At 51.8% G+C, this 72,089-nt stretch overlaps 1 protein-coding gene across 2 annotated transcripts; it reads left to right on the top strand.

Moving 5' to 3' along the window:
- Positions 1 to 26,588: 26,588 nt before the first annotated feature.
- Faim2 (Fas apoptotic inhibitory molecule 2) lies at positions 26,589 to 68,701 on the top strand. 2 transcript variants are annotated; one of them, XM_075960633.1, is made up of 12 exons: positions 26,589 to 27,232; positions 29,646 to 29,841; positions 32,898 to 32,998; positions 33,376 to 33,440; positions 33,763 to 33,816; positions 39,936 to 39,986; positions 40,253 to 40,292; positions 41,056 to 41,093; positions 41,576 to 41,663; positions 41,844 to 41,939; positions 43,397 to 43,450; positions 65,562 to 68,701. In XM_075960633.1, the coding sequence occupies exons 1-12, from the start codon at positions 27,218 to 27,220 to the stop codon at positions 65,709 to 65,711; spliced, it is 948 nt and encodes a 315-aa protein (XP_075816748.1). In that variant the 5' UTR covers positions 26,589 to 27,217; the 3' UTR covers positions 65,712 to 68,701. The 2 variants fall into 2 exon arrangements, with proteins under 2 accessions (XP_075816748.1, XP_075816749.1); XM_075960634.1 differs by having other exon boundaries at positions 26,606 to 27,232; positions 32,931 to 32,998.
- Positions 68,702 to 72,089: the final 3,388 nt, after the last annotated feature.

The following is a 72,089-nucleotide window of genomic DNA, read 5'->3' as shown; positions in this document are numbered from 1 at the left end:
GGGGTATATAAACTATAAGGGAAAGAATAGAGACAGAGTTAGAAAGAATTAAAATGGGCTAAAAGGAAGACATCAAGAATAGAGAGTTACGGGGCTGGAGAGATGGCTCAGTGGTTAAGAGCATTGCTTGTTCTTCCAAAGGTCCTGAGTTCAAATCCCAGCAACCACATGGTGGCTCACAACCATCTGTAATGAGGTCTGGTGCCCTCTCCTGGCCTGCAGACAGAATATTGTATACATAATAAATAAATAAATATTTAAAAAAAAAGAATAGAGAGTTACAAAGAAAGTAGCAAGAATGAGAGAAGGAATAGAGAATGCAGAAGAATAAAGAAAGATTTGAAGAAAACCATCAAGAGAGTGTGTGAGTGTCTTTGCCCCTTACCCCCTCAGACAGAAAAGTCTAGTATACACTGCGCTGTGGACTTCTTCTGAGTCCTGCCCTGTCTGGAGGCCATGCCCCCACCCTCCACCCCCAGACACCGACAAACAAGGCTGCAGCTGCTGAGTCTGCAGCTACACAGTCTAACAAACTCACTGCTTCTTTCAAGAAGCGTCCCAGCGTGCAGGTCTGAAGTTTGTACAGTTTGAGGGGGGCTCTCACAGACACAAAAGAAAATTGACAATGTTGACAAGACACCTTGGGAATGCAATTAAAGTCCCCTCAAGATCCCAGAGGGTTCAGGTAAGGCTGGAGGAACGCTGTGGACGAGGGGTCTGTCACAGAGATCGGCCTCATGATTGGTGCCAGCCACCTGATCACGAGCTCTGTTCTCTGATAGGATCTGTGACTTTGTGTCCCATCCGCATGCAGGAACATTGCTCTGAAACCCAGACCACACATGCTCCCACTCCGACCTGCCAGGCCACAAGCATGCTTACACTCAGGAGACAAGTGGAGGGCCACACGCAGGAGACAAGTGGAGGGCCACTCTCAGGAGGCAGTGTAGCCAAGAATGTGGCCATCCATCCACTCCTGGGACCACCGTCAGTCAGACCCCAGCAGGGTGCTTCTCTGCATCTCTCACCCCATGCCCGAAGCAAAGGCTGCAGAGACCTCACCCTGGGGAGTCTTGCTCCTGCCCTGTGGAGGGCAGATTTGTGGAGCCAGGGAGAGTTTCACGGTGAAACCAAGGACAGAAGCACTCGTTTTGTGGGTGTGGTGATGTGTGTCTGTGGTCAGTTCCTGGGAGGTTGAGACGGGAAGGGTTGCTTGAGCCCGGGAGCTCAGGGTCTCAAAAAAGAGGAGGAGGCAGGTAGCAACCATGACATCTAGGGGCTGGAGGCAGTTCAATCCATAAAGCACTTGTCGCACAAGTGTAAGGGCCTGGGACAAAATCCAAATTACAAAAGTTACAGACAAAAACAGCAACAGGTGATGACGAGTGTTTGTAATTCCAACACTGGGGGTTGGAGAAAGGTGGACCCCCTGGGTTTGTCGGCCAGACGGCCTACTTTATTCAAGGACTGGTGCTTGAGGAACAACTCCTAAGGTTTAGTGTGCTTGCGTGCGCGCGCGCGCGCGCACACACACACACACACACACACACACCTTGAAAAACTAGAAAACCTAAAAAACTAGAAAAGAGACCGAGAGAGTGAAAATCAGTGGTGAGGACCTAAGGCTCAGGGAAGATGGCGGAAGAGGGATGGAAGCCCGTGAGAACCAGTGGACTAGAGCATTTGTGTGAGACTGTGTCCCCTAGGAATGTCAGAAGCTATGCCCCAAAATTCTAACCAACAACTACTCAAGCATGAGAGAACACTGGAGATGCTGAGCTGGATGGGGAAAGACCGCAAGACAAACCCTGGGCGAGGAACTCCAGGCAGCCAAGGAATGCTGAGACCAGGAGAGATGTAGTCTTCCCCAGAGAAGACACACCAAGCGGCTAGCCAATACCAAGTGTCAGCCCTGGAAACATCCGGGTAGTAACATGATACAGACCAAGCAGGATCTATTCATACATCAAGTGTGTACCAACAACTAATGAAAAAAGAGGCCATGGATCTGAAAGAGAGCAAAGCGGGGTCCGTGGGCGGGTTTGGAGGGAGGAAAGGGAAGGAGGAAATGATGCAATTATATTATAATCTCCAAAATAGAGAAAAAAGAAGAGAAACAATGAGGATGGATGGAGATGTGCAAAGGACACATAGGACACAGAAGAGAAGAGCCTGGGCTGGGGAGAGTCCAAGGGGGAAGGGAGGTGGGGGGAGGGTGGGGAGGAGAAGCAGGAACACTTGCTTAAAAAACACCATAGTGGGGGCTGGAGAGATGGCTCAGTGGGTAAGAGCACTGACTGTCCTTTCAGAGGATCTGGGTTCAATTCTTAGCACCCACATGGCTGTTCACAACTGTCTCTAATTCCAGTTCCTGGGGGCCTGACACCCATGGCAAAACACCAATGTACATAAAATAGAGATAAATAATTTTTTAAAAATGCCATAATGATATCTAATAGTGTTTATGCTAACTAAATAAAGAAAATTCTGCAAAACAAAACTATATGTCTAACTTACCCAGAAGGGGACAAGGGTCGGACCTAATATAGTATCACCCCCTGCTCCAGGGCACTCTCTGGTTATGTCAGGGTCAGGAGGCTTTGACAAGGTTCATGTGACACTTGAGGAATTTTTACACAATGCTGGATTTTTTTGTCGTTGTTTTGTTTTCGAGGCAGGGTCCTCAAGCTCGTGGTTCCTCTGCCTCAGCTGTCTAAGCTGGGAATACTGGTGTGTTTGCACTACCCCTGATTCTGGGTAGATTCCTATAGTGTTTTTAAGTCAGGCGCAGAAGTCCTTTACAGTGTGCCCACAGGCGTTTCTCCACGTGTGGTTTAACTATCTTGGCAGCTCCTGAGCCTGTCCACGGGGATCCGAGAAGTCAGAACCATCGTCTGCACAATGCAAGGTGTCGTTTGCCCTTTTCACACGGCTGAGGAATGTACAGTGGAGTTTTCCAGAAGCAGCTTAGCGTGTGATGTCACACGGCCCTGATGACTAACGGAGCGTGTGCTGGCCTGTGGTTTTATTTCCGATGTCAGGGATTGAACTCAGGGCCTTGACAATGCTAAGAATGTGTTCTCCCTGGAGTCACACCCCTAGTGCCTGTGTGCTGTGCTAGGAGTGATCAGGGTGAGGTGGGAATGTGGTTTTATTGATAGAATATTTGCCTAGCACGTGTGAAACAATGAGTTTAACCCCTGTCACTTCATAAACAGGGTGCAGTGGCACACACCTGTAATCCTAGAACTCAGGAAGCTGATGCCGGAGGATCAGGAATTTAAGGTCATCCTCAGCTGCTTAGGGACTTTGAGATAGCCTGGGCTACAGGAGTCTCAAAAACAAGCAAATAGATAACTAATTTGGGGGACCTCAGCAGTTACTAGAAGTGTAGAGTGTTCCTGACCAAAGAGTACGGGCAATGCGCATCTACTCATGAGCCAGACTTACAATCCAGATGCTGCTTTCAGAATTCTTAGTGATGTTTTAAGGGACAGCTGTTGATAGGGCTGACCAGAAACATGTTTAAACCCCTTTCACAACAGCAATAATTTATCATGTACCACTTGGTTATTTTGCTTTTACACGGTACATAAAGTCCAGAGTTTAGCTTTGTGTCCTCATGTTGCCTGGAGAAGTATGTTATAATAATATAATAATTGATGAAAAGTTACAAGAACTAAAATGAGTCAAAAAAGCATTCAAATTTGATAGTTAACAGGACAAAATTATGTAAAAATCTTGATGGTGTTACACGTTGTAATTCCAGCACTGGAGGTGAAGCAGGAGGATCTCTCTTCTGAGGTACATGGTGAGAGCCTAGCTCCAGAAATAAATAGAAAGAAATGATAGGTAACCGAAGGGACATTCATTTAATATTTGAAAGTGCTCCTTCTAGTTAACTCAGTAGGAGAACTTGTCCTGGTCCTGCAGGAGCCAACACCCGGGCCTGGTACTGCCGCCTGGGTCAACTTCTCAGTGAAGCATAGAAGTTTCCAGGATGTTCAGACCCGGAAATTTTACCCAAGCAGCCAGGAGCTCTAAGATGGGAACCCCGGTTTGAATCACATCATTCTCTTCCGAGGCCTGAGCAACATGAACAGTCCCCATCTGGACATATGGGAACCCTGCGGGGCAGGCAGGCAGCAAGGCAGAGAGAGAGGTACAGGGGTCAGAGCTGGAGTCCACATGGGACCATTGCTGCCGTCCCATAGCGCTTCCTCTGAGGCTGCACGGAGGAACCGCAAATCCTGGGTGAGAAAGGACAGAGTCCTGCTGGAGTGGGATTGTCCTTAGGGGCAGCTAACCCATCTTTGCAGAAAGCTGAGGTCCTGCTGTCCCTGGCTCAGGAGAGCCCCAGGCCTGCGGTTCTCCGCGGTGTACATGAAAGGTGTGGTCAAGAAGCTTGGCTTGCCCTGTCAGTTTCTCAACCCAGGTTGCCCAAAAGGCCAGCAAATCTGGGTCAGAAGGCCTTGCCCAGACATCTGTTCTCCTTCTAGAAGCTTCACAGGTAAGAGACAAGGTAAGCTGGGGTTCCAAGTGCAGGGATGATGGCTGTGGAAAGCGACTCACAATGGGGTGCTGCAGAAAGAGGCAGTCCTCTATAGTGTCCAGCTTGACTTTTGCTTTGTCCTGCTCTTCCTAGCGCCGAGGTAGACAGGAGGACCTTAAGTCTAACATCTGCCTGGGCTACACAGTGAAAAAACCAGAAGGTTGATGGAGAGCCAGAAGCTGGCTCTCTCGGCCTCTGGTCCTCGCCCAGTCAGGAGCACAGTCAAGGAGACAGCCCGAAGTGAGGTCTGCCCCGGTATCAGTTACCACTAATGTATAGCTCTTTTTGGGTGCTGTTCAGGGGTCAAAAGGTAACACCATTCCCTAACCCCAGGCATCACAGGCTCAGGAAAGCAAGTGTGCAGTCCCCACCCAGGGTGAAACTCAAAAATATTTGGAAACTGATTGGACAAATTAAGAGGGCCAATGCGGAAGGGTGGGGACCAAGGCAGCGTGACTGCACTCCTGGCCCCGAGAGTTTAAGTGGTAGGGTGTGGGGGGAGGGGCTGAGGTCCTGCCCTGCTGCCAGACCTTGTTCCACGAAAAGAACCCCTTACTTTGTAGGATACAAAACGTTCTCAACTAACGTGCACTTATTAAGCACCGACTGCATGGCCAGAAAGGACTGGCCACTAGGGGCTCGTAAGGAAACATGGTTCTACGGAGCTTACAGCGGAGCGTGGAGTCACTTGTGCGTGCTAATCAGTACCAATTAAGAGAGCAACACAGTCACTAGCTGCTAGAGGACCTGAGCTTTCTAAACTATAAGATGAAGTGGGCTGATAGTCTTCCTATTGCTTATGTCCCGCTACTTCCATTTTTAAAAATCTTTTTTAAAAATTTATTTTATGTGCACTGGTGTGAGGGTGTCAGATCCCCTGGAACTGGAGTTACAGACGGCTGTGAGCTGCCATGTGGGTGCTGGGAATTTAAACTGGATCCTTGGGAAGAGCAGCCAGTGCTCTTAACTACCGAGCCATCTCTCCAGCTCCCTTCCAATTTTCAAAAATAATGAGTTCCAAAAGAAACACAATAATTTTTGTTAAAGTAGAATTAGGGAACTTAAAAAAAAATAAACAGAAAAGGAAACCAGAGGAGCCAGTTGAAGTCAGATACCATGCCTAGCACGCCGTCATCCTGGTTATGTTTCTGCGATGGTGAATTATCAGACATGGCTCCGAGCTTCCTGGCAGCCGAGGAGAAAGAGAAACAGAATGGTTTAGTTCAGTGTCTTTAATGCAGTTTAGTGACCCTTCAGGACAGCTGCTCCTGCGGTGGTGACCCCCAACCCTAGCATTATCTTCATCGCTACTTCATCACTGCCATTTCGCCACTGTTGCTGAGGTGTACTGTAAATCGGATATATCCAATGGTCTTAGGTGGCCCATTTGACTCCCAAAGGGGTCATGACCCACACAGGTTGAGAACCTCTGGTTTATAGAATATGTCAGATCTTCCAGAGAAAAGTTTGTCCCATTTATTTTTTTGGAGGGGAACAGGGTCTCCTGTAGTCCAGGTTGACCTTGAAGTTGTTGTGTAGCTGAGGATGACCTTGAACTCCTGCTATTTCTGCCTCTTCCTCCTAAACCTTGGGATTATAGGCACAAATTACCACGTCAGGGGTCCTATTTTATATAACTAGCATAGATTATTCTATCAAACAATGTTATGTGTGGTGGTTTTTATTTTCTAAAAAGATATTTTTCTTTATGCAGGAATGTTTTCCCTTCTTTGTATATACACCATGTTGTCTGTAGTACTCACAGGGGCCAGAAGAGGGCGTCAGAGTCCCTGGAACTGGAGTTATAGGCAACTGTGAGCTGCCACATGGGTGTTGGTAATAGACCCCTATCCTCTGGGAGAGTAGCAGGTGCTTTTTAATCCCCAAGTCACCTCTCTAGCCTTTAGTGGCAGTGTTTTCCAGGAATATGTATAATATAATATGTATATCATGTGATTTTTATAAATACACACACACACACACACACACACACACAACACATTAAATGTATCTCCTCTAAAACCCCAAGCCAAAAGAAACTTCTCTCTTCTTAAGTTGATCCAGCTCAGATATCCAGTCACAGCCACAGAAAGCTAACATAGCTGTTAGGTTGGTGTTCAAATATATAGCTATTTGGTGACAGGAACTAACACTAAGACAGAACTCAGAATGTATAAAGAACAACCGTATACACAGACTCTTTCCTTACCCCACCCACTAGTCCTGGGTATTGGTAAATCTTTTCTTTTTCTTTCTCTCTTCCTTTTTCTTTTTCCTTTCTTGCCAAGGACAGAAGTTAAAAAGTGATGCATGCATTCCAGCTTTATCTTGCATTTCTCTGTCTGTCTGTCTGCCCCCCCCCCCGTCTCTGTGTATGTTTAAGAAAGGTGTCAAGGAGCCCAGACAGGACTGGATTATGTCGGGAGACTGAGCTCATGGTCCTCCTGTCTCCGCCTTCCAGTGCTGAGATGACGGGCACACATCCCCTCCCTGGTTACTTTGCCTTTCTTGGGAAACGTTTTTCCTTCGTGGTGATTGGCTATCAACATTCATTTTATTGCAAACTCCTTGTATGTAACCTTTGACTTTCTTAAAAAGACTTTATCAGTACCTTATATACAAGATGGAAATAACAGCCCCATCTCCTGGCTCTTTACTGTGAAATCACACAAAACCATAAGAGTCAAGGGTGTGGAAAGGGCTTTGGTCCCAGCAGTGAGAAGGCATTTTCCATCGGGGTTAGAAAAATTTATTCTCGAGCCAGGCAATGGTGGCACATACACTCAGGAGGCGGAGACAGGTGGATCTCTGTGAGTTCCAGGCCAGCCTGGTCTACAGAGCAAGTTCCAGGACAGGCTCCATAGTGGCTGGGAAACCCTGTCTCAAAAAACAAAGGCAAAACCAAACAAGCAAACAAAACTTACAAGAACTCAATAGAGGACTAATTTTACAATGCTTCCAATAAGGACTCAACACAGGAAGTTTTGGAGAGAGCTTAACTTATACATCTATAATTTTTAAAAAACTGCCCGCTCCAAAATTATAAATCAAATGTCTATACTTCCTTTTGAACTTGTATGGGCTTTATTCCACTTCAGTCTTTGTTTTGGCTCCGGAGATTGTGGACCACTGTCTTTGCCCACTGAGTTAAACGGAAGTATCAGAATCCTTCTGTGTAGCTCCCCAGCCCTTGCCCTAACTTTCTTCCAGTGTCTTTGTGCTGTGATGTATGAGGTTTGATGCCCACCCACTGGAAGGTGGGGGCGACAGATGGAGAAGGTCCCAGCTCCTGCTCAGTGAGCATTCTGGTCTTTTTGTCTCTGGGTCTTCTCTTCTGTGTATATGGAGATAAGAGTAGATGGTATTATCTCAGGCCCTTCTGGCTGCAGACAGTTCGATTCTAAAGATGACAGAGAATCTGTAGGACCAAGGGATCTGCAGGGAAGATATTTATTAGTCCCTTGCCAGCCTTGTCCTACCTACTAACCATGGCTACCCTCGCCTGTACAAGGCCCAGGGACCTGCAGACCGATTGCCTGCCCTTGCACCGTGAAGGGTAGCTAAAGCCCAAGGGAAACTGGTGACAGGGACAGTGGGCAGGTTACTCCACACCTGAGAAAGCTAACTCTAAGTATAGACTCCAGAACCCCAAATCTACCCAAGAGAGCAAGCCCTGGAGGGTGGAAGCTGTGCACTGGGCAGCCCCGCTTCATAGATGGAAGGGGACTGTAGCACATGGCATGCGTGCACCTCCCACCCACCCACACAAGGCGGATGTACAAAGGACGGAAAATTAGCCTTTGAAGTGGGCCGGGCCTGGGTTAAAATCTCTGTCTTGCCGCTTACCCTGCGTGGCTTTGGTAGGATACTTAGCTGCCAGTCTCCCCGTGAGTGCTGGCAGGACGACTTCCATGACAAATGGAAGCCATGCTGAGGAAGTAGCAGAAGCTCATTTGAGGATGCTCCATTGTGGTGGTTTGGAAGAAAATGACCTCCAAAGGGAGTGGCACTATTAGGGGGTGTACCCTAGTTGAAGTAGGTGTGGCCTTGTTGGAGGAAGTGTGTCACCGTGGGAGCGGGCTTTGAGGTCTCCTTTGCTCAATCTTCCCTCAGTATGACACTTGTTGCCTTCTGATCAAGAGGAAGCAGTATCATGTCTGCCTGCACGCCCCCACGCTTCCCGCCATGCTCCCCACTGTGATGATTATGGACTAAACATCCGAATATGTAAGCCGCTACCTCAACTAAACTTTTTCTTTATAAAAGTTGCTGGTGTCTCTTCACAGCAATAAACACCCTAAATAAGACACCCATGTTTGCTCTCACTGTCTTCGATCCTGGGATTTGAACAAGCCTTGGCATGATGCAATGAAAAGAGATCTTGGTTTTGGGGGATCAAACCAACCTGCGTTGGCATCCCAACCATATAACTGGTCATGATCTCAGAGCACCTAGCATGGCTCTTGCCCAGTCAGCACTCGAGAAGCAGATTTCTCATTATCCTCTGAACATCTGCGGTGCTCCTGGGAGCTGACTGACTCCCAGCAGCGCGCTGTAGAGCCTGGTGGTGGCGAGGAGCCCTGCAGGGAAGAAGGCTTAACATCTGCTGGATACATCAGCTTAACACACGTGCTAATGATCCCACAGCCCCAGCGGGGATCTTGACACAACTCACGCTCTGGTCGTTCAATTAGAACATAGACAGCCGCCTTGGAGGAGCCGTTTCCAGCCCCACAGCCCTGCCATCCCCAGTCAATCTATAAATGCCATCAATGCGGTACCAGATAAAATTTCAGACAGTTAAACTTGAATTTCAGACGAACATGTTTATAGTCTGTGTATATTCCAAATATTGCATGCAGGTTATTTTTTAAATCTATTTGTCTGAAATTCAAGTTTAATTGTATCCTGGATGTTTGTTCGGATTGCCATCACAGTCAAAGCACCAATGTGTGTTTGTGAAACATTTGAAGTGGCCATTACACCAGCTGTGTGTGCCCTTTGTGATGACGTCACACTAGAAGCACCAAGCTCTTGACCAGTGTGCCCTGGTGGTATGCTTGGCACAGTAGAAGGGACTATGTGGGTGCTGTTGAGGGGGCTCCTATGGTGAGGAAGAGTGGGGGCAGGCTTGTAGGAAGCTGGTGGGAGTCTGTCTCTAGAAAGCCCCCAGTCAACAATGTCCTTATGATGACCCCCACTTACCATAGGCATCCACTTAGCATGTAGAATCAAGGTCCCTGGGTCAGTTAAACTGATCTGCAGAGTCCCCCAGCTGGCCCGCAGTAGCCATCTGAGCTCTGTAACCTTGGTAGGGGGAAGGGACACATCTCTTTGTCTTCCCAATGCCAGCCCCGATGATCCCAAATGAGACCGTGTATTTGTGGTAGAACTGCCTGGGTTTAAATTTACCTCCCTGCCTATGAGCTCCACTCCTCTTGCCACCTGTCTCCCAGGCCTGGAGCCCTAGGCCAAGGATGCTCCTGTTCACCTCAAATTCCCAGGAAGATTTCAGCGAGGAACCCTATTCCAGGGAAGGTGGCTCAGAGCTGTTTTCCTGGGACCCCACTCTGAGCTACCGCTCCCCTGAGACACTGGGGCAGACACCAGTCACGTGCTCTCTGGCTGCTGTGCTCCCTTTCCTCTAAGTTACAAATCCCTGGGCCCAAGGAAGGAATCAGGAAGGGCGGGCAGATACTTGGGTGGGACCGCAGCCAAAGAGAGGTCAAAGACACCAAAGATTAAGGCGGTGAGATGTGAACCTATACAAATAACATTGTTTTGACATGGATTGCTCTGACAGGTGCTGTGCTGGGTGGGTCCCCACGAGTGGGGGAGGGGTCAGGAAGAAGGTGGGGGTCAAGCTCAAGGTCAAGTTCTTCAGGGAAGTCTGGGAATAGCAGCAGGTAGGAGGTTCCTGCTCCCAGGCTGACCCGGGAGCACCCACCCCAGCTCTGCACACTTGATGTTAGCCATAGCAGCTCCCTTGAGTGCATCCCTCCCCTCCCCCGTCAGATCCTTTGATATTACAGTCCTCCCCCTGTGTCCTCCTCCCAGTTCCCTCCTCAGGCCCGCCCTGCAAAGCCGTCTCCTTAGCTGCCCTCACCCGCACTCCTCACCACCTCGCCCCAGCCCCCTTCTTCTTCCCACCTCTAACACTAGAGACTTCATTTGTTTTTGTCTTTCTGTTTGCTGACCATACCCCAAGCCTGCAGCATTGCACCTGGCTGAGTAGGTGCTTGACAAACACTGAACTTCTTGAACTGAGTGTAGAAGAGTCTTGCTAATCTCATATCTAGGCAGTGTGTACTCCACTTTTCTCTGGAGCCTGTTAAGACTTGACAGCCACATTCCCTCTGGAATCGACTTGAGACGTTCTCTAGGCGGAGGCCCCTCACTCAGGAACTGGCTGGAGCTCCCGGGAGCCTGTCTTGTGCAAGGCCATTATCTAAGGAGGGGCTGCGCCAGTATTCTGAGTTCTTTGCACGGGAAGCCCTTTCTAGGTCTTGGGGCAGGTGTCGAGGCGTCGCAGGTCCATCCTGGAGGACCTTATATCAGAGCCTTAGCTATCAAAGGCAGCACCCCATTGTTTTATACCACACCCCAACCCACCCCAGCCTAGGGCCTAGGACAGAGCTTGAACCCAGCTGACACTTCTTGTCCCTGCTTAGCCGAGAACCCAGTGTTGTCTTCTCTTCTACTGCCAACAAAGAGGAGCCACGCAGGGTTGGGGGAGGGAGAAGTCAAATATCCTTCAACTTTTCCAAAGCTTGGAGTTTTAGAGTTATGTCCTGAGGTTGCAGCATTGTTTACTGAGCTAAGCCAGTATCGTGGCCACTTGAGGTCTGTTTCCTGGGTATAAAGCAGGCTGCCACACAGGGAAGCCAGAGAATTCCACCGACGAGGAGCTCTGGAAATTCCTTGTAAACCATAGGCCCAAATCACATGGTCCTCATCAGCCTATTTTCCAGACAGCCCTGTGCCACCCTCTACCCAAGGACAAAGCTCTGTAGCTCCTAGGCCGGAAACCCGAACTCCTCCCTCTTGACCCTAGTCCCTTCATGTACCTGCCGCCACGCCTCTCTCCACACCCTTCCTTGTAGGCAGAGTTAGTCACCAGATTGAGCCTTCACACCGTGTCACATCTCACACCTTTGCACAGATTGTTCCTGAGCAGGGTCCCCCTCCCTGCTGCCCCGAGACTCCAGCATCACCCTGTTTCCTTGTCTGTGCCTGCTGTGGCGTTGTGCAGCAGGCCAGGTCTTACCGCCGCCTCCCGGCTGAGGGACCTCAGGAGACAAGTTGTTTAAGTTTATTTGCATTCATTTCCTCATCAGCAAAATGACCACCCCTCTCCCAGGGCACCAGGCGAAGGTGCGCTGACATACGGGAGAGCCACGGCGCTGACAGTGCTGATGCTGCCAAGGGGCTTGTGGGCACCTCTGAGAAAGCAGAGTCCCCTCTCTTGTTCTCAGTCCTCATGACCAGCCAGTGGGATGAGCCATAATGGGAGGCAGTGAATCTCAACAGAACCAGTGTTCTCGGGCAGTGATGGTGGTCAGAGCTAGAAGACGGAACTGGAGCAAGTGATGGGGAGCGAGGAGGAGAGGTTGCAGCCGCAGGAGCCCGGCAGCCTCCACCTTGTGCTGCCGGCCCGTGCACCATTCTGAGGAGCCCATCCCGGGTTTTCTTGGTGGGTCCTTCTGCAACCACCAGTAACACAGCAAAGCTGGGCCCATGGGGCCCTGGCAGAGCGTGGGCTGTGGAGTCAGGCATGGCGCTGGGCATGCAGTAGGCACACGAGTGGCCACCGCTGCTCTCATCACGCTCACGGGGTGAGTGTGACTGGGATAAAGCATGCCACCACTGAAGCCCCTGCTTCTTCCTCATCTCTACACTGGGAGGATACCAGCTCCCATCTTAAAGAACAAATAGGATTAAATGTCAGGTGTCTGGTGTCTGTCTGTCTGTCCGTCTGTCCAAACAACGGCCTGCCCAAGCTGCTTTTGAACGTCTTAAGAGTCCAGGATGACCTTGAATTTCTGATTTTCCTCCTCCACCTCCTCCTGGCATTACAGGCTTATGTGATCATGTCTGACTCTTAGGAAAAAAATTCTTTTTTAAATGCCGTAAGTCTAACAACCATGAGTTAAAACACTTCAAGCACTTAAGCCCATGAATTCTTGAGAAGAACCAAGGATGAATCCAGAGGCTGTGGAAAATCTGCTCATGATTTGAAACTGCACGCGGGGAAGTGAGGACCTAGTCTGTCTTCGTGTGTCATTTACAAAAGTGAACTCATGTCAATGCTGTGACCCTTTTAAAACAGTTCCTCATGCTGCGGGGACCCCAACCCTAAAATTATTTTCATTGCTACTGTATGCAACTGTAGCAAAAACTGTAATTGTGTTACTGTTATGAGTTGTGATATAAATATCTGTGTTTTCTGATAGTCTTAGGTGACCCTCATAGGGCAGCCCAAAGGAGTTGGGACCCACAGGTTGAGTGAAAACCACTGGGCTAGCAGCAGTTTCAGTTGTAGATAGAACAGTTCAGCTATAAACTCAGGAGGACTGACGAGTGCCCCCTGACCTGGTCATGTCCTGGACCACTTTCTTGTTGGCTGATGGAGGACGCCATAGCTCATCTCAGAGCTGAGACTCCATAAGGTCCAGTAGAGAGATCCAGGCAGACTCCAGGCAAGAGGATCTCCAGCCTCAATGGATACATTGTAAGGGGGACAAAAGAGAAAGAAGGGGGTATACTGAACAAAAGATGGGGAGACACCAAACATTAGCCATGTACAGGCTTTATCTGAATTATTTAAATAAATTATCTAAGAAACAGAAAATTAAAAAAGACGTTTGATGTTTGGTGTTAAATTATTGTTCATTTAGGGTCTGACAGTGGATGTAAAATGTGCCTGCCCTTTTGAAGTCCTGTCTTGGGGCTGGGGAGATAGCCATGTGAACTCGTTAGTGGAATTTCTAACTTCCACACAAAAAGCCAGGCATGACAGAACATACTTGGAGCCCCAGCATTGTGGGGGTGAAGACAGGCAGACTCCTGGGGCTCATTGGCCAGTCAACCTTGACTCACGGAGCACTTCTACACACTTGGCATTCACACACAAATACACCCTGCCAGGCACATAAATAAACATTATTTGTTTGTGTGCATAGAAGCGTTCTACTTATTTATTTGTGATAAAGTCTCTCCTCTCTCTCTCTGATATTATTTTTTATTGGTTTTTTGAGACAGGGTTTCTTGTAGCTTTTGGAACCTGTCCTGGAACTAGCTCTTGTAGACCAGGCTGGCCTTGAACTCACAGAGATCCATCTGCCTCTGCCTCCAGGTGCTGGGATCAAAGGCGTGCGCCACCACCGCCTAGCAGATAAAGTCTCTCTATATACCCTGGCTATCCTGGAACTCTATGTAGACCAGGCTGACTTGAGAGCTGTAGAGATCTGACCGCTGCTCTGCCTCCTGAGTGCTGGCACTAAAGATATGCGTCACCACACCTGGAAAAATACAATTTTTTAGTTAAAAAAATTTTAAAGAATTTTCTTAAGAGAAAACGATCAATTCTGAGTGCCACAGATGCTTGGTCTATTCTGAGAATACGACCTGTTTTCTGTCATCGATTTACACAGCCACCCTGGGTGGAAGACTTGGCCTATTGGCAGGTGCCTAATTTTTTTTTTTTTTGAGAGAGAGTGGGTCTGGTTCTCTCTTCCCCCTTACTGGGGAAGGGTCTGTTGTTTCTGCCTCCTTTGGCGGTTTAGGCTAACTGGATCCAGGCTTCCCTGGTGAGTCTCCTGTCTCTGCCCCACATCCCCACATCCCATAGGAGCGCTGGGATTACAGAAGTGTGCCACTGACCTCCACTTTACACGGTTCCAGGCATCAGGCTTGGAGAGGAAGCACTTCCACCCCACGAGCCACTCCTGTGCATTTTAAAATGAAGGAAACTAAAGTCTGCAGACGTCAGCTAATTTGCCCAAGGCCGAGACTGGCTAGTGGCTTTGCTGAGACCTGAAGCCAGGGTCGATCCGTCCATCTTTGGAGTCCTGAGCTACCATACCGCAGCAGGCTGTCGCTCTGGCAAGCCACCTGCGCTCACATGCCCTCCTGATCCTCGGCACCCCCGCCCGTCCCACTCCTGGGCGAGGATAAGCAGCATTTAAGAGACACAAGAAAAAAGAGGGACCCTTATTGATATCTACTCTCTCAGGCTGACAGAACACTTGTATCCCTGAGATTTTACCAAGCTCTTCTTTCCCATCCCCACATTTTATTCCTCTAGATACTTAATAAGCCCATCCCCTCTGGTTCAGTCTGCCTCTCTGGAAATTCTCTCTGCAACACAGTCAAATGTCTGGCTTTAGCTGAGTGAAGGTCCCTAAGAAGGGAAACTCCTCAACCTATGGGTGGCTGCTGGACAGTCTCTCTGCCGATGACAAGAAAAGGCTTGCTGAGGGTGGGGACCATGGGAACTTGCCAGTAGGACCCCACCTCGAGAGTCAAGGTACTCGAGGACACTGCTGAGAGCTGCTGGCCTGTCAGCTGGCCAAGGGTGGAGCCCAGGCTCAGAGAGGATGCTGAGTGTGCCAGGCAGAGGTTCCTGAAGGTTTTCTCTGCCGGCACAGCCTTCACCACCCTGACCTGATCCTGGCACGCCTGTTGCATATTCTCCAAAGTGTGTGTGCATTCATGGAAAGCCAGGCACAAAAGACCCAGGGCGATGCTCTGAGGCCATCTGCAGGGATAGGACATTCACTTCACAGGAGAAGGCAGAGAGGGATGAACTAGACGCCATGAGGTCAGGCCTTCTCACTGCTGGCCCTTAGTCTTTCAGCGGTACATTTGTTTGTTTGTTTATTTTTATTATTTTGGTTTTCTGAGACAGGGTTTCTCTATGTAGTCCTGGCTGTCCTGGAACTCACTCTGTAGACCAGGTTGGCCTCAAATTCACAGAGATCTACCTGCTCTGTCACCCGAGTGCTGGGATTAAGGCATGTGCCACTGCCCGGTATCAGGGGTATATTTGTGCGTGCAGAGTTTGGCCTCCTTATTTCTGGGTGATTATAACTGAAAAGATTCAAGGATTCGAATCTCCAAATACAGGGAACCTGGAGCCACCCAGGTCTGCCTAGCCTGGTGGCACCTCATTCCTTGTGTCCACATTTTCTCTCTGTCTTTTTCCCCATGTCTCTCGCCTTATCACTGATTGTGTGACTGTTTCTAAGACCGGGGACAGGAGCTATGCTTGGCTCTGCAGATTCTACAATGAATGAAACATAGCCTTGGTTTTCTGGTTGCTCAGAGCCCTGGGGGAGGCAGCCACATGAACTGAGATTATGAGGGCAGAAAAGAACATACCAGACGCATTACCACCTCAGACACGACTACGCGCTAGCTTCTATCCCACGGCCCCTGATCCTGGCCTGGTCTGTACAGATTTATTCTAGTGTATGATAGACCACGAGTGTCTCCCTGTGAGTTTACCCTAAAACGAATGAGAAGCAGGGAATTGGTGCCGTTTAGATCAACCCTGCTCCACAGAGAGAAGTCCAATATGAAACACAGATGCACGCATGCAATTTCGACTGCTTTAATAACCACATTGAAAATACTTAAAAAAAAAACCAAGTAAAATCAATTTTGGTAATATATTTTATTTAGCTCAGAATACCTGAAATATTACCCCTTCAACATTCAATCAATATAAAAAGCTATAAATAAAGTGATCTGTGCTTGCTTTTCAGTGTCTTTAACACAGTGTACACGTCACTGCAGCTACCTCACTGTGGGCTAGCCTCGCGGTTTCTCTTTTAAAAATGCACCGCCTTGGGCAGGGCCCTGTACACGCTGTACAGATGTCCCGGCGCTCAACTGCGTCTCCAGCCCGTCTGAAACTCTTAAAATATGAGTATGTATTCATTACTTACTAATTGGAAAAAGTCATCTATATTAATATGTGGTTTTTAAATTCTGCCTTGCCTTCAAAGTGCTCAGTCCCAAGGGCTCTGAAGGCTTAGCCTGCCTTGTCCTCTGTCCTGCTGTGGTGCGCTCCAAGCTGCCTAGAACTGAATTTGAATGGACCTACTTATCTCCTCCCCAGGATTTTTTTAATGTAGTTTAATTTGTGTGTGTGTTATGTGTGTGTGTATATGTGTATGTGTGTATGTGTGTGTGAGAGAGTGTGTGTATATGTGTATGTGTGTGAGAGTGTGAGAGTGTGTGTATGTGTGTGTGTGTATGTGTGTAAGTGTGTATGTATGTGTGTGTGTATATGTGTAAGTGTGTATGTGTGTGTATATGTGTGTGTATGTGTGTAAGTGTGTATGTATGTGTGTAAGTGTGTGTGTGTGAGAGTGTGTATGTGTGTATGTGTGTGTGAGAGAGTGTGTGTATGCGTGTGTATGTGTGTGTAAGTGTGTGTGTATGTGTGTGTATATGTGTATGTGTGTGTGTGCACCCATGTCACAGTGTATGTTGAGGCCAGAAGACCACGTCAGGGGAGTTAGTTTCCCTTCTCCCACTTTTTTGTGGCAGGGATCTTGTTATTTATGCCACTGCACTATGGAGGTGAGCGTCCCAGCTAATTCTCCTGTCTGTCTCCCACCTCTGTAGGAGTGCCGGGATAGAGATGCCAGCCACCGTCCACCTCTTCTAAGTGGATTCTGAGACTGAAGACAGGTCATTGGCATTGTGTCCAAGCACTTGTGCCCACTGAGCCATCTGGCTGGCTCCTCCCCAACATCTTTTTGGGGGTGGGGTGGGAGGAAAGGGTTTATTTGACTTGTACTTCCACATCACAGTTTATCATCACCTATCATCTTGAGAGTGGGTTTGCATTTTGACATTCACTTGGGACCTGGCACCGTGTCTGTCACCTAAGACTGGGTGACAGGCCAGCTACAGCCCCAGGCTCCAACTGAGTTGGCTGCCTTAGGGCTCTGTAGTCTTGTCTCCTCCTTACCAATTATTAAATTAGATTTATTTATTTGTTTTTGTGTATGCTGTATGGATAGTGTATGTGTGTGGTGTGTGCGTGTGTGTGTGTAAGCATTCATGGGTTCACATACAGAGACCAGAGCAGGATATCAAGTGTCTTGGTCTACATAACACTCTTATTGCCTTGAGAAGGGGTCTCTCGTGGAAGCCCCTGTTTTGGTTGGCTGGCTGGCTGATGAGTTCTCAGAATCTGCTCATCTCTGCCCCTCCATGTTGGGGTCACAGGCTTGGGCGGCAATGTCTGGCTTTCCGCGTGCCTGCCAGAGGGCTGACCTCAGGTCCTCAGGCTGTCACCTGCTGAGCTCTTTCCTTGTCCTCTTCATTTTAGTTTTTAACTGATGTATAAACGTTCCTTGTTGACCAAGTTAAGCCACTCTCTTCCCTTTGGGAACAGCCAAACCACAAGGCCTCAGTGGCAGACAGACACCTTGAGAGCCACCCTCTCCTGCAGGAGCATTCCGTCTCTGCCTGGGTTGGTTGGTGCTCACTCTGGGGAGGCTGTTTCTGGTCATTTTGTCCTCGATTCCACCAGAGCTTCTCTCTCTCTCTCTAAGCACACCACACCACACCACACCACACCACAACACACTATACCGTAGTCCTCTTGGGGCTCCTAGTGACAGAATACTAGGCCTTGTGCTTGAGCGTGAGCTAACAGGTGGGGAAACCTGGAGATGGAGGGCATTAGCTGTGGCCTCGTTTGTAAAATGGGACCCTGAACTGAGTCATCTGGCCTTGAACCAGAAAAACTCTATAAATCTGTCTCGTGCCAGCGACTGTCAGCTGTTCCACAGAGTTTTTTTTTCTTTAGATGTGCTGATCAGACACTTGAGACAAGCCCTGAGCTCTCTCTCCACTTCCCAGTCCCCACACTGAGAGCGAATGTCACACTACGGAGACACCAATGAAATATGTATGAGGCTCGCGGCTGCTCTTCGCTCGCTGGGAAGCGGGGAGATGCTGTCCTTGCTCGCGCCTATGGCCTGTCACACCACACAGGAGTGTCTTGGCTCTGGGAAAGAGCTGTCATTAGCTCCACTTAACCTCAGGAACCTCAGACTCCAGGATGTGACTGCTCAGTGGGTGGTCCTCGGAGCCCTTGCTTCTGGGTACTGGGCCTGGAAAACTTGCTCCAGCCTCTTCCAAAGGCAGAAGCCCTGGAAAGGCACTAAACCTCTGGAAGGTGGAGCTTCCAGTCTAAGATGGAGATTAGCAGAGGCCTCCCATGATTGGGAGATGGCAGGCCACATTTGTTACAGTGCACTTGACATAAGCCGAGTTCACGTGGGACACTTGGTGTGTGTTGGCTACTGTTACTTCCGTGGATCTAGTTGCATCATACAACTGCATAGTGCAGGCCCTGGCAAGGAACCGAGGTCCTTCACCACCAAGGACGCCCCCTCAGCTTTCCTCCTGTCTCCTCAGGGACTGAAGGGCTTCCTTCGGCCACCATGTCCTAGCCATTGGGAAATAACTTGTGCACCTTTATCTTCACTGTGCGCCACAGGCCCAGGCTCCAGTCAGCCCTGCCTTGCAGGCATCAGTGGTTTGCTCAGTATCTTCTCTGTCCCTCAGCCAGAGAGCCCACCTTATGCTTCAGGCCCTCCTTAATAACTTCCAAAGTTCTCTCCAGCCTACAGGATGAAGGGGGTTCCGCTCATCTTGGTGCCTCTGCCGTGGGACTCGCCCCACTGTCTGTGTGTCTCACAGGGCTCTGAAGGCTTCCCTAAACCACCCCCTTCCACCTAAGTCGTCCTTGTTCCCTCGCTCTAGGCAGAGGTCTCAGGCTGAGTCAGAGTCCGTCACTATAAGGCCCACGGGCTGGATACACTTAGTTGAATGAATACATGCAAACTCCCAGGGAACCCACAAAAATGCTAGGCCAAGGTATGCCCGGCGGTCCTGGCATCTCCCACTTCCCATGGACACAGCAGGGGGGGGGCTGAAAAACTTACTAAAATTGGGGGTTGGCAGGCATGAAGACCACACCAGCAGCTACTCACCTCTTCCCAGGACCAGGCCATTCTCTCAGCCAAGTTGCTGCGTCCACTATGAATGTTCTTCACAGTCAAGACCACGCACAGGTCTGGCAGGTGGAAGGCCCTGGCCCCTACTCAAGCCTAAATTTTCGTTGTTCTCAGGCCCTGTCTCCTTGTACCAGAACCAACCTTCCATGTAGTCTTCTGAAGGTGGTTTTCCTTCTAGAAGATGCCTCTTGGAATCGAAATGCTTACCCAAGGAGATGAATTTCTTCCACTTCCTCTTCTTCCTCTGCCTTTTATTATGATGATGATTGTGTGTGTGTGTGTGCGTGTGTGTGTGTGGTGTGCATACAGGCTGAGAAGGTCATGAAGTGAGAAAAACGTATTTCCTAAATCCTGACCTGATCTCAGGCTAAAACTGAGGTCAGCCTGACCCTCGTGTACAATATCTAAGGAACTTCTGCTAACCTGCGTGATTCTGCTTCAGTAACCACAAGACTTTCTGCTCCACGATCAAACAGAAGCACCGTGGAGACACAACTTGCCCTGTTCTGTTAAAGTTTGCATCCTGTCATGCTTGCTAAAAGCCACTACAGCTACCTCGATGGGATGGACCGAACTTGTGGTTTTTACCTTTACAAACCCCCTTCTCACTCAGCGCGGGGCCTCTTGACTTATAGTCACAGGAGTACACACTCCTGGCCGGGTCTCTATGGTTCAATAGAAGCTTCAAATTCATAAAGAACTCACTCTGGTCTCTTTGGGTAAGAACAACCAGGCTACAGTGGATTCTGGGGATCGAACTCAGGTCATCTGGCCTGCATGGCAAGTATCTCTACCTGCTGAGCTGTCAGGAAATGAACTCTAGCCTCGAATTCTGCTAGCAAAGCAGGGCTGGGACTGGGTCCTCGAATCCTTCCTCTTAGGTGTCTGTGCCTGTGGACAGAGCAGCTGGGTAGCCTCCTGCCTCCCCTGCCCTCTTTCTTTCTGGAAGTCAGCTCGAAGCTGTGTCTTGTGTTTTCCTCCCTCCCTCCCCATATTGTATGTCATTCTGGTCCCTGGGAGGCTGCCCTCCCTTCCCTCTCTTCTGCTGCCACACCTGGTTCAGTCTGTTGATTCTCCCCCCGTGTTTTGACATGCAGACCAAAAACCAGTCATTGTCACCAGGCCTTTGCCTCTTCTCTCTCTCTCTCTCTCTCTCTCTCTCTCTCTCTCTCTCTCTCTCTCTCTCTTCCTGGTTTAATTTCATGCAGGTGACCATAGCTGCAGTGAACTCATGAATCCAGTGGCCATGGCACATCCGGAAGAAAGCCTTTCATGGCACTTCTCCCCACCCCCATCTGCAGCTCTGACATTCTCTCACCCCCCTCCCACGGTGCTTCCTAGCCCTGGTGGCGGGAGTCCCATTTAGTGCTGGGAACTCAAGAACTTGCTCACTCTCAGCACTGTGACCAGTTAGAGTCTTCGTGTCAGTCTCTGCCCACTGTGGAGTGGAGCCTCTGGGGCCAAGGCTGAGAACAGTGCTAACCTACAGGTGCAACCGTAAATGTTTAAAAGGTAGTTTGACATCGGGACCATTTAGCAAAACCTTAGTAGTGGGTTCCCCTGGGGTCCTATGACCTGCTGAGCTTTTGACCAGGTTGACAGTACCAAGAGTGAATTCTCTCCCGCGGAGCAGGCCTCAAATCCACTCAGAAGGGGGATGGTTGCTCCAGTAGCCTCCATGTGACTATTACACCAGGGTAGCGTCTTGCCTGGCAGGTCAGTATTGTAGCATGTCGGATTCACTGCCGTGTGGTGTCACCAGTGACTTTTCTCCCCCAGCAGCCTACATAGCACCTTCTGACACTATGAAGCTCAACGGCAGGAAGTTCTCAGACCAGTTCCAGCTTGGTTTCTCCGTGTTCTGCGACCTAAGTGTGCTGTGTCTTCAGCAGTCAGGTCTTATCATCTCATAATAATAACTAATCTTTCTGACCTTCCAGCCAGTCATAGCCTCTCTTTCTTTGGAATCACCTGACATCGCACCGTTGGCCGGCATCGATGATGCGCAGACAGCCATCCCTGCTAGACCTGTGCTCCAGAGTTTTATTGTATTTGCAGCATGAAGTGCTAGGTGCTGGTTCTAAGTTTCCAAACACGGATGAAGGTCCCCTGACACATAATAAGGGACATTTGACTGTGGGTCCTTTGGTGAGGGGAACAGGTGTCCCACACCTCCTTCTCCTCAGCACATGGCATGGTGCCAGAGCATTGAGGGTCCTTGACGAATGGCTATGAACGGATGTTTGTTAAGCGCACCATGTTGCAGGCACTGCATCGAGCCCTACCCACAGGTCTCCTCGAATTCTCCTAATCAGCGCCTGTGACAGAGATGCAGCTTCTTACCAAGCGAGCCCTATAGGCTGGACCCTTGCGCATATCTCAGTTCCTGACACGCATTAGGTCTCCATTAATAGTTTCTGGAAGCTGGGTGTGGTGGTACCTACCTTCAATCTCAACACTTGGGAGGCTAAGGCAGGAGGATTGCCTTGAGTTTGAGCTTAGCCTAAGTTAATTGATGATCATCTACATTGCAGAAAAGGAAGCAAGCTCAGAGAGGTCATTTAAGGTCATTCACTGGGTAAGTGAGGAACAAGAATTCACACCCATATTGATCTGATTTCAACACCTATATTCTTCATTATTGAACTCCATCAGGTACCAGGGACAGAGCAGAGACTGTACCTTTCCAGCACATTCCATCTGGCAGACAAGCAGAAGGTACACAATGCAACATGCATGATGGAACAGGAACTCAACCATTCCAGGAACTGGGCAGGACTTGGGCCAAGACCCAGAGGAAAGAGATGGCTGTCAAGCCTTTCACCAGTGGCTAAGTCTGGACTAGGACACGGGTTGCTGGAAACCTCTCAGATGTTCCATTATTCTACTTTGCAATGGACTTGATCCGGGCTAAGAGCTAGTAGAGCAGCATGAACGGGGCACCAGGTTGTGGGCAGAGCCTGGAGACCCCACTCCTGCTTCAGAGAGGGCCTGCTCCAGCCCCACCTCCTGGCTGACCTCCCCCTGCCAAAATCCCAGTAACTCCTAGGCATGAGGCAGAAAGAGTGTCGGGGACAGGAGTGTGGGCCTACCTCTTGCAAGCAGTCCCCGCAGTGGAGTGAGGGTGTCACTGCTTGCTGAGGCCTGATCTTTCAGCATCCCTTGCTTTACAGACTGTGTCTGGGGAGGTACAATGTATCTTAAGACGAGGAGTGGGGAGATAGGAATGGACACACCAGCAAGGAGGGGCTGTATAGTCAATTGCTCTACCGCTGAACTACACTCTCTAAAGAGGAGCCCTGGCTGGCTGATGGCACAGGAGTGTCTGTTCTTCCTTAGGGATGCTGGGGAGGGGTCCCTATGTTGAGCAGAAGCTGCGGGGAGTAGCAAGCTTTGGCATTTGTGGGGAGTAGCTGTACATATGGGGGCCTGTCCCCACAGCATTCTACCTGAGCTGCTGGACCATCCCTGTCCTGTGGCCTGTTACTGGGAGTCAGTGGGGTTCACTGGTTCCTATCTCTGGCCTCAAAAACCGAAGGGGTAAGGTTGGAATACACAGAAAACTTTCTGCCTCAAAGAACAAAGCAAAGGAAAGAAGGAAGACAAAGAGAAGAAGAAGAGAAAGGGAAGGGCACAAGCTCTCTCTTCACCCACAGGGGATGGCGAAGGGAGCCAGCGGTGTGCAGACCTGACAAGGATGTGGTGCTGGGTAGTTATACCACCCAACAAAATCTGAAGCCTTCCTGCCTCTCTTTATATGTTCCTGGCTATGTGTGGACCCCTGCCAGCCCCTTGGGTTGAGGGTCTCCGGGCTGAGAACTCACTCTCCTCATCCTGGCTGATCCGCCAGCGAGTCTTGTCATTCAACCTCTTGACCCGGTACTTCCATGTCTGTAAAGCGAGAAGTGGCTTCTGACCACACCTCCATCTCCTCCCTTCTCTAGCACTGGCCTCTGACCACCTGAGCAGAAAGCAGAGCCGAATCTAAAAGGAGGAGAGAAGTGGCCAAGCTCACACCTCCTGCCCTGGAAGAGCCCAGTGTCCTGTCTCACCCAGTTAGCTTGCTGGAAGGCTTGGGGGAGGGGAACCCCTGCCTCTGCCTCCCCTCTCCTGCCTCAGCTGATGCCTCTGCCTGCTCGCCTTTTTCTTCCCCTGTCCCTGTCTCCAAGGATGTCCACATGTGTTCTGAGATGCAGCTACCATACACATACTATTCAGCCAGAGCCTACTTAGGTCCAGCCTAGTCTGAGGTCCCGGGACTGGGCTTCAGGGCAGGAACCCATGGCACATACAGTGCATGCCATCTCCCAGGCTGCACAGGAGGAGATCCTGCCAGGACCACTCTCCTGCCTCTGAGAGGATCCAGCTGGTCTGTGGATCCCCTGAGCACAACTCCTTCTCCAGCCGACGATGGGCCAGTGCCCAGAGCCTCTGCTTTCAGGTCTCCATGCCTCTGAAGTCCCCTCCCCCTTTATACTTAGCCTCTATTCAAGTCCCTACAACCCTGTTTGGACCCTTTCTAGTCTTAGAAAACTTGCTTTTCTGTTCCCAAACCTTACAGGGATGTGTTAGAAACAGGGCTCCATCAAGGCTTTACCAACCCTAACTTGCTTAGTTCTCACAGCCTTCCATGCACAAATGAGGAAAAGGAAGACCAACAAATATACCTTGCCTAGGGCTCTAGCCTGCTCTAGTCGTGAGGCTGAGCCTCCAGCTACACTCCGCCCTGCACCTTTGTCTTTCTCCTTCTCACTCCCACCACTTACTGCTTCCGACCAAACCTGCTCCCTTCCTTGTTGAAGACAACGCTCTAACAACATAAGCCACGACCCCAGTTTCATCTATGTGAAACCTGTCTTTGAACATGTCATTACCCAACTCAAAAACCTTGCAATTCCCCTACACTCCCACCTCCAACAAGTATTAGAACAACCCATCCACCAGGTTGGGGATTCAAGGATGGGGCCCCAGATCATCCCTTGCTGGCCCCTGCTTTTCCCAGGCTAGTTTCTCTTAGCTGCCCTGTCTTGCTTGTCTTGCATTACCAGCTTCCTGCTCAGCGAGGACTGGGGATCTGAATGGGATGGAAGGCTCCTTGCAGGAAGGCTGGCTGCTGGGGACCCTCCCAGAGTATCTCACACTGAAAAGGACAGAAGCATGAGGAAAGAGTGTCTGATGGATTACTGCGTGGTTGAGCTGCCTAAGAGTGGAAGCTAACGTCTTCACTAAACCCCTCTGGTGGGAGCTGTAAGGCCATACCACTAGCTACCACCTAGGGCTAATTGCATGCTGGGTAGTCCCGTAAACCTTTCCAAGCATCATGCAGTCTCCCTGTGGGCTCTGAAAGCAATGCTAACACTGCCCCCCTTTTCTTAACAGTGAGGAAGCTGACACTCTGGGAGGAGTCCTTGCTTGTCACGCAGCTTTGATGTAGGCATGCTGGATCTGTGTCTGGCCTATGCTTTGGCCATCAGATGCCAGGGTGCACACAATGCCAGTGTGAATCAGTGTGGCATCAGAGGAATATAAGGGTTTTGCATAAGAATCCTCACTCCCTTGAGTATTCGTGGACCACTTGCTTTAGTTCCCAAATGTTCACGTCCTATAAGTGTGCCAACGGCGTTTTAACCCTCAGGTACATAGCAACATAACACACCTCCAAATTACTCCTCTCTGCAACTGATATTCTAGTGGGAGATAGAGGTGAGGGAGGGAGAAATAATAAACAAAAAATGTAAATATGAGATGCCCATTGCCGCTGGAAAAAGTAACGCGGGTCAGAAATAAAGGGGCAGCCCAATGTGCCTGGTGGGGCCTTGTGACTGTAAGATGGGCGACCTCCACACTGAGACCATATCACAGCAGCAGTGGAACCAGCAAGGAACAGACCCAACTGTGCCCTGGTCGGCAGGCCCAGGAAGCACAAAGGCCCTGAGCTCAGCGCGTTTGGTCTGATCAAAGAAGAACGCAGCATGCACGGGGCATGAAGAGCAGGCAGGATGCACAGGCAAGAACATAGCGAGACCCGCATGAAGCCAGGCTCCGCGGCATGCAGCTGTCCGAGAAATATTGATAACAACAATCCACGAACCGCATTTCACACACCTGGGACTCAAGAATAACAAAAACCTGCTACGGTACGATTAATGCCAGACAGACAAGGAATCCCACAGTGCGTAGAGACAGCAGCTGTATTAGGGTGCCCAGAAACTGTGTAACAAGGAGAGGGCAATGCCAACGCAGAGAGGGAGGGCACCGGGTCAGCTTGAGCAGCAGTGCTAGGAGCCAGGAACACTTGGTGGAGGAGGGCTGGGGTTGCTGGGCCAGGGGATCAGACGATGGAGAGCAGAAAGCAGTCGGCCACGCCTCCTCTCTAAGATTTATTTCCATCTTCTATGAGATTTCATCCTTCCTATATCCTGCTCTCAGCGCCAGGCCTGGGACTCTGGGAGACAGGAGCCGGTGTAGACAGAGATTCCTCAGCTTCTCACACCCACCCACACTGGCAGAATATCCTGTGTTCAGTAGGCTCTTACCACCAATGGAGCTAGCAAAGTGCCTCTCTCTGAGCAAACAGTCACCAGCCTCAGCCTTGCTCCCCCTCAGACAATGGAGGACGGGTCCTGCTCTTAGCCTCCTTTTCACAGGGAGGGGCTTCAGCTCAGAGAGGGTAAGGGTTTTGCCAAGGTCACACAGTCAGTAGGAGATTGTGAATCTCACCAGGGGCATTGGGGAAACTGCAACAAAAAAAAAAATAGGAATTGGTGTTGATTGAGCCCAAAAGACAAATCTGAATAAGGAGGTGGATGGGCTTTGGATCCTGGAGAGGGCGGAATCAGAGGGATGGAGGCTGAGAGAAGGTACTGACAGAGTAGAGCAGGAAGAGGCTTTGATACAGAACTAAGTCTCCAGAAATACCTGTCTCAAGGATGAAAGAGACAAAACTGCATCCCCGACAGGGCTGTTATACAAGGGATGGAGGCGCTATTGCTTCCATTTTACAGACGGGAAAATCAGAGCAAGGGGAGCCGGCAAGGGCTGGCAAAGGCCAGGGTCCCTGGTAGGAGGCAGAGTAGACCAGTCACGTAAACTTTCTCACTCTCTGGGCAACGACAAAATAGACGATGAGGGAGTGTTGGAGCCGGGGACAAATCCAGGCCATCCAGACAGGGAGGGGGAGCAAGGCTGAGGCTGGTGACTGTTTGCTCAGAGAGAGGCACTTTTCTAGCTCTGTGTATTGGTAGACAGCATCAGCTGGTCGGGTGTCAGGAGTCCTGGTGCCTCTTCCCACCCCCGCGGGCCCATCCATCCACCTGCTGCTCCACACTGCAATGATCCCCGGTCCCCTGGGTGGCAGAAGCGTGTGGGAGGAAGCAAAGGAGGTAAAAACCGCAAGTCTCGCCTGGGATCTCAAGTCCGCAGTCTCCTGCGTCCATAAGCAGCATCCTCCCAGGCCCTCCCCCTCCCCCTGTGTGCGGATGGTACGCTCCGGTAAGCCTGGCTGGGCTGCAGTGGATGTTGCTAGAATCCACGCGGAGGAAGGAAGAGACGCAAGCAGGCTGCGGTGACCCAAGCGGCCACCCCTACTTCAAGGACCCCTTCCTTGAGAGACGACATCATGACCCAGGGAAAGGTAGGGGCATGTCCCTGCCGCCTGCACCATCCTCTGCTCTCTGGACCCCTGCCTCCCTGCCCTTCTGAGAAAGCTTTCTGGACCACGGGCTCCAGTGCAAAGGTCCTTGTGGTCTTTGCTGATGCCAGAGGACCAAACAGCCCATTTCAAAGAATGGGCCTAGGACTTTTCCCAGTGCCCAGGTTCTCCTTGTCTGTCTCCCACCCCTTGCTGTGGCATCACAATCCCTTCACAGGTGCCCTAGGCCCTGTTAGGAGTCAGAGTGGGGGAGGGAGGGAGGGAAGGAAGAAGGGAAAGGGGGAGGGAAAGGGGGAGAGAGAGAGAGAGAGAGAGAGAGAGAGAGAATCAGTTCTGCTTGGGGGCCAGGGTGAGTCTTGAGGGGTGGTGCCTGTGTGTTTACCTTCAGTGCTTTAGGGTCATCTTTCACCCCCTCCAACACTACCTCCCAGTTCCCTTGATTATTCCATTCTGGATATCAGTATACATCCCCTTTGGTTGGGCGTTACTATGGCAACCCTACAGCAGGATGCTCTAATTTTTGTTTTTGTTTTGTTTTGGCCAGACATGGGGACTAGATAGAATAAAAATGTATCCTTCCCTGCCCACCCACATTCACACACATGCATACACACGCACACACACACACACACACACAATGCACAATACACACACATATACACCAAATTTAGGACTGAATTACATGGGAAGGACTGGGCAGAGCCTTGAGTAGTGCAGGAGGCTTATGTAACATCAACAGCCTGTGGAATTATACAACCACCAGGGCCTAGGGTGAAGGGGGAGTTCCCTCTAGCCCTCTGTTCAGAGGTGCTAAGGATTGGTCAGGAAAACCAGGAGGAGGCCCTCACTACACCCCACTTTTTTCCTCTGGTACCAGCCTTAGAACTAATGGCATATCTCCCCGGACCCACAGACCCTCCTGTGTTCAGGCTTCTCAAAGGCCTCAAAATGATGTCATTGAGTGATACCACTTCCTGCCATTGGCCAGATGTCACTGGGGAATGCCTTATTTGAGAGGTGGTGTGGCCCCAGATTCTGGGGTCTAAGTGGAGGGTAGCGGCTAAGGCAGCTTCCTTGGATGTACCCCCTTCAGTCTATGTACTGAAGGGAGTAGTGAGCCTGGGCTCCAGGTTCCATTTCCTGAGGCAGGAGACCCTGAACTGAGCACGGGGAAAGTGGAGCTTCCTCTTCCATCCTACCCCACGGCTCTGCTTTCTCTTCTGGTGGCACAGGTGCCTCCGTTCCTCAGCCCCTTGCTCCTAGCACCACCACAGGATATTTTAGGAGTTGGGGTGAAGCCCAGTGGGCTGTAGAGGGATTGAAGTCAGGGCCTCCTCGGTTGTCTCCCTGTAAGGGCCACCCATCTACCTCAGCAATCCATAAGCGGGGGCCTCTGCAGCCAGACAGACTGGTGCCTCCTGAGGCCAAGCCTTTCGTTGGTTTCTGTCTTCACCCTCTCTGTCCCAGTGTTTCCCTCCCTGACCCTCACAGCTGCCATCACCTCACCAAGCTATCATGTCCACTGTGGGCGGGGAGCAAGCTCAGGTCTCCCTGGATCTCAGTCCCTTGTCTCGTAGGAAGGAAGCGTCTAAAGCAGACGTCTTCTTCAGCCCTCCAGCGAGGACGACACCGCTCTTCTGTTTTGGTTGGGGACGGCTGTTTCTGTGGGGCCTGCTCTCCCTTTTCCCCCAGGTTCCCCGCTTCCCACCCTCCAGTATTTCTAGCCCAGTAGGAAGCACCTGTGCCCGGGATGAAGCCTGAGCCCCGCAGCCCTAGGTGCCACTCTGACACCTGGGACTTTGCATGTCTCTCTGTCTGTCTGAGTCTGGGTTTCCTTATTTTGAAATTGGCCAAAGAGCTGGGCATGATGGCGTCCAGCTTTAATCCCAGCACTTGGGAGGTGGAGCCAGGTGGATCTCTGTGAGTTCGAGGCCAGCCTTGTCTACAGAGTGAGTTCTAGGGATACATAAGGAGACCCTGTCTCAAAAACAAGCAAACAAGATCAAAGCAATGATGATGTAAAATATAACTGGTTGAATACAGTGAGAAAATTAGGAAGACAATAAAATGGGAGGCCCTTTTGTTCAGTAATAGGTCTCCTATGTATGGGTCAGGATGTTCTGGAGCATGGGGCAACGGTAGGACAATAGAGGCCCAGTCCTTTCCCCAGGTGGCCCTATGACCTCCATGACACTCTCGTGAATTTTCCGTTTCCTGTCTTATCTTTCCCCACACCTCCTGAGCTCAGTTCTGTGGCTCTGAACTCAAGGGTGGGTCTCGTCTGTTCCACTCCTTAGCCCAGTTTGGAAGAACACCAAGGCAGATTCCAGGAATCCAGGGACCGTCCCTAGGGACAGTACCACCTGTAAGATCTCTCTCTGTGTCTATTCTACAGCTCTCTGTGGCTAACAAGGCCCCCGGGACTGAGGGGCAGCAGAAGACAAATGGCGAGAAGAAGGAGGTTCCAGCAGTGCCCTCGGCGCCGCCCTCCTATGAGGAGGCCACCTCTGGAGATGGGCTGAAGTCAGGGACCTTTCCCCAAGCCCCCACAGCTGTGCCCCTCCATCCAAGCTGGGCCTGTGTGGACCCCAGTAAGTCTCTCAGCCACCAGAGGCTGGAGGGGTGGAGGGAGTTCTGGGTGCTGGGTGGGAGGAAGTCACCCAGACCCCACTTTTACGGTGTGGTTGTGCAGCACACTGTTGTAGGAGGCTTTGGAGCGTTCTTCTGACGGTTGGTCAAAGAGAACTCTAAGAGAGAAGAGAAGGAGTGTCCAGTTGGGGAGCTCTCAGCTCCACAAACCACTGAGCTAAGCCAATTGGAGCAGATGGATAAGGGGCAAAAGCCAAGTTCCTGTCTAAAAAGACCCTCATAGACGAAGGGACACGGACCCGGGATTGGGAGAGAGGAGAGGGCGGTGCCAGTGCCCCAGTGGGTACGGTGTTCATATTGTGACTGGCTTGAAAATGCAACAGGGCCAGGCCTCTATAAGGCCTGGGGTTCTCAGAGGTTAAGGGGTAGGGACTCCCCTCCCAACCAATGTTGTTATCTTCCCACCCTTTCTCCAGGTTTTCTAGGGGGCAGGCACAACGTGGGGTAGGTGTGTGGGAGTTAGCCTACATGGCTGGCCAGACGTAAGTCACCAACATCTTCGCCAATAAGTTCTGGGATCCCAGCAGTAGTGTCTTGGCTGTCTGGCTAAGCAGCTTGCAAGGGCTTTGCCATGGGCTACGAGGAGGGACCCCTAAGTCCTCAGCCCCATGCTAGTGAGATGGCTCACCAGGGAAATGCACCATGCCACCAAAAAACTCACGACCTAAGTTCCATCCCAGGATTCCACGGCAGATGGTGGAAGGAGAGAACTAATGCCTGGAAGTTGACCTCTGACCTCCACATATGCTTCATAGCATTGTACACCCAAATTATAAACGCATGCACGCATGGATGCATACAGTCACACATGCCCTTGTGTGTAATAATAAATAACATTTTTTTTATTTAAATTTTCATACCTTTCAGGGTTTGTGGCAGCTCCCCCGCTGCCCCTCCCCCACTGCTTGCAAAGTTCTAGAAGGGCTCTGAGAACAATGCCCTGGCACAGCCTCTGCCCACAGAGCCCCTGCTCGTAAGGAGCAAGTGGCCACCATGGTCGGTGCCTCTTCCAAGAAAACCCCTTGGTCCAGAGCCCAGCCGCCCCACTCCAACGTGACCTACTGGAAGGTCAATGAAGGTGTAGCGGGGATTTCCTACCTCTCATTTCCCCTGCCCTGGTTGCTGGGGTGGAGACTTTACTAAGAAATATCCTCTAAGGAGCTATGGTGGAAGGGAGGCCCATGCTTGCAGTCAGAAGGTGACAAACATCTTCTAGTGTACCCTGGGAAATGTCAGGTAGGCGCTCCTTCCAGGGAAAACAGTCTGTCCATGGCTCCACCTCTCCGCAGTGACCCTCAGTTCATGCCTGCCTCAAGAGAGTTGGGTAGCTCCCTGCCCTACCTATTTTGGGCTCTTAAGGCTTCTGAAGTCTTTCTTTCCAGCCCCACTGTCAAACACTACCTTTGGCCCACCCCTGCCCACGCTTGCCCACCCTTGCCCACCACCCATCTGGCTCCCTGGTTGCTTCCTGCTCTCTCTGCTCTGATCTCAGGAATAATCTATCTCCCGTCCTCTCCCTCCACAATGGTTGGGGCTCTGGGGAACCAAGCACCACCATACAAATCCCCCTTCCTCCTTGTGTCCCCATTCCCCTCCCTGGACACTTCAGCTCCCATGACTAAGGATGAGCAAGGGGCAGTCAACCGTCACTAGCGTGGGGCTGAAGACATAGGGGTCCCTCCTCACAGCCCATGACGAAGTCCTTGCAGTCTGCTCATACTGACAGCCAATGTGCTACTGCTGGGATCCCAGAACTGTCACTATCGGCGAAGATGTTGGTGACTTAGGTCTGGCCTGCCAGCCAGGGAAGAGTTCCTATAGCCACACAGAGCTCTGAAGAGGGTCCTGGGTTAGCATGTGAGGAGGCAGAACAATGAATGGTACTCAGAAAGCTCTGAGCGGGCAGGGTCCAGGGCATGAAGGCAGGTAACTGAACAGATTCATCTAAGAGAGTGGAAGGGGGAACTGTCGTGGCTGGTGATGCGTGGCTGGAGGACTCCACTCACCCCGGCATTGTTAAAGGAACTTAAGCTTGCCTGGCATGGTGGTGTATGTACCTGGCGCTCAGGAGATGGGAATGGGAGAATTAGAAGTTCAAAGTCATCCTCGGCCACATTGTGAGTTCAAGACCAGCCTGGTCTGCTTCAGACCACGTCTCAAAACAAAACAAAAACAAAACAGAAAAACAAAAAAGGCCTTGAACCTGAGCAATGTGCAGAAGAGGAGCCATTGAAGAGCTCCAACAGGGAAATGGCGTGGCCATCTTTGAGATACCAAGGCAGAAGCTGTTGCTGGGGAAAGGGAAAGATAGCTAGACCTGATTGGGACAGCAGACAAGGCGAAGGCAATGTGGTCCCCACCAGGCACAGAACACACAGCTTTCCATTTTATTTAATTTGTTCCCTGTGAAGTGGGCCTGTTGTCCACACCAGGAGACTCAGAGCAGGCCGATGATGGCTTGGGTGATGCACATTGTCCCACAGATTGGCAGACCCGCCTGTGGCTCTGATTGGCTGTGGGGTCTTTATTCCTGCAAAAGCCAGAGTTTTGGGACTAGGCCTGCACCCCTGCCCATTTCCTTTGCCTCCTTCCCCACAAGTCAGCCCCCATTGACTCTGGTGTGCAGTTGAGCGCCAGCAAGCCTAGCTCCTCCACCAGGCCTTTGATCCCAGCCTGTGGGTCCTAGAACAGCCAGAGTCGGAATTGTCAGACACTGGCCATGAGGACTGGGTGTCCCCTGTTGATTCACAGGAGCTGAAGTGTCCAGGAAGGGGAACAGGGACACTAGAGGGAAAGGGACATTTGTATGGCTGATCTTAGCTCCCCAGAGCCCCAACCACAGTGAGGGAGAGGATGGGGTCACAGCAGGGAGAGCAAGAAGTGATCAGGAAGACAGCTGTGGGGTAGGCAGGGTGGGGGCCAGTGGAGCTGGAGAGAATGGCGTCAGAAGCCTGAGCTGGGCGGGCAGGGAACTCACACCCTCCACCCCGCTACCCAGGCAGCAGTTCCAGCTACGAAGCTTTCCCCGCAGGAAACCATGAGCTCTTCACCACCTTCAGCTGGGATGACCAGAAAGTTCGCCGGCTCTTCATCAGAAAGGTAACCACCTCTCCCATGCTCTGGGGGGGGGGAGACGGGGTGAAGGGTTTGGCACCTTGTGCTGGACCCCTAGAAGGCCCTTGGCCCAGCCTCTGTCTGCAGGGCGACCTTTCCCTCTCTCATGCCACTCCAGCCCATGGCTCCTCCTGGCATGTGCTTCCAAGGTTTCACCCAGAGCCCTTGCTCCATGTCCCCTGGACTCCTTGGTCGGCTGCACCTGAGGGTCCGGTGCCTTTATTGTCCCTCCACTTGTCTCAATCTGCTCAGTGACCCCTATGAAGGAGGGTGAAAGTGTCTGATAGGTAGGTCTAGACTCAAATGAGTCCCTGGGAACTGGGGTCTCTCGGGACCCCCCACATGATCATCCCCTCCCTCAGGTCTATACCATCCTGTTGGTTCAGCTGCTGGTGACCTTGGCTGTTGTGGCTCTCTTTACCTTCTGGTGAGTTGGCACTGCGGGCTGACACCTTCCAGGAGGACTATGGGCAGACTCAGGGCAGGGGGACGTCATGTAGCCTCTCTTGGGATGTCCACCCAGATAGATGAGGGCCAGTGGACACCCTCACACTGGGGAGGAATGCTGGGCGTACACCATGCGAGAAGTCCCCCAGTGCTGGGTGGGCCCTGTGAGGTGTCACTTGGCTGCATTCCACAGCCACCCAGCCAGTCCTCCTTCCTCTCTCTGAGTCCATGTGGGGCAGATACAGATACTGAACACAAACAGACCTGGGCCAGTCTCTGACTCTGCTCACCTTTCTCTACAGTGACGTCGTGAAGGACTATGTCCAGGCCAACCCAGGCTGGTACTGGGCATCCTAGTGAGTATGCCCCCAGACGTCTTCCTAGGCATGCCGTGCTCCGTTGATGAATCCATACCCCAGGGGGAGGCCTTCAAAGACCCCCAGCCCCTCAGGGGCCGCCTTCGAGTTGTTCAGATCTGACAGGACATAGGTTGTCTAGGGTGGGACTAGGGCCTGGATGGAGAGCGCCAGTAACTTGACCCTATGAGGGAAGGGACCGGAACACCTTGACCTTCTCTAATGACAATGTTGGTACTCTTAGTAACATTGTTATTAATGCTTATGAAATTATTAATCATAAGAGCCACCATTTAAAGAATACCTAATTAAGGGCTGGGCATTGTTTCGTGTGCTTGATGTACAGTATTGCATTTGATTCTCAAATCTACTGGGTATGATTACCTCAGAAAACCTTAAGGCTCAGAGAGGTTGGGTAATTTGCCCAAGGTCACACAGCTAGTCAGCGGTGGAGCTGGGTTCAAGTTAAGGCTTGCGTTCTTAATCCTTCTGCTCGTCAGTCTCTCTTCCGCCCTCCAGCTACTTGGCTTCTGCTGGTCCTATACTGTGTTCCTTAAGGAGGAGGCTGGGGATTTAGGTGGTTTGGACCCTCCTTTCTGATAACTAAGGAATAATTTTGGATACTTCTGAACCAGAACCACCGTAGACTCAGAGAATTGCTCTCTCCATGGTCCCTGTTGGTCTTCGGTGTGAGCCAGCCCTGCACGGGGACACGTGGGCAGGAGGTCTCTGCCTGTGGGGGAAGGTAGTGAGCAATGCCAAGGAGCTGGCAGAGGCGCTGGCAGAGGCGGTGAGGGCAGACCACCGTGCACCGTGACTGCAAGAGAGGAGTGGCTGGAGCAGAAAACATGGCAATGAGGACACTGAGGTGTGTCCGCACATTAGGGACTAGACTGGCAGACAGACAGAAGGCCATCTCAGAGCAGTGCGGCCCTTGTGGGCTAAGCGTCGAGAGAGAGCATGGCAGAGGAGTTGCACACTGACCGGCCCAGCCTGTTCTTCCATAGGGACCAAGTGCAGAGCTGAGCTCAGCAAAGCCTTAGGAACCACCAGAGCCTAGAGTGGGTCTTAAAGTTGGGCCTAGAGTTGGCACAGCGGGCAGTGGACTATCAGTGAGGAACCTTCTCAGGATTCTGGAGGTGAAGACATTTATACACGGAGCCTTTCCTCAGGCACAGGACAGAGGGGCAGTCGGTGTCCCAGGAGGGAGTGCTGAGTCTGAGACCTTGGGAGGCACAGTGCGCACAGCTAATGAGGCCCCAGGGCCTGCCACCTTGGCCAGCCCACACAGCAGGTTGGCATGGCTCCTAGCACGTCAGCACTGTCTGGAAGGCTTGGGGCCCCCGAGACCTTGGGAGTTGTGTGCTGGACCCCTCTTCTATGAGTCTTCGGGACTCTGTGTGTAGTGGCGGGAACAGCTTGGAGTACATGGCACCACACTGAGGAGGAAGTGGGGAGGGAGGGTGAGTGTCTGGTCTCGAAATGGTGTCCCAAGTGGAGAGCAGTGGAACCCTGAGGTGGGAGCAGGGGAGAGGTGGGAAGGGGCATGGACTGCGCTCTCCTGGGAAGCAGCAAAGCCCTAATGCTGCTGGGCTCCTCCCCCCAAACCAGTGTGCCTCCTCTTCCTGCATAGGCCTCCCTGAGGATCTAGCCTGCCCTCCACACCCTCCACTCTCTTGCGTCCTATCGGGTCTCACGCCAGCCCAGCGTATCAAACGCTCCCTGAGGGCTCCCTTGTTTATTTCTTCCTGCTGGAACAACATTCGTAACAGTGAGAATAAAACAGCTCTTTTCTATGCACGAGGCACCGTGCCAAGCGTTTGACGTATAGCTTTCAACCCTCCTTTTAATAACCCTGCCAAGCAGGTGCTGTTACAATCTCCATTTCACAGATAAGGAAATTGAGGCAGAGAGGAGCTGCTTCTTGGGCATCAGAGCCAGGTAGAAACCTAGAACTGCTTAACGGCCACATGCATGCCCCTAGCCCTGAGGGCGAGCGAGGATAAGTCAGCTGGGATGGCCAATCCTGACACTAAACCAGTGTCCCAGGCCCTGGGGCTGAGGCTTCAACACGAAACCCAACTGTTCTCGCTCACACAACCCCGCCCTCTCCTGCACCAGTGGCACCGGCTTTCTCAAGGTCCCTGTCGTCTCTCCCCACTGGGTTCTTTCCTTATTGTCTGATTGCTCCCATGAGCATGGTGTCCGTGGCAGAGCAGAGGGTGAGAGAAGAGCAGGCAGAGGAGGAGAAGTGTAAGGCTAGGCCTGAGGAGGGGGTGGTTCGAGGAAGCTATCAGTCAAACTGTCAGTCAACCAGCTTCTATGACAGTAAGCAGCTCCCATCTACGAGTCCAGCCCGGTGCCAAGCCAAGCGCTAAGTGCGTCATCGGCACCCTCCCACCAGGTCTCCCAGAGCTGGGGAGCAGTCTTCCAGTTCTGCACAGCAGGGGATTGGGACTGGCTATTAAACCCTTATCCGTGGCCAGTACCAGACCAGACTTCAGCTCCAAAGCTGCACCAAGGTCTCGGAATCCTGAGTCTCTCCGTCCTTCCCTCTGACGCCCATCTTCAGGGCTGAGGATCTAGCGTGCACTGAGAAAAGGACATACGGCTCTTGCCCTCGGGAAGCTTCCAGTCTGGACAGAGTGACAGGAGACACATAGCCAAATGTTCTGTTTTTGTCATCGTTGTTGAAGTGACTGAGCAGTGACTTAAGTGGGACCATAAAGAGCAGGGCACTTTTCACCAGGGATAGGAGGCTTCTCCTGTCCCACGTGTACAGGGTGGGCCAGCTCTGGCACCTGGCACCCAATTGCAGAGGAATCTCCAGGTCGTAGGCTTTCATTCCTGCACTGCCTGTTTGGTTATTGCTTCCATTTTGCTTTTCCATGGCACCCAGAAATATATTTTAAGATCTATTGGGTGTCAGGCTCTAGGTTAAATGGCAGGAAAAAGAAGTAAGTTGCAAGCTGGCCTGCAGGTGCTACAGGGGAGCAGGGGCCTTGTGAGCTGAGCTGGCTGAGGCAGGGGTGCAGACACAGTCAGCTGTGAAGGAGGAAGCCAGGCAGAAGAGGGAGTCTCCGTCCTGCCAGTGGAGAGTGGGCATGTTTTGAGGGTGCAGAACAGGCTGTGATGAGAGGAGAAGAGCCTGCAGTGGGCAGACTGTTCTGCGGGCATTGCCAAGTCTCCTGGGAAAACGTGTGACCGGATCAGCCTGTAGTGTCCTGGTAGAAGGCTGGGCTGAATGCAGGAAGGCACAGCCCCAGCCAGGGAGAGAAGAGAAAGAGGTGACCCAACTTCAAAGGGAGGCGGGGGAGATGGAGGGAAGAGTGAGGTCTGAGTGGGAGGCTACGCAGATCCAGGTAATTAATCGGGTGTGGCAGGGTGAGCGCCGACAATGATGCCGAAGCCTCTGGCTGGCAGCTTGACGGTTGCATGGTGTCCTGGGCAGCGGGGGCTCAGGGGCAGAGAGAATGCAGAGTGCAGCCCTAGTCCAATGAACTTGATGCGTTTCTGAAGAGCCACTGCTGACTGGAACATCTACTTGGCTGCCCAGTCTAGTGCTGAGAAGGGGCAGTGAGAACCCATCCTAAGGTATGGGCTCGTTCTTGGGGTGAGCGCACCTACCTGGGGAGAGCAGGACAAGAGAGGAGTCTGCCTTGAAGAAAGCAGCTCCTTTAGAGGCTCTGTAATGAGGAGGAGTGGCCAGGAAGGAAGGAGGGAACCCAAAAGGGTGTCATTGTGGAAGCAGGGAAGCAATAGGAGTGACCAGACATTGAGAAGTCAGGTAATGTAAGGACCAGCAAGTGACAGCTGAACTCAACAAGGTCACCCTGATGTGATCCAGCCAGCTCCCATTACGTGGGGCCGAGGCCAGGTGGTTGGGCAAGCTGAGGAGATGGAAAAGAGACGCTGAGAGGAGGACACAGAGGGTGCAGAGGAGCTGGAAACAGGGGAGATGCTGAGGAAGGCGAGCAGAGACCGAGGAGGTTGGTGTGGGAGAAGAGGTGACCCCCCCAGGAGTGTTAAAGTAAGCAGTCAGGGCTTTTGAGGGCCCAGGACCCAAAACCCAGGTCGTGGGGATGAGGGACAGGAAGTCTGGTAGCACCACGTGAGGTTTTCAGGTGATGGGCCAGAAGCCACTGGAGCCGCACCTCATTATCTCAGATCTTTCTGGAACATAGCAGAGAGCGAGGCAGCCTGGGAGGTCTGGGGAAGGAGGAGGCTGTTTGGAATTGCTGTTATGGAGGGCGGGTGAGATGCTGAAGGGATGGGGAAAGAAAGGGCTGCAGGGCCACGCTGAAGGCCTGCTGAGGGTGGAGGCCATACACTGATAGGCAAACTGTCTTGGGAACTTAGTCTCTGTCTTCCGTGTCTGGTCTTTGCCCCTTGCTTTCCAGAAAACTCTGAGCAGCCAATCCCCTCTAGCCACTTTCCACTGGACATGGCTACCTAATCCAGAAACTGATTCCACTTCCTGCTCTGCCAGGTGCTGGCAGGCCAGGCCATGCTGAGCCCACCGCCTGGTAGGGTAGAGCAATAAGCAGCAGCTACCAGGATGGCTGCAGGTGGCAGGCGATGAGAGAGGCAGTGTGTGGCAGTGGTTGGAAGGTCGCTGCCTGCGACTGGAGTACCGAGGTCTCAGTCCTGCACCAACCGGACAGCTTTGTGACCTTGGACAAGTCGCCGGCCTCCTCTGTAAGGAAAACATGGTTCATAAAGAAGGAAGGATCATGTTAATAGTTACTAAACACTGTCAAGACAAACAAACATCAAACCTTGGTCCCCTGGCCTCTGTGTAGGTTCCAGGCTCCAGAGGGACACAGTGAGATCTTGTCTCAGAAACTATAAATACATAACAAATAAAAATCTGCCCAGCCCACAAAATATATCCTATATCCATTTAGTTTGGTTTATATTTACCTACTATTTTGGAGGCAGGACCTCATATGGAGTGGGATGGCCTCAGACTTCATAATTAGATCAGGATGACGCTGAGTCCCCGATCCTCTCGCCTGTACCTCCTGAGAGCTGGGATTGCATCACCACGCAACTATGCCTGGCATGAACTTTTTTTTGTAATGCGTATGGGTGCGCACATGTGTGTCCATGGATTGGTATGGTGTGCATGTGTCCATGTGCCTATGAAGGCAGGAAGCCAGTTTTGGGTGTCGTCCTCAGGAAAGCCGTCCAACTCCTTTGAAACAGAGCGTCTCATTGGCTTGGAGCTTCCCAGTGAGGCTAGACTGGCTGGCTATCAAGCTGTGCCCCCAAAAGCCTCCTCTCTTTGCCCCTCCAAGTGCTGGGATTCCAAAAGCATGCCACTATGCCCAGCATTTTCTCCTGGGTTCTAAGGACTTAAGACAGGTTCTCACGTTTGCTGACCACTCACTCTTCCTACTGAGTTACATCCCCCACCCCCGTCCCTGTGTGTGACTGAGTGATCTATTCAGGCCCTAGAGGATGAACTTTCTTTTTTGTTGTTTGTTTTGTTTTTCAAGACAAAACAGAGAGTTTCTCTGTAGCTTTGGAGCCTGTTCTGGAACTAGCTCTTGTAGATCAGGCTCGCCTTGAACTCATAGAGATCCACCTGCCTCTGCCTCCCAAGTGCTGGGATTAAAGGTGTGCACCACCACTGCCTGACTGGGGATGAACTTTCCAAGGTTTCTTAACCAGGTGGGGTGATGCAAGTCCGCAGTGTCAGAATGCTAAAGGATAAAATAGGAGGATCGCTGAGAGTTCAAGGCTAGCCTGGACTACATAGTGAGACTCTGCCTCAGAAAAAACACAAACAGCAGCAAAGGTCTCTGAGGCCACTTGGCTCCCAAGATTAAATGTGCTGGAAGTGGGCTGCTTGTCCCACCAACTACCATGTCTCCTTTGGGAACTGGGCTACCATCCTGCCCATTGCCCAGTGCGAGGAGTCCATGCCCTCCCCTCTGCTCTTGCCCTCCTGCCTGGTGCAGTTTGGGGAGGGGTGGCAGAGTAGGGTCATCTGGGACTAGGCAGAGGCCCCAGGAGAGACCTGAGAGATTTGTTCACCTCTCTCTCTCTCTCTCTCTCCCTCTCTCTCTCTCTCTCTCTCTCTCTCTCTCTCTCTCTCTCTCTCTCTCTCATAGTGCCGTGTTCTTTGCAACCTACCTTACTCTGGCTTGCTGCTCTGGACCCAGGTATGATTATGACTAAGGGACTGTTATTTAGGGCCTTAAAAATCTGCTCTGAGCCCTGCCTTCCACCATGGGCCTGTGCGGCCCCTGAGAGGACCTCATTCCTCTATGAACTGCAGTCATATGGGCCTTCTGCCCTTGACTTCATGTCTCTGAAGTGGATGGGACAATGGGGTCCTACGAGGGTTTAAATGAAGGGAGAGGTTCCACTGTGTGCCCAGAGCCCTCCAGGCTCGAATGTTCTCTGAGGCCCATGGTTTGCCTTGCAGGAGACATTTCCCTTGGAACCTGATTCTGCTGGCCATCTTTGTAAGTGACTGGGGTGAGCTGGGGACAGATGCTGAGTGGGGACAGAGGAAGGACAAGGGCAGTATGGGGGTTGAAGGCCAGAGACTCTTGATCGGGGATATCAATATGAGGTTCTTGGTGGAACAGAGGTGCCAAACCCCTATCCTACCAGAACACTCCATCCTTCCTTTCCGAATGGGATGAAGCCCTCCCTCTTATGTGCCCAGCCTCTTGTTCTGGGAAGATTGGGTGGGACTTCCAACCAGAATTAGGATAATGAAGAGTTGGGATTCTCATGGGGAGAACAAGGCTGCCTAAGAGATAAAGGGACAGCTAGCTGGAGTGCCTTCGAGCTGGCTAGGAGCCTGAGAGTGCCCAGACCCCATGTCCATATGCAGGAGCACTCCTTCACCCTGCAGGAGCACTCCTTCCCCCTATAGGAGCACTCCTTCACCACGCAGGAGCACTCCTTCACCATGCAGGAGCACTCCTTCACCCTATAGGAGCACTCCTTCACCATGCAGGAGCACTCCTTCACCCTATAGGAGCACTCCTTCACCACGCAGGAGCACTCCTTCACCCTATAGGAGCACTCCTTTACCATGCAGGAGCATTCCTTCACCCTGTAGGAGCACTCCTTCACCACGCAGGAGCACTCCTTCACCCTATAGGAGCACTCCTTCACCCTGTAGGAGCACTCCTTCACCCTGTAGGAGCACTCCTTCACCACGCAGGAGCACTCCTTCACCATGCAGGAGCACTCCTTCACCCTGCTCTCTTTCAGACCCTGTCCATGGCCTATCTCACTGGGATGTTGTCCAGGTAAAAGGGGCAAAGGCATCCTAGGCAGGCATGCAGCCAGGGTCCAGCCATACCTGAAGGAACACCTCCAATACCATCTTTCTAGGAAACTATTGGATGGGGGAGGAACTCGAGCAGACAGGCCACTTTGGCCTAGAGTGCCTTAGGCACTACACAGCCAGTGACTCTAAGACCCGAGCAAGTGGGTAGAGTTGGGGGGATGGCGGAGGGTAAGATGGTGATATCCACACTGTGACCTTAAAACCCCAAGGTCCTGGTACTGTCATTACCTGTAAACTGCCCTCAGACACTGACATATTCTAGACCCTTCAGCCCATTGATGGGTGCCCATGAACAGAGAAGCCTGGGAAAGTTGAGAGTGGGAGGTCCTGGGATGGGGCAGGCTGGGACCACAGGTCACGAGGTCAGCTTCTGGCAGAAAAGGGCGGTCCTGAGGAGGGGTGGGGAGTCGGGAATCCCACTGACCCCGTGCCTGCTCTCAGTTACTACAACACTACTTCTGTGCTGCTGTGTCTGGGAATCACGGCCCTCGTCTGCCTCTCAGTCACCATCTTCAGCTTCCAGACCAAGGTCAGCCCTGGGGCCTGTGGCCGGGGGGGGGGGCGCGTGGGTCAGGGATCCACGTGGGGCTGAGGAGAAGCAGAGGGTTGAACGGGGTCTGGGAATGCCTCCTGGAAGAGGGATGTACTGGGTTGTGGGGGTGAGTGCAGAATTGGCGGGTCAGTGCTGACGCCCCCCTGTGTCTTGCAGTTTGACTTCACCTCCTGCCAGGGTGTGCTGTTTGTGCTGCTCATGACCCTTTTCTTCAGTGGACTCCTCCTAGCCATCCTCCTGCCCTTCCAATACGTAAGTCTCCAGCCTATGGGCCCAAGGAGAGGGTGGGGATGGCCCGATGCCCAGGGTGCCATGCTCTTCTAGCCCTTCAGGGAAGACCCAGGGCCAAAGCCCCACAGCCTGCCACCTTGCCCAGCCCTCCTGGCACCTGCCCGAGGTGTGTTGGCAGCATACACGAGCAAACAAGGAGGCTTTTCTTGGCAGGCCTGGGCACCTGCCCAGCTCCATGGGCTGCATCCGGCTTCACTTTCCCTATCCTCCCCTGCAGGTAGAGGGGAGGAGGAGAAGGACCATAGCTGAAAAAGATACACTGGGGCTCCAAAGGTCACCAGGCTCCAGGGACCTCCTGGGGGACCAGCAAGCCCAAAGAGGCAGAAACTGGCTGACCAGGTGGAGGGCAGTGAAGTAGGGACAGACTCTCCACCCCCAGCTCACAGACCACCCCCCTTTGCTGGCCTCTGGCCTGTGTGGTCTGTGCAGGAAGTGAAGCCATCAATGTTGGGGGACAGACTGGGGACATGGCAGGTGGTTTGAGTCCCGAGAACACGGGAAAGAAAGCATTGGGTCTATTGGGGGGTCTCAGTGGCAGCTTCTCCAGCCACATTTGGTACCCGACCTCCCGTCGCCTCTTGTGTGCTAAGCTGAGATGGTTTTCCTCATCCAGCCCTAGCCTCCGGGTGGTTGGCACCCAGTCTAGGATGTCAAGATTGATTTTGGCATTTCTTTGGCTCTTCTCGGGATCCTGTTGACGAAGGGAGGGACCGGAGCTGGCCTGGAGGCCTCTATGTATCTAGGATGGGGATGGGGCTACAGGAAGGGGGCCTAGAACTTCAAAGAACCCTTTATTGACCCACACCGAGCTGATGGGAGGCCTTTGTTTTCAGAGATCTTCCGGAAAGTTTTCTGGATGGGCTCCACAGAGGGCAGGGCTAACACGGCACCTTATAGCTGTGGAGTTGGCCTGCACAGTCAAGGGGAGCACAAGCTTGGGAGGGTACTATTCCAGACCACCAGGCCCTTCATGCCCATCTGGCAGAGACTCCAGGTGGCTCCACACCTGTCCCTGCCCCCCGCCGAGTTCAGATGACTTTCCACCTGAGCCCTTGCTCCCAGAGCAGAGACAGAGGACTCTGCATGAGAGGAACAGGCAGACTCCAGATAGAGCAAGGATGGATGGGAACAGTAGGGGGACCCAGGCTGAGAGGACCACAGTCAGATAGGATGAGTCACTTTTGGCCAGCCTGAGCCTGGGGTATTGTTGTGAAGGGAAAAAATGTCAGGTCTGTGGGGACTCCCTGCAGGTCTCCCTGTTTTACACTGTGAACACCCAGAGAATCACAAGCCCCTCTGGATCCTTGGGGGGAGTTACCTCATTGTCCCATCCTTGGGACTGAGCCTTCCCCCCAACCTCTGGCCCTTCTGCCAGTTGCCCTTTCCACATGCTAAACCCGTCCTTCCTGTGCCCACAGGTCCCCTGGCTCCATGCCGTCTATGCCGTGTTAGGAGCAGGCGTGTTTACATTGGTGAGTTTGGCCCAGCTTCTGGGGCACCTTCTCAGCTCTATAAATCTTCCACTCTGTGTTTTCCTCACAGTCTCTCTTGGAACCTTTCTTCAGAATCTGAGGGTGGGTTTGTTGTCCAAGACCTGCTTTCTGAGTAGAGTGAGAGCAGCAGGGTCGAAGCTGCTGACAGAGCAGGACTAAGAGGAGGGGCAGAGCTTGGGGATAGCCTACTGTGTGTCGGGGATAGCCTACTATGTGTTGGGGATAGCCTACTGTGTGTCGGGGATAGCCTACTGTGTGTGGGGGATAGCCTACTGTGTGTCGGGGATAGCCTACTGTATGTGGGGGATAGCCTACTGTGTGTCGGGGATAACCTACTGTGTGTCGGGGATAGCCTACTGTGTGTCGGGAATAGCCTACTGTATGTGGGGGATAGCCTACTGTATGTGGGGGATAGCCTACTGTATGTGGGGGATAGCCTACTGTGTGTCGGGGATAGCCTACTATGTGTTGGGGATAGCCTACTGTGTGTCGGGGATAGCCTACTGTGTGTGGGGGATAGCCTACTGTGTGTCGGGGATAGCCTACTGTATGTGGGGGATAGTCTACTATATAGACTAAGTTAGTACAGTCCTAGGGCAGTCTGGGAAGATTCACATACCTAGCGAAAGGCTTCATTAGAGGGAAATTGTTCTTTGCTGTTCTCACCAAAGTCACTTCACAGTAATAGCTAATTTATTTATTTGTGCATTTATATACCTATTTGCCTTTTTAAAACAAATTGACCTCACTAAGTGGTAGTGATGCATGCCTTTAATCCCAGCACTGGGGAGACAGAGGTAGGGAGATCTCTGTGAGGTCTAGGCTAGCCTGGTCTACAAAATGAGTTCCAGGACAGATCAAGGCCATTACACACAGAAATCCTGTTTTGAAAAACCAAAAAACAAACAGACAAAATAAATTGGCCTTGAACTTGCAGTCCTCCCATCTCTCAGCCCGCTGAGCACTGGTATTATGGGCAAACCCAGGGCTCAGCTAAAAGTGAGCACTCACTTTCGGCCAGCCGCCTCTCTTTTGTTCTTAATTCTCACACCACACCTAGCAGACAGGTTTCACTCTTCTGCGATCACAACAAAGAGGAAGTTCAGTGGTGTCAGGTAACGTCCCAAGGCCATCCTGGCATCCTAGAAAATGGTAGGGACAAGGCTGAGAACTCGGACATCTGGCTTGAGAGGCCCATGAAAGGCAGCAGCCGGGTGGGAAGTGCCTAGAAGCAGGTGCCCAGATAACATGACCAAAACCTATCCGCTCAAGACAGCCAGCCCAACATACCCTTTGGTCAGGTAGGCCCTGAGCACCTGAGCACGTGCCCCAGGATCACCCAAGAGACAGCTGGTGTCCATAACATCTTCATGGGAAGCCAGACTTCCTCCCTTTCAGCCCTGCTAAGTAACCAGAGTTCCCAGTTTAGTCACCAGTCCAAGACTCATGGATGACAAGAATTCCAATACATCCCAGGGAGATAGACAACCTTAAATTGCTTTTTCTGCCAGGGGGTGTTGGTGCTCACTTTTAATCCCAGCACTCAGGAGGCAGAGGCAGGTGGATCTCTGTGAGTTCAAAGCCACCTTGGTCTACAGAGCTAGTTCTAGAACAGCTAGGGCTGTTACATAGAGAATCCCTGTCTCAAAAAAAAAATCCTCTTTCATCCACCCATCATGGTGATACACATTTGTAATCCTAGAATTTGGAAGACCAAAGCGGGAGGATCAGAACTTTAAAGTTATCTTTCATTCTTTAGAGACTTTGAGGTTGAAAGCACTGCAAAGTGAAGCCAAGTAACTTCCACATCAGATGTTCTGGGTTAACCTCTACAGTAAAGAGCAGCTCTGAGATCAAGACTCAGGGGTGCTGCGCCTAGTTAGGGCCATTCCCAGTGTCTCCACTGGAAATCCCACTTCTTGGAAACCCTAACTCCTAAATAAAGTGGAATGTCTTTAACCAGATGATGGTTACCCAGGGTAACCAGTGATACCCACTCCAGCATCTGGAAGAGCATTCCTCCTTCCAGGTCAGCTCTGGAAAAGGAATGGGAGGACGGCAAGAAGGCAAAATCGGGGCCACAAACCCAGGCAGTAGCATCAGGAGGCCTTGGAGAGCAGCCATGGCTAGGGTCAGGTGAGGAATCAAACCAGGTCGAGGAAGCTGATGCAGCTGGAGAAGAGCGGGCATCTGCAGAAGGCCAGGGCATGCATGTTGCTTCCTGAGGATCAGGTGGCAGCAAGCGTGGAAGCTGTACGAGAAGGCTGTGCGTACAGATAGGGCTGGGTGGAAGGTACTAAGCCTTTAATCTGCTTAATAATCTCTTGTGTTGTTAGAATGATAGAAATGATCCCAGCCACCTGTCCCACCCATGGTGTCCTGTAGAACACTTTCACACCTATTGCTTCATTGTGTCTGTACCACAATCCAGGGGAGGAAACAAGGCTGGTCTTCTAAGAGCTGCCTTGCTCGTTGGAGGCCCTGAGGGTTAAGTTGTGGGACTGGCAGAGTCTCGTGGCCAGGAAAAGACAGGTCCAGGCCCAGGGCTGATATCCTGAAACTGGTGTCCAGTGCCTCTGTGGTCACCTGGGGAGAGGTGTCCTTTTCCCTCCCCTCATTATCATCTTCATCTTCGTGAGTATCATTCATGTGCTGATTTCTCTACTAGACTGTTGTGTCAGCATGGAAACACGCTGTAATTTCTCCCATCTAAAGAAAAATGAAAACCCCAGAATACTCTTGACCCCCATCACCATACAGGCCTTGATCATTCTCTGTTCCTCACTTATAGCAAAAGCTCTTTAAGAATCTACGCTCCTCTCCTACAACACGCCTCCCGGCTGCCCGTCACTCTCCCTACCCACCCCCTCCCTTCCTCTATCCTTCTGCTCCCACTCTCTCTTGGACTGAAGCCAGGGCTTTGTATATGCTAAGTGTGAAGTCTACCACTGAGCTCATCCCTAGCCCACTGAGCACTCTGGAGAACGCTGCCATCCAGTTCATCAGCAACCTCCAGGGGGCCAAAGCCAGCAGCAGCAGCCTCAGCCCTCGGGGGGTCCAGCTCAGCAGAATCTGACTCATTGTTCAGTCCCCCAGAAGCATCCTCCACGCCTCCTGCTTCCGGTTTTTGTTTAGCAGGCCCCACCCCGTCCTGCGCTGAGTCTCTGAGTCTTCTCTTTCTGCCTCCTTCCCTCAGGAGCCCAGACAACCTCCGTGCTTTGAATATTGTGCTTTATGCTGACGACTGTAAATTTGCACCTGTCAGCCCTAGTGTCTGAGTTCCGGACTGGAATGCTCAGTTGCTGCCACAGCATGCCCTTCACAATCTAACAGACCCTTCGTCCTATAACATGTGCAAGCGTCTTCTTTTTCCTGGGTGCCCCTGCCTCTAGGTTCTTCCCTCAGCCTCTCTCATTGTCCCCACTCAGGAAAAACTCCTTGGCAGCTCTACTCCTTTCCTTACACATCAGACTCAGCTCCAGGTCTCATGGATGAATCCCTTACCTAGAGTTCAAGTCCTCTGCCAAGCCCCAGAGCCCTTCTTTCCCAGCGGAGACACAATTGCCTCCCACCAGGCTTGTTGCAATGCCCCTGCAGCATCCCCGGCTGTGCCCACATCTCTGACCCAGCTAGCAGGCAGGAGTGGGAACCCCCACACACCACCCTTGGCATCCAGCAGCCAGATGCTTCCCGCAGGTCCCCCCCACCTTTGACCTCCTCCTCCCCCACTTTGCTGCATCCATTGGGTTCCTTGATGCCTAGACATAGCAGGCTCCTTCCACACCCGGGGCTCCACACCTGATCTGCTCCTCTGTCCCCTGAGACCCCCAGTTTCCACTGTTCCCATATTTTGTCCCCTTCACAGCACAGCGCGCCCCCATACTCACGCTCTGCCCCCTCGCCCTGGACGCCTAACTCTCGCTAGCCCGTCTATGTCTTCCTCGGACACATTCTGGATTTTTCTGATTTGTTTTTCTAATTTTTCTGATATTTTCTGACTCAGGGGAATTTTAAACTCCTTGAGAGTGGGGTTCACCCACCACTCTGGTTTGTTCATTGATGTAGCCCCAGCACCTGAGATGGCATACTACACAGCAGACACCCACAGATGTTTGTGGGGCAAATGAGTGTCCAGGGAGCAAGGTGGGGGCAGGGCATGTTTGAGATGCTGGGATGGCCCAGTTGCACAGCTGGCCCGGGTGTCTCCCTGAGTCACAGGGAGGAGGAGGAACTTTGGTGCCCAGTGACCCCCACAATGTCTCATTCAATCAACTCATCCAAAGCCTTGGCTGTGATCATCTTGAAGGTTACATAAAGAGTAGTTGAGAGAGGGTGTAGGTGTGCCCTTCTGCCTAGGGAAGGGAAGGGAAGACAGGCCCTTGGATGCCACGATGCATTCCAAAATCAGCAGCTGCCCCTGAAGGAGATCTCGTGCCTTCTCATTAAGTCCCTGCCTGGCGTCCAGTGCTGGCCCCTGCCTGGCGTCCAGGGCTGGCCCTGCCTAGCGTCCAGTGCTGGCCCCTGCCTGGCGTCCAGGGCTGGCCCCTGCCTGGTGTCCAGGGCTGGCCCCTGCTGACTTCTTCCAGCATCAACTGTTGTGGGATCTGTGCCCCTCTAGCTGGAGCACACAATGGGTGCTTTCTCTGCTCTGCAGTCAGTCAGGCAAGACAAGAGGCACGCAGCACCCCCTGGCCTGATGACTGCCTCATGAAGCATATATGAGAAAGGGATAAAGAAAAGAGTCAGATGAGGCCCTAAACCCTTGGCAGGGCCTTCCCTCCCTATTCCCATCAGCCTGGGCCTTACAGAGACTGAGACCATCCAATGAGTCTCCCACAATCCTCAGCTCCCACTCTGAGAAATCCACCTTTTAGACTAGGGCCACCCAGCTTGGAACCACGGCCTCACGGGGCTCTGGTCCAGCCTCGAGAAGGCCTTTCTAGGTCCCTCCCACGTCCAGCCTTGGTGCATTGTCAGGAAACCTCGAGCTTGCCTCTTGACCCCTGCCTCTACCCCTTTCTGGATGCCGGGGCTGAAATGCCCATAGAAGTGGGTGAGTCAGTGGGAAGGTGTTGGCTCTGAGTGGCTCTGCCATTCTTTCTCCACTAGTACCCTCTGGAGAGGTAAACCATGGGCCAGGCTGGGGTGATGGGGCAGGGCTGTGGGGCTGGGCAGAAACTGTGTAGGGCGGGGCCAAAGGCCTGGCTAGTCTGCCCCACACAACAGCTGCTCCTCCAGGGTCCCACACCAGAAAAAGCTGCTTTAACATTACCTGACCGTCTTTGGGGTGGCTTAGCCGTCCCAGCCACCCAAAACAGGAAGCCAAGTCCCAGAAATCCAGGGAAGAAATTAGACGAGGGCCGTAAGAACTCGGGAGCACTAGGAAGAGAACTTTGCCTTCTGACCCAGTGCAGCCTGCTCAAGGACCTTGGGAGCCACTGAGAAGAGACATGAAAAATGGCAGGCCACACGCTTTGGAAAAAATCAGCCAATAGTCAGGTGGATGGGCCAGAGGTTGGGAGACCAGTTGGCACTGGTGTTGTGTCTCCAGGTCAAGTGCTGTGTCAAGCCTGGAGGCTGTGAGGCCTGACAGAGTGGAGGGAAGTTTTCTGTATGGGGTGCTAGGCCCCCAGGTCTGGGTGCTGACCCCTGACTATCATGCTAAGCCATCTGTTCTTAGTCCCTCCTGAGGCCCAGAGAGAGCAATTGTGTATGTACACATACATATACGCACACACACAGACTCTCACACATCCACACACACCACATACACATGCATATTCACACACACACATGCACACACTTGCACACACACACATACACTCACACACACTCATACTCTCTCATGTGTTCACACTCACGCACACATACACACGTATGCACACACAGCCTAAGTATCACAGTCCTCCTGATTCAGCCTTGCCCATTACAAGTCAGGGAAACAGAACTGGGGGGCTACAGACCTAGAGTGGCCCTCTTAGCCTGTTACCCCTGGAGGAAGTTCTAATTCCATCCAGCCCCACAGAGATTCTGGGTTCTCTGACACAGTTTAAGGAACCCCGAGCACCTCGGAAGTTTAAGGGAATCTTCTAGTCCCCTATCCCTGCTCCGCCTCTCACTTGGTTGCCTAGTGAGGGCCATAGTGTAGGCCAAGTCTTCCTCAAACCAAGGCAACAACGCACAGTGAAAACCAGCCCCGCGGGCCACGGTTGTTCCGAGGGGTCATATGAGCCTCAAGACTACGTGAGGACTTTTCATTCTGTCACCCTTCCTCTGCCACAGGAGATGCTATTTCCCCTCCCCCCCAGCCATGTGAAGCTGGTGGCTGGGTCTGAGGTAGGGGAGGGTGTGGTAAACTGGCCGTCCTAAGGTTTACTTCCTGGTCACTGATACCACAGTCTCCCCTCCTAAAACTAATCCTCCCACCAACACCTCGTGACACCTGAATGGTCAGGAAGCAGCCTGCCAGGCAGAGGAGAAAGGAAACCCTGTCCCCAAGGGGAGGGATCAGGATGACTAGGACTGTGCAGAAGCAGGCAAGAGAACTCACTACGCCCACCAGCTATGCAGGGCAGGGCACGGAGAAAGAAATTCCAATTCATTGTCCAGCATGCGGCTGTCCACCGCAGAACTAAGCAGAGACATAATGGGCAGGGACAACGGGCATGCAGAGAGGAGAAGTCCTTCTGCTGGCCAGGACATCCCCATCAAATCACAGGCCTTATTCATCTTTACCCTAGTGTGACCTTTGGTAAGCTTGTCCCTTGGATCTTTCTGGGCCTCACTTGCTTCATCTATACAATGGAACTAATTTCCCATACATTCACAAGTCTATTGTGAAGGTCATTTGCAAAGGAGATTGTAGAAGGCGCAGTGGGCCAGGCTGCGTCCCGCCACCTGGCTAGCTTTACCCCAAATAATTACATGGAAACTGTATTCTTTTAATTACTGCCTGGCCCGTTAGTTCTAGCCTCTTATTGGCTAATTCTTACATATTGATCTAACCCATTTTTAATATTCTGTGTAGCACCACGAGCTGGCTTACCAGGAAAGATCTTAACCTGCGTCTGTCTGGAGTGGGAGAATCATGGCAACTGCCTGACTCGGCTTCTTTTTCCCAGAATTTTGTTCTGTCTATTCCGCCTACCTAATTTTCTGTCCTATCAGGCCAAGCAGTTTTCTTTATTAGTTAACCAATGAAAGCAACAGATAAGATACAAGACCCACCTCCATCATTTCCCCTTTTTCTGTTTAAACAAAAAAGAAGTAAAATTACATATAACAAAACAGTTATCAAGTAAGGATTACAGTTACAATATTTATATTTACTTTATCTTTTATCATAACTAAGGAAAACTATAACTATCTATATATTCTTTAATTTTATCAAAGACTTCAGAAGGATATAATATTACCTAAGCAAACAAGAAATCCAAACTCTAGAAATGACAGAGACATCTCACTGCCTGGAGAGTCACCCAAAGTTCCTCTATACTGTTGGGGCATCCATCTTCAGCCTACAGTCCCATAGTATCCAGCAGACTCTTCCATGATGCAGGAAATTTCAAAGACAGTTCAGTCACTTTCTGCTGTGTCCTGCAGAATGTCTCGCAGACTCTTTCATGAATCAGGAACCCCGAAAGACCATCTCACCTACAGGCAAGTTCAGCAGTCCTCTCTCTGTGGGTTTATGTTTATGCATCAGTCCAGGCAAGAGCAGTTTCTTGCCCAAATGGCTATCAAACTCCTTAAGGAGCCTCTTCGATGCCCATCTTCCTGTTGAAATAGATTGGTGCTGCCAGAAGCAGACGTGTCTCGTTGTCATGAAAAACCCTAAGTTATTAAAACATTAAATGCCATATTCTGCAGTCTTTGAAAGATATGAAGAATGCCTATCTTACTGAAATATATCTCTATATATCTAGAAAATCTAACTAACATGACTACAAGCTTGGCTATTATTGATACAAGACCCACCTCCATCAGGAGATAAAGAGAAACTTAGCACTTGGTGCATGGCAGCCTTTACTGTCATTCTTATGTTAAGGCAGGGCTTGGGAGCCAGGGCATCATGTTTGGAATGCTGTGCAAGCCACTCCCACTAGGAAACATCTTTCTGCTTTGGTTTCTCTAAGTGGAACCAGTGATAGAACCCACCCCTGTAAATGAAGACTGTGCTTTTGTTTCCCAGCCACTCAGACAGGAATAAACCACACGAAAACTGTATTATTACAACACTATTTGGCCAATGGCTCAGGCATATTCCTAGCTAGCTCTTACATATTAAATTAACCCATTTCTATTATTTTATATTTTATCACAAGGCTCATGATTTGCTACCTCACATCTTGCCTCTTGGAAGGCTGGCATCTGCCTGACTCCGCCTTCTTTCAGATTCGTTCTCCCACCTAGCGATATTCCGCCCTGCCATAGGTCAAAAATCTTCTTGATTAATCAATGGTAATAAAACATTCATAGCATGCAGGGGTGTCCCACATCACACCCCTTAGGGGTTGTGACATTAAAATGAATTGACTATGTCTAGTGCTTAGGAAGGGCAGGGCATGTGGCCAGTTACCTGAGAGGAGCAGAGGCTGTCCAAGGTCAGGGCCATGCTTTGAGGTCTCCCAGCCTGTGCTCTCCAGCAAGACTTTCTAGTTTTGCCTTCTCTGCCGTGGTTACTCTTACACACATTTATAGAATGCTTCCCTGGCTTCCTGAGCCAGACTCACTGGCTGCAATTCCTGCCAGACTCTACTCCTCCAAGGGCTTGCTTGGAGGTGCGAAGCTTGTGGCTTTGATACTTCCGTAACCTTAGCCAGAGAAGAGACTTTCCTGTGGTGTCAGGCAACCAATGGAGGCCAGGCCTCCACTCAGCAGCCTGTCCCCATTCTCCTACTGCCCCATAATGCCTGCAGTCAGGCAGGAAGCTCTGAGGTCTTGACAGGACAGCCTCTTTCTTTTCTATGTGTGTGTGTGTGTGTGTGTGTGTGTGTGTGTGTGTGTGTGTGTATATATGTGTGTGTGTGTGCATGACTGTGTGTGTTTGTGTGTGTGTTTGTATGAGTGTGTGCTTATCTGTGTGTGTCTGTGTGAGTGTGTGCATGTCTGTATATGTGTGTGTGCATGACTGTGTTTGTGTGTGTGTGTTTGTATGAGTGTGTGCTTATCTGTGTGTGTTTGTGTGAGTGTGTACATGTCTGTATGTGTGTGTGCATGACTGTGTGTTTGTGTGTGTGTGTTTGTATGAGTGTGTGCTTAACTGTGTGTGTCTGTATGAGTGTGTGCATGTCTGTATGTGTTCGTGTGAGCGTGTGCATGCCCGTGTATTCCCATGAGTGTAGAGCCAGAAGACAGTGTAGACAACAATCTTAATTGCTCTCCATCTCTCACTGAACTTGGAACTAGCGCACCAGTACCTATAATTGGTCTTAATAATAAAAAGCCAGAGTCAGATATGGGGGTAAATGCTGAGAGATCAGAGAAGTAAAAGAGCCAGACGTTAGAGAGACCTTTTACTTCTACCGAGTCCTCAGACCAGAGAGGGTCAAAATTCTGTCTCTTCAAGACCTCAGACTGAAACCTGAGCTCCTGTCTCCTCCCATTTTATATTCCTCTCTCTGCCCAGCCCTATCCCTTCCCATCTCCACCTCCCTAGTGCTGGGACTAAAGGTCTGTGCCACCACAGCCTGGGCGCTAAGGCTAACTAGTGGCTTAGCTCTGCACTCTGATCTTCAGGCAAGCTTTATTTGTTAGATCACAAACAAATTATCATCACAAGTCCCGCTAGGTTGATTCGGGGAAATCTGTCTATCTCTTCCTCCCCAGCACTTGGTATTCCAAATGCATGACGTAGGCAGCTTCTATGTTTGTTCTGGGGATCCAAACTCGGGTTCTCAAGCTCTCTCTTTTATTAGCTGAGCCACAGCCCCTGGCGGCTTCTTTCCCTACAAATCCAAAGCCCTCCAGCTGCGGCTGGGTGTGCTTCTAATGCCAGCACCCAGGAGTTGGGAGGCAGAAGAACTGAGATTTGGAGGCCAGCCTGGACTACATATCAAGAGCCTGTCTTAAAGAGAAGTGGGTAGGGGAGCATCACAAAGGGCAAAGTCACCCTCCCATTCTAAAAGAGCAGACAGAGCACCAGAGGAGCTCAGTCCTCTGTGCCGTTCAACTAGGAAGCCCGTGTTTCTCTGAGCAAAGGGTTCTGTGTGCATCTCTTCTTACTCCATTCTTTTGTTTGTTTGTTTGTTTTTTGTTTTTCGAGTCAGGGTTTCTCTGTAGCTTTAGAGCCTGTCCCGGAACTAGCTCTTGTAGACCAGGCTGGCCTCGAACTCGCAGAGATCCGCCTGCCTCTGCCTCCCGAGTGCTGGGATTAAAGGCATGCGCCACCACCGCCCAGCTTCTTACTTCATTCTTATAGCACACATATGTGTACACACGCGCACATACATGCACACATACCAGCAAGAGTGCACACACATGCACATGCGTGCACACACATCAGCACGAGTGCACACACACGCACATGCGTGCACACACACCAGCATGAGTGCACACACACCAGCATGAGTGCACACACATACACATGCGTGCACACACACCAGCATGAGTGCACACACACCAGCATGAGTGCACACACACCAGCATGAGTGCACACACACACCAGCATGAGTGCACACACATGCACATACGTGCACACATCAGCATGAGTGTACACACATGCACATGAGTGCGCACACACACCAGCATGAGTGCACACGTGCACATACATGCACACACACCAGCATGAGTGCACACACACACACCAGCATGAGTGCACACACACACCAGCATGAGTACACACACACCAGCATGAGTGCACAAACACACACACACCAGCATGAGTGCACACACACACGCACATGCGTGCACACACACCAGCATGAGTACACAAACACACATACAACAGCATGAGTGCACACACACCAGCATGAGTGCAAACACACACACCAGCATGAGTACAAACACACCAGCATGAGTGCACACACACCAGCATGAGTGCACACACACACACCAGCATGAGTGCACACACACACACCAGCATGAGTGCACACACACCAGCATGAGTGCACACACACACACCAGCATGAGTACACACACACCAGCATGAGTGCACACACACACAACAACATGAGTGCACACACACCAGCATGAGTGCACACATACACCAGCATGAGTGCACACACACCAGCATGAGTGCACACACACACACCAGCATGAGTGCACACACACACGCACATGCATGCACACACACCAGCATGCGTGCACACACACCAGCATGAGTGCACACACACACGCACATGAGTGCACACACACCAGCATGAGTGCACACACACAGCATGAGTGCATACACACACCAGCATGAATGCACACACACACACCAGCATGAGTGCACACACACCAGCATGAGTACACACACACCAGCATGAGTGCACACACACACACACACATGAGTGCAGACACACCAGCATGAGTGCACACACACACACCAGCATGAGTGCACACACACACACGCATATGAGTGCACACACACACGCACATGCGTGCACACACACCAGCATGAGTGCACACACACACGCACATGCGTGCACACACACCAGCATGAGTGCCCCCACACACACCAGCATGAGTGCACACACACACCAGCATGAGTACACACACACCAGCATGAGTGCACACACACACACCAGCATGAGTGCACACACACCAGCATGAGTGCACACACACACACCAGCATGAGTGCACACACACACGCACATGAGTGCACACACACACCAGCATGAGTGCACACACACCAGCATGAGTGCACACACACCAGCATGAGTGCACACACACACCAGCATGAGTGCACACACACATGCACATGCGTGCGCACACACCAGCATGAGTGCACACACACCTGCATGAGTGCACACACACGCACATGCGTGCACACACACCAGCATGAGTGCACACACACACACCAGCATGAGTGCACACACACACACTCATATGAGTGCACAAACACCAGCATGAGTGCACACACACCAGCATTAGTGCACACACACACCAGCATGAGTGCACACACACACCAGCATGAGTGCACACACACCAGCATGAGTGCACACACACACGCACATGAGTGCACACACACACGCACATGAGTGCAAACACACACACACCAGCATGAGTACAAACACACCAGCATGAGTGCACACACACCAGCATGAGTGCACACACACACACCAGCATGAGTGCACACACACACACCAGCATGAGTGCACACACACACACCAGCATGAGTGCACACACACACACCAGCATGAGTACACACACACCAGCATGAGTGCACACACACACAACAACATGAGTGCACACACACGAGCATGAGTGCACACATACACCAGCATGAGTGCACACACACCAGCATGAGTGCACACACACACACCAGCATGAGTGCACACACACACACCAGCATGAGTGCACACACACACGCACATGCGTGCACACACACCAGCATGCGTGCACACACACCAGCATGAGTGCACACACACACGCACATGAGTGCACACACACCAGCATGAGTGCACACACACCAGCATGAGTGCATACACACACCAGCATGAATGCACACACACACACCAGCATGAGTGCACACACACCAGCATGAGTACACACACACCAGCATGAGTGCACACACACACACACACATGAGTGCAGAAACACCAGCATGAGTGCACACACACACACCAGCATGAGTGCACACACACACACGCATATGAGTGCACACACACACGCACATGCGTGCACACACACCAGCATGAGTGCACACACACACCAGCATGAGTGCACACACACACCAGCATGAGTGCACACACACACCAGCATGAGTGCACACACACACCAGCATGAGTGCACACACACACCAGCATGAGTGCACACACACCAGCATGAGTGCACACACACGCATATGAGTGCACACACACACACCAGCTTGAGTGCACACACACACCAGCATGAGTGCACACACACACCAGCATGAGTGCACACACACCAGCATGAGTGCACACACACACGCATATGCGTGCACACACACCAGCATGAGTGCACACACACCAACATGAGTGCACACACACCAGCATGAGTGCACACACACACCAGCATGAGTGCACACACACACGCACATGCGTGCACACACACCAGCATGAGTGCACATACACACACCAGCATGAGTGCACACACACACACGCATATGAGTGCACACACACCAGCATGAGTGCACACACACCAGCATGAGTGCACACACACACACCAGCATGAGTGCATACACACCAGCGTGAGTGCACACACACACACCAGCATGAGTGCACACACACCAGCATGAGTGCACACACACACCAGCATGAGTGCACACACATGCACATGCGTGCACACACATCAGCACGAGTGCACACACACGCACATGCGTGCACACACACCAGCATGAGTGCACACACACGCACATGCGTGCACACACACCAGCATGAGTGCACACACACCAGCATGAGTGAACACACACACCAGCATGAGTGCACACACACACCAGCATGAGTGCACACACACACGTACATGAGTGCACACACACACGCACATGCGTGCACACACACACCAGCATGAGTGCACACACACCAGCATGAGTGCACACACACACCAGCATGAGTGCACACACACCAGCATGAGTGCACACACACACGCACATGAGTGCACACACACACGCACATGAGTGCACACACACCAGCATGAATGCACAAACACACACGCACATGAGTGCACACACACCAGCATGAGTGCACACACATGCACATGCGTGCACACACATCAGCATGAGTGCACACACACACACCAGCATGAGTGCACACACACACCAGCATGAGTACACACACACCAGCATGAGTGCACACACACACGTACATGAGTGCACACACACACGCATATGCGTGCACACACACCAGCATGAGTGCACACACACCAGCATGAGTGCACACACACACATCAGCATGAGTGCACACACACACGCACATGCGTGCACACACACCAGCATGAGTGCACACACACACGGGAAATGAGTGCACACACACACGGGACATGCGTGCACACACACCAGCATGAGTGCACACACACCAGCATGAGTGCACACACACACCAGCATGAGTGCACACACACACCAGCATGAGTGCACACACACACGCACATGCGTGCACACACACCAGCATGTGTGCACACACACCAGCATGAGTGCACACACACACACCAGCATGAGTGCACACACACACACCAGCATGAGTGCACACACACCAGCATGAGTGCACACACACACCAGCATGAGAGCACACACACACACGCACATGCGTGCACACACACCAGAATGAGGGCACACACACACACCAGCATGAGTGCACACACACGCGCGCATGAGTGCACACACACATGCACATGCGTGCACACACACCAGCATGAGTGCACACACACACCAGCATGAGTGCACACACACACAAGCATGAGTGCACACACACACGCACATGAGTGCACAAACACCAGCATGAGTGCACACACACACACCAGCATGAGTGCACACACACACCAGCATGAGTGCACACACACAACAGAATGAGTGCACACACACCAGCATGAGTGCACACACACTCACCAGCATGAGTGCACACACACCAGCATGAGTGCACACACACCAGCATGAGTGCACACATACACCAGCATGAGTGCACACACACCAGCATGAGTGCACAAACATACACGCACATGAGTGCACACACACCAGCATGAGTGCACACACATGCACATGCGTGCACACACATCAGCATGAGTGCACACACACACACCAGCATGAGTGCACACACACATGCACATGCGTGCACACACACCAGCATGAGTGCACACACACACACGCACATTCGTGCACACACACCAGCATGAGTGCACACACACACCAGCATGAGTGCACACAAACACCAGCATGAGTGCACACACACACCAGCATGAGTGCACACACACCAGCATGAGTGCACACACACGCATATGAGTGCACACACACACACACAAGCATGAGTGCACACACACACCAGCATGAGTGCACACACACACACCAGCATGAGTGCACACACACCAGCATGAGTGCACACACACATGCACATGCGTGCACACACACCAGCATGAGTGCACACACACCAGCATGAGTGCACACACACCAGCATGAGTGCACACACACACCAGCATGAGTGCACACACACACGCACATGCGTGCACACACACCAGCATGAGTGCACATACACACACCAGCATGAGTGCACACACACACACGCATATGAGTGCACACACACCAGCATGAGTGCACACACACACCAGCATGAGTGCACACACACACACCAGCATGAGTGCATACACACCAGCGTGAGTGCACACACACACACCAGCATGAGTGCACACACACCAGCATGAGTGCACACACACACCAGCATGAGTGCACACACATGCACATGCGTGCACACACATCAGCACGAGTGCACACACACGCACATGCGTGCACACACACCAGCATGAGTGCACACACATGCACATGCGTTCACACACACCAGCATGAGTGCACACACACCAGCATGAGTGCACACACACACCAGCATGAGTGCACACACACACCAGCATGAGTGCACACACACACGTACATGAGTGCACACACACACGCACATGCGTGCACACACACACCAGCATGAGTGCACACACACACCAGCATGAGTGCACACACACACCAGCATGAGTGCACACACACACACGCACATGCGTGCACACACACCAGCATGAGTGCACACACACACACCAGCATGAGTGCACACACACACACGCATATGAGTGCACACACACCAGCATGAGTGCACACACACCAGCATGAGTGCACACACACACACCAGCATGAGTGCATACACACCAGCGTGAGTGCACACACACACACCAGCATGAGTGCACACACACCAGCATGATTGCACACACATGCATATGCGTGCACACACATCAGCACGAGTGCACACACACGCACATGCGTGCACACACACCAGCATGAGTGCACACACACCAGCATGAGTGCACACACACCAGCATGAGTGCACACACATGCACATGCGTGCACACACACCAGCATGAGTGCACACACACCAGCATGAGTGCACACACACACCAGCATGAGTGCACACACACACCAGCATGAGAGCACACACACACGTACATGAGTGCACACACACACGCACATGCGTGCACACACACACCAGCATGAGTGCACACACACCAGCATGAGTGCACACACATGCACATGCGTGCACACACACCAGCATGAGTGCACACACACCAGCATGAGTGCACACACACACGTACCTGAGTGCACACACACACGCACATGCGTGCACACACACCAGCATGAGTGCACACACACACCAGCATGAGTGCACACACACACGCACATGAGTGCACACACACACGCACATGAGTGCACACACACACGCACATGAGTGCACACACACCAGCATGAGTGCACACACACCAGCATGAGTGCACACACACACCAGCATGAGTGCACACACACCAGCATGAGTGCACACACACACCAGCATGAGTGCACACACACACCAGCATGAGTGCACACACACACGCACATGCGTGCACACACACCAGCATGAGTGCACACACACGCACATGCGTGCACACACACCAGCATGAGTGCACACACACGCACATGCGTGCACACACACACCAGCATGAATGCACACACACACACCAGCATGAGTGCACACACACACCAGCATGAGTGCACACACACACCAGCATGAGTGCACACACACCAGCATGAGTGCACACACACCAGCATGAGTGCACACACACCAGCATGAGTGCACACACACACACCAGCATGAATGCACACACACACACCAGCATGAGTGCACACACACCAGCATGAGTGCACACACACACCAGCATGAGTGCACACACATGCACATTCGTGCACACACATCAGCACGAGTGCACACACACGCACATGCGTGCACACACACCAGCATGAGTGCACACACACCAGCATGAGTGCACACACACCAGCATTAGTGCACACACACACCAGCATGAGTGCACACACACACGTACATGAGTGCACACACACACGCACATGCGTGCACACACACACCAGCATGAGTGCACACACACACCAGCATGAGTGCACACACACACGCACCTGAGTGCACACACACACGCACCTGAGTGCACACACACACGCACATGCGTGCACACACACCAGCATGAGTGCACACACACACCAGCATGAGTGCACACACACACGCACATGCGTGCACACACACCAGCATGAGTGCACTCACACACACCAGCATGAGTGCACACACACACACCAGCATGAGTGCACACACACACCAGCATGAGTGCACACACACACCAGCATGAGTGCACACACACACGCACATGCGTGCACACACACACCAGCATGAGTGCACACACACACACCAGCATGTGTGCACCCCCGTTGCTTCTCTTTCTTGGCACTTTGGCATCAGCAGACTTGAGCTGTCTTCTTGGCTGTGTGATGAGGGCAAGTTGGTTATATTCCCTGTGCTTCAAGCATGTCACCCAACAGTGAGGACAGAAATGTGACATTCATCACAGAGGCTTACATGAGTATTTAAAACAGTCACGGGCCCGTCTTGTGCTATTTTAATCCTTCTGTATATGTTATACTTCACAATATAGGGATACATCCACTCCTGGGTTTCAGCTTTTGAAAATCTTAAATATGGATGAAGCAAGCACGTTGACCACGCTCCTTGCCTTCCCCCGTGGTGACCATGACCACTCTTTTCCTCGACTTCTACAGACGTGCTTGCTTAGAGGCTCTTGGTCACACGTGTACTTTTGTGCGACGGTGTGATAAGGACTTTTCTGCGGCTTGCTTTCTTCTCGTGGTAGCAGATAACAGAAACATTTCTGCCGTGCTGCATCAGTTTTGTTAAGTGGCTCCTGCGTCAGTTTCATTAGCTGGCTCCTGTCAAGACTGGGTGGTTTCCAGTAAAGCTCTGTGAGAATCCGCCCTCCAAGAATGGCCAGGGCTCTCCACTCCTGCGCTGTGTGCCTTTTCTGTAGGACCGACCTGCTGGCTCAACACATTGCAACCCCAGGTTTTTAATATTCATCCCTTGTCTGCTGATGGCCTCACCATGGTGTGGCTCTCCCAGAGTGCCTCAGCCTCACCTCTGAGCCATGTTTGAGGGAGGGACAAACTACAGATAAAAGTTTAATTCCCAATGTAGCGGGGTCAGGGTCAAGTCAGTTATGTGGCCAGAGTCTGTAGATCAGTGTTTCTCGACCTGTGGGTTGTGACCCCTTTGGAAGGGGTTGCATATCAGACATTTATATTACGATTCATTAAAAGTATCAAAATTACATTATGAAGTAGCAATGAAAATAATGTTATGGTTGGGGGTCATGGAACATGAGGAACTGTATTAAAGGGTCGAGGTTCAGGAAGATTGACAACCACTGGTTTAGATGCAGCCCTACTGAGTGGGAGAATTAGGGCAGGGTCCCGCTCCCCTCCCCCAAGCCCATTCTGCCCCAGCTCCACCAGAACAGAGGTGTGGTCAGGTTCCAGCACCAGACAAGTGGCCATCCGCAAGCCAAATTTCTAAGACCCCTAACCCCATACGCTGACCGGAGACAATGCCCACCTGCCTGTGCACACAGGGACAGTGAGCTGAGCTAACGTAATAGCATGTATAAGGACTGTCATATATCCCAGACTCATTACGTGAGCTGAGCTAACGTAGTAGCATGTATAAGAACCGTCATATATTCTAGACTCATTACTCATATTCTAACGCTGCACTGCCTCTGGCCCCATCCCACCCGCTCCTGCAGAGCCCAGTGTTCAGCTACAAGTTAACCTTTCCAGGGGGGAACAGTTACATTTCCAGGTGTCAGCAGCTGATCTTAGTTTGCAACTAGTATGTTAACTGTAAACAAGGCCACCCACTGCCGGGTCAGAAGGTTGGCAATGCTTCAGTCATCATGGAGACACTAGCCTGTTACTTTTCCCTTAGTAATGCGTGCTTATAATGGGATTTAAAAGAAAAATCATTTTACATTTATTTGTGTGTGTGTTTGTACACATGTGTGCCACAGTGTGTGTGTGGAGATTATAGGACAACTCATAGAAGTCATTTCTCTCTGCTGTGTGGGCTCTAGGGATCAAGTCCAGGCCACCAGGCTTGATAGCAAGTACCCTTATCTGCCCCATCTTGCTGGCCCTTATAATGGAATTCTGGATGATGTTTCTTGCTCTCATTAAACCGTCAGTTCTAAGTTCCCTGAGACATAGTAGGTGCTCAGTAAATATGAGCAAGCACAAGTAAGTAAAAGGCTCCCGGTTGGCTCTCTGCATGAGGCTGCAGCAGTGAATGGTAACTCCTTTGGGGCAGCCACCTCCGCAGCCAGCTAGCTGTTCTGGGTGGGTGTTCCTTGGAGGGGCACCCCCAAACCTGATCAGGTCCAAGCCTTCTAGGTTGAAAGATTCTATTTCATGAGCTCACCCAGGGGTGACCAGGCTCTGGGAAATCAACCAAGCGCTGCTGATGGATAAGCCAGCTCAGCGATTTATTAACTTCTGCTTGGCAGCTGTGCCCGCTAAACAGCCCGCAGCATCTGAGCCCCCCTCTGCCACCCCCTGCTTGTTCTCTTTGCAGAGGAAACCTCACTTAGGAAGCCAAACCTCATTCTGCCAAGTAGACTGGAGTAAAAACGATAGTGAGGGATAATGGCAGTCGAGGCCTCTGTACAGTCAGGGTGCTGTGACTCTCGATGCCGTCCTGCTTTATAAAATGGAGGCACTGAGGTCACATGGCCAAACTGACTCTTGAAACCTGGAGCAAGGACTCAAACCTCAGCCTTCCAGCTTCAGTCTGTGTTCCGGGGAGGCCCTGCCCTTAATGCTGCCATGCTGGGAGGCCCAATCCTTGCATAGAGGGCCCCCTCAACCCTCACTGCAGCTCCCCATTTCCCTTCTGTTAAAACTGCAGAGTCCCCTCAGATCCCTCTGCCTCCCTGACGCGATGCCGGAGCCCCCTGAGTCTCATTAGCAGTGCCTGCCTCGTCTTGGGAGGATGCTCTTCCTGCAGACACGGCAGCAGAGCCCCAGTAACAGCTACGGTACATTAGGTACTGGCTGGAGGTCAGGTGTCTCGGACACAGCATGGTTATCGTAGGCTGGCAACAGCCTCATGAGGCAAACACCCCATCTTCCCTCACAGCTAGGGATTCGTAGGCCAAAGAGAAGGCATCGTGTTCGTTCTCCCAACTGAGTAAGTGGTAGGACAGTCTCCAAGCCGGATGACCTTCAAGACAGAGCTCAGAGTCACCCTTGTCCCCCACACCTTCAGGGGGATGACCCATCTCATGTACCATGTGCTGGAGTCTCTGCTTCCTTCCTGTATTGTGTGGCATTCGCATGGAGGGCAAGAGTCCTCCCAGGCTCCCTGGGGGCTGCATCTAAAACATCCCAAGGAGTCTGGGTCCAGGGAGTGGAGTTCTTGGATGGAGTGAAGGGAATGGATTGGGACATCTTTCAGCCTCCCTTTGGGCAAATCCAAGCTCCAAGGTCAGGTGACCTCCCTCTTGTCGCCTGCCTTCCCACAGTGCCTCCACTATACTTCCTCACCGTTCACAACAGGTCCCTCGGGTCCCCAGGGCTTCCTAAGTTTGTCCAGCCTAGCCGATGCCCACGGCTCCTTCACACCCCAGGTAACGTGTCACCCTTCCAGGACACAGTCCTCTTGAGCAGTCAGGAGCTCTCACTCCACAGCCCTAATTATAGCAAGGGCCCAGCTTCCACGTAATTATCTAGTTCTCCCCCACATCATTAGGCAGTGAGCCTCGCCAAAGCACACAGATTTGTCTCCCTTGTGGTTTCCACTCTTAGTCCCTGGCACGCATTTGTCACCCGGTGCATTTGTGCGCGTGTGTGGGGGATAGTTTATGAGGAACCCAGGCCTTCCACATTCAGTGATGAAGGAGCTAGGTGCCGAACATGAATGAATCTAAAGAAACCTCAGCCCGTGTAGATTCAGTTCTCCCCCTTGTAGACACTGGGAGACTTTGGGGACTCTATCCTCCAAAAGGTGTCCCTGCCTGCCTAATTTCATATGCTGCTTGCAAGGGGTTTCTGTGGCCAAGACTGAACCCAGAGGAAAGCTCTGAGGGAGGGGCGGAGTCTCTGCGGGCAGTGGAAAGGGCTGGCAGGGGTGGTTGGGGACAGAGGAGAGCTGTGGCTAAGGCAGTTGGTGCAGAATCATCCACTAGGCCCAGAAGGTTCCCCTGGGAGATCAAGAGACGCGTTAATCCTGCGTGCTGCAGAGCGCAGCAGAGGGGAATGGTTGGGTTTGTGGGCGCTGGGGCCAGCCTGCTCAAGCCCCGAGTTTGCCATTTCCCCACGTGAGTGGAGCAGGGTAAATATTTTACATCTCTGGCCTCAGTTTCCTCTAGTAATGGCACTTTGACTGGAAGAAGCTGATGTCCGTAAAGCATATAGCAAGCTCCCGGAGTACTGTGCATTATCCTCAGACATGGAGCAGGGCCTGTCTCAACAGAAAGCCCTCTGCTTCAGGAAGCCCTCATAGGCGGCCACACTCACCCAGGACAGACTCCTAGTTAACTGCCCGAAGGACAGACTCCTGTTAACCCTCAGCACTGCCAGAAGGCACTTCGTATTACTGTGGTGTTACTCTCATCTCTCTAACATCCCCCTCACCCCCAGACTTTAGCTTCAGTGGGCAGGGACTATGCCCACTGCTATAGCTCTGCCTGGAAGAAAACAGGTGCTCAGTAAATAGGTGTTAGATATAATTAGGGGTGGAAGGTGTTGGGAAGATTTCAAGCTCTGGGCCGTCACTAAACCACCAGGTCCTAAAACCAGCAGCTGAGGCCCCTTAGTGTCCACCCTGATTGACTATCTGACTTCTCATTCTTTCCTCTCTTCCAGTTCCTGGCATTTGATACCCAGTTGCTAATGGGTAACCGTCGCCACTCGCTGAGTCCCGAGGAGTATATTTTTGGAGCCCTCAACATTTATTTAGACATTATCTATATCTTCACCTTCTTCCTGCAGCTTTTCGGCACCAGCAGGGAATGAGGAGACCTCCCCATCCCTACGTTCCTCCAGAGAACGTCCCTTCCCTGTCCTGTGACCCCTCTGTGCTCCTGCAAGTCCAGACATAAACGTGCTGCAGCCAGCTTGTGAGCGGTCGCTCTCTCCTGCAGCCAGCCCTCTGTAGCTTGTACATACGCCATCCTTGGGGCCCGACAGACCTGAGGCCACACCATCCCCCGCGGTGCCCCTGACACCCAATTACATCCTCCAAGTGGGACAGTCATGGCTGAGGGCACCTCTGGATTTGCAGACCCAGGGAATGAGTGGGAGGAAGCCCCCTCAGAGGTGGGAAGGAGACCCCAGAAACCTGGCTGCAACTGTGACCCCACCAAACCTGCTCTAGGATTTTACTTCTTCTCTCAGGTTGTAAGGGCAAAGACTGAGGGGACTGACTGGAACATAAGGACCGGGCACCGGGTGTGGGGGTGAAGCTGTCCCAGGCTGTCCCTCTCTCGGCTGTTAGGACCAGTGGCTTGTTCTAGAGACCTGGACAATTATAAAAGGAGTAGGGATGCTTCCATTGCTTGCCTCAGTTTGCCCTCCCGGTCATAGGACGGATAGGGGAATGTGCCTAAATGTGGGCCTGGCCTGAGCTCCCAGGCAGCCAGCTGCGAGGACTGAACGGGGCAGTCGGTCAAACTGCAGTCACTGGGCAGGCATGTGTGAATGCAGTGAATGTTAACCCCATCTTTGTTTCCCCAGGCCTGAGGGGGAAGTGAGGTGGAAGTAGTTCTAACTGCTGAGCCAGCCCTTACCAGGGGCTGTCTGTCCGTCCCTTCCACACCTATTTCCTAAGCCTCCCCTGGCTTCTGCCATGTCCTGCCTTATGTCCCCCCTGTCAGACCTCCTGAGGCCCTAGGAGTGGTGGCCTCCATGTCCCTTCCCCCAGCTTCCCTGGCCACTCAGCCCAGAGTCCCTGGGCCCTTGCCCCCTTATCTTCATATCTCTGTAATTTGGAAGCTGCCCAGCTCACGGTCACAGCCAGGGCCAATCCCTTGAGCCTATCCCATGTGATGAGGCCAGAACTCCTTATCGGCCTCCAGGCGGCTGGGATCTCAGGCAGAGTGTGCGTCAGCCACCCTGTCCTGGCCGAGTGCCCGCTGGAGAGGGGACCAGGGGCCACACCTGGGGCAGCATGCAGCCCACATGTGCACATGGCCAGCTCCAGGCCAGTGGAAAGTTACTGGGTGGAGGCTAGGAGGCTCTGTGAATGTAGGGGGCTCTGTTTGCCCCCTAGGAAAGAGGACTAGGTAGCCTATCCATTCCTGTCCCTGCCCCTCCCCACCTTTGGGAAACATTACAGAAGCCTTTGAAATTTTGTTCTTCCTTGACTCTTTGAGAAAGGAAGGGACCAAGAATGGGGTGGGGGTGGAGCAGTTGGCATGAGTGCCCACTGCTGCAGTCTGGAAAGGGGCCCTGCAATGGTGATCCGCACATCCCCACTGCAGAGGCAAAGCCAGGGGGTTGGTGATAAATCCATCGTCATCTAGTAATCCTGGGGTCAGTCACAGCTGCTCCATTCAGACAGACTGGACTGAGACTTGTGTAAACTATAGACGTGGGTGGTCAAAGCCTGGCATCTCGGGGGGGGGGTGTTGTATTCCCCCCCATCTCCCATCCTTGACTCTGAGATGCCAAAATGAGGTTCTCACTCCCTGGAAGTCAGCTGGGAGGCAGAATTCCTGGCTTCTGATTGGGCCTCACTGCCCACAGACTTGTGTTTTGTCTGTGGCTCTGTTTCCCTATCTATAAGTCCCCAACCAGTGCCAATGAGGGGCACGGAGAGGCACCAAGACACTTCCACTGACTTCATCTAGTTGCTCACCTTGAGGGCCTCTCCTTATCTCTTGCTTCAGTTCTAGAAAGGTTCAAAGTCCCTCCCCCACTGACCTGCCAACCTCACACTGGCCAGTTTCCCAGAATCCACTTGTCCAAGCCCTCTTCTTCTGGGATAATCTATGCAGAGACTTTGAGGACTGAAAAAGTTTTCCAAAGCTAAGTTCCAAAAGCCTGGGGGAGGGGCAAGCCCTCAGCCATAAATAATGTGACCCGGGCACGAGTCACAGCGATCTCAAAGATGGCTCGGCTGTGGAGGTGGAGAGGCCTGCCAGCAGGCTTAGCTTCAGTCTGCTAACTGAACTGGCAGCAAGGCCAGAGAAAGCCTTGGTGTCGAACCCTGACAGAGCAGTGAAGGGTCCCAGGAACACCTGGGTGGGTCTTGGCAGGAGGAAGGGCGGGAACAAGAATGCAGGATTATGAGGAATGCGGGATTATGAGAAACCGAAGCTGGGCAGGTGCGGCAAACTGTGAAGGAGGAAGGACTCCCGCTGGCCCCTCACATTTTTAGTTCGGGTGGGGCCGGACCTGTGACAGGGTGGGTTAGATTTCATAAAGTTAGAGGGAGCCAGGAATCCATCTGCAATGAGAGGCACAGAGAGGCAGCGTGACCGATCAGGAGGTCCGGGAAGGATAGTCACGTGAAGTCCCTCACTCCCCACACCAATTCCTGGGTTCGTGTACAGCAGCTCTTTCGATATAGCCCGAGGAAGCCACGAGATTAAGAATCTTGGTTCTTTCATCCCATACCCTTTCTCCTGTAGGAGTCAGGATCCCTCAAGCGCCCTAATTCCAAAAGGCGGGGTGGGAATGGGGTGCGGGGGGGATGGGGGGGAGAATCAAGTTGGAAATTTTACACAAGGACCTTGCTGCCCCCTTCTGGCTGTTAGGGGAAAAGCAGAGTCCGGCTTGGCAGGGAGGGAATTGGTCCCTGGGGACAGTAGCTACGGACAGGACTCAGACCCCTGCCTTAAGCTTTTCCCGACACATCTGCCACACACCCAGACGCTGCTGCCCTTTTGGCCTCAGCTTCCACGAGCTCCCCCGGGCCCCTCCCATGTGCCCTTCTGTGACCTCACCTGCTCGGGACCTGTGACTGATTGGAAATAATAAAAGCATTTACTAAGACAGCTGAACTGTTTGCTTGTGGTCTCAGCTGGCTTTGTAGCTTGCGTGGCGTCACTCAGCAGCGGGATGTGCAGAAGCTCCCTTCATTCCCGTCTATATTTTCATGCGGAAAGGAGAGGAATCCTTCTGCTCAGTACACCCTTTCCCAAAAGCCTTCTGCAGATCGACCCAATTTGCCTGGTCCGGGGAAGCCTGCCCTTTTCCGCGCCTTCTGGCTGAGTCAGCTTCCTTTTTTGAGCAAAAGTATTTCCTTAAAATGGAATATTCTAGCTGGGCGGTGGTGGCGCACACCTTTAATCCCAGCACTCAGGAGGCAGAAGCAGGTGTCTCTCTGTGAGTTCAAGGCCAGCCTGGTCTATGAGAGCTAGTTCCAGGACAGCTAAGGACAGAGAAACCCTGTCTCAAAAAAAAAAAAACCCCAAATAAATAAATAAATATGAGTATCCAGACATCCCCCAAAGCAGTAGTTTTGAACTTATAAAACTCGAGCTGCCGGTGTGTGTGTGTATGTGTGTGTGTGTGTGTGTGTGTGTGTGTGTGTGCTGTTTTATGCACCCCAGAGCCACACAGCTTACACTCCTCCTCTCCTTCTTTCCTTCCTTTTTCTTCTTCCTTTCTTCTTTCCTTCCTATTTGTTTGTTTGTTTGTTTTCTGTTTGGTACAGAGTCTGAACATGTAGCCTGGCCTCCAACTCACAGCCTTGCTTCCTTGAGCAGGGATTGCATGTACCACCCTGCCTGGCCTGCACGTATTCACTCACGGAACCCCAGGAAGAACCAGTGCTGAGATACAGTACAGGGGACCAGGGGACCTCTGACTCAGGCCTCTGACAGAGCAGGAACGGGTGGGGAGGAAGAGCACACTGGACTGTCTGTCATGCTCCTCCGCCGCCTCCCCATCTCATGCCCACACTGTCTTCATCAGTTTCCTGAGGCTGCTCTAACAAGTGATCGTGAACTGGGTAGCTTAGAACAACAGAATACTTTTTACGGAGGCCTAAAGCATGCTTGTGTCCTTGGGAGGTAATGATGCTGCTAATTTTCTTCAGCGTCCAGTGGTACTTTCCAGCTTCATCACGTGGGCTCTCCCCTGCCTCTGTTCCTCCTTCCTTTAATGGGCATAGGGAGTTTAGGAGCGGGACATAGATAGCCGAGTGGGCCACTGTCCAGGCCACTCTAGAGGCAGCTGCTAACTCCACACAGCCCCCTCCCCATGGCAGAGAGAACCTTCATTCCCATTGCCCATTCCTCAGCCTGACCCAGCTCACATATACCATCCATCTCTACTCAAGTGTGTCTACTCCCAAAAAACCTGTTTGCTGACTCCCGGACTGTCCTCCTACACTGCACAGGCAGATCAGACACTTCCTTCCCAGCTCACCACCCCAGCCCTCTCCACTCTCTTTTCTGGGAAAAACTCCTCCGAAAGAAGCCAGCCCTTGCTTTCTCTTACGAAAATACCTCTAGTGCCTTCCTTTTATCTCTATTCTATAAATAGCCCAAGTGCCCTGGGCTACCATGCTGGAGAGACCATGGCAGATACTCTACCAAGAACGGCAGTTCAGCCTTCCTGCCATGCCCACCAAGATGGCAGCTATGTAAGGAAGAAGTCAACTTTTACGTGGCCACGCTAACTTCAGCTGCTCCTGGCCTCAGGCATTTGAGTCTTCAAGGCTGAGGTCCAAGATTTCATGGCACATGGACATATCCAACTTCCTAACCACAGACCCTGTGAGCACAGTTAATGGCATGGTTTGGGACCATTAAGTCTGAAGTCATTTTTTTTTTGCCAGGCAGCGGATCCCCAAAATCATGTGCTGAGGGGAACAGCGTATGAGGGACACTAAAATGTGTCTTCCTGCTTCAGACAGAGCAATCTTTCTCAAACCAACCCAGAGCAGAGCTGATTTGATGTAATTCTAGGCCTCAGGCCTCAGGCCAATGCTATAATGGAATGGGATCTGGGGAGGTCTTAGGAGAGGATGAGTGTGTTTTGCTGGAGCTGGAGGGTAAACTGGAGCACTTAAAACAATGGCTCCAAATTCTTCGCTCAATGGAATGTGCTGGAAGTGATACATGTGAGTCTCGAGAGTTCTCTGGCCCATGGATTTTAGCAGAAGTTCTAAGCAAACTCTGACTGTCCCTCCTTGATTCATAAGCTTTCCCTTGAGCAAGTCACCATGGCACTGGTGTTATGGTTCAGCAACAATAAGGCTGACATCTCCGGGTTCTAGGGCCATGCATGTGCGGACAAGCCCTCAGGCAGAAGTACCTAATGGCCCCAGGGATGTTAAAGGGTCCCCCCCCCTCCCCGCATGACCCACGTGCCTGTGTGGTTGCATCATCCACATACGACTCAGTTAAGCCCTTGCGTGCATGCGTGAGCCCCATCATCTGCATATGACGTAGTCATGTCAACCCCCTGTGCACTTGCATTAAAAGCTGGACGCGCCCTCTCTCTCTCTCTCTCTCTCTCTCTCTCTCTCTGCACACTGACTTCCTAGGCCTGACACTCCCCTCTAATAAACTCCTAAGCAGGTTTGTTGCGTGTTCCGCGTTTCCTTCTCACTCACGCCAGGTAATTTCACTGGTGCCATGAGACTTGGGAGGCTCTCCCACCTCGAGCCCTTCTCCTAGGGTCGTGATCTGAAACCAGGTATTTTTTCTACAACAACCACGTGTCCCATCTGCCTGAGCGTGATCTCTACACACACCACCGTCTTCAATTGGTGAGTTTCCCCATTCTGGTCAGCTTAACTGTCTCTCTGAACTGGAGGAACTGACCGTTGAGCTCCCGGAAATCTTCTGGTGTTACTAGAAATGGGGGGACAGCCCCCACCCACGGCCTTCATGGCTATGGTTGAGCCCTTCGCTGACATTCATCTCTGGATTGCTTCCCTTAGCTGAAATTGTGTTTGGACTACCTGGGGTTTGTCCTCCCACAACTGGAGGCCCAGGGTCCTCAGATTTTTCTTTCTCTTTTTTCTTTTTCTTTTCTTTTCCTTTGGACCACTATGAGAGACCGCTCAGTCTTTGGCCTCTCTGGCTTCCCAGTCGCCCGGGCTGGAGCCAGTCAGGCTTTAACACCCGCCTGTAGATAGAGGAGGCTCATCTGTGAGCCCTGTGGTGTTTGTTGCCATCACACCCTACCTATAAAGGGGAGATGACCCCTATAAGCCTTGTGGTGTCAGTTTTCACGGTTTCAGCTATGGGTAGCAAGCCATCCAAGACTATCAATCCAGCCTGCCCCCGGGATGCCTTTTAGAGACCCTGAAACCCCAGGCCTTAATGCCCTATTTACAGATTCCCACACTTGTCCATCTTTGCCTTGTTACAATTTAGATAACCATTTAAAGTGACCACTTAACGGCACCTTTGATCCCTATATTCTATAGGA

Source organism: Microtus pennsylvanicus, chromosome 2, assembly GCF_037038515.1.
Source record: "Microtus pennsylvanicus isolate mMicPen1 chromosome 2, mMicPen1.hap1, whole genome shotgun sequence".
Classification (NCBI taxonomy): Eukaryota; Metazoa; Chordata; class Mammalia; order Rodentia; family Cricetidae; genus Microtus; species Microtus pennsylvanicus.
This window is presented reverse-complemented; position numbering and strand designations above follow the sequence as displayed.

Excerpts from the sequence above, each read along its gene's own strand:
- Faim2 (XM_075960633.1), top strand. Across the intron at positions 40,293-41,055 it reads TGATTCTGCTGGCCATCTTT|ACCCTGTCCATGGCCTATCT; the intron begins GTAAGTGACTGG and ends GCTCTCTTTCAG. Across the intron at positions 41,094-41,575 it reads CTCACTGGGATGTTGTCCAG|TTACTACAACACTACTTCTG; the intron begins GTAAAAGGGGCA and ends GCCTGCTCTCAG.